Consider the following 72,089-nt stretch of genomic DNA (forward strand, 5'->3'; position numbering starts at 1 on the left):
ATAATAATGTAAGGGCACAATAATAACAATAGTGGGCTTCTATGGGGCACAATAGTAACAATATGGGCACTACATGGGTACATCAATATAATAAGTGGGTTGTACTAATAACAATAAGGGGTTACACTAGTAGTATAGGGGCCTAACATGCCCCTTTCCTTCAGAAAGCGTTGTCCTCAATGCTTGAGTAGTTCTTGATGCTTCTGTATAAAATTCTTGTCCTCCCATGTGGAATCTTCAGTGGGTAAGTTCTTCCACTTGATGAGATACTCTGAAATTGATCGATTTCGTAGCTGTTGGTTTCTTGTTTCTGTGACTGCTCCAGGTTCCAATATGATTTTTCCTTCCTCTTCAATTTTTGGCAATATTGTTTGAATTGGGATATTTTGCAACTTTTTAATAAGTGGCCATACTTCGTCGTCCTTCTTCCATTCATCCGTTGCTTCGTTTATCCAATCTGGTTGGATAATAGAAATAGCACAAAACAATGCTTCCACATCCTTATCCTTGAAGAGTCTTCCCATTCGGTAAGGTCGCCATTTTTTAAGTGCATGTAGTATTGCCAACATTTCCTTTTCATAAATAGCTTGCTTGAGATGTAGTAGTAAAAATACCCAATCACCTACATCAAAACATTTTTCACTACGATGTTGATCTACCTGTTGTTTCGTTTGATTTTGCACCGAAGTGGCGTTATCCTTTAAAAGTTGGAGAACTTGTTGTTGATGCTCGATGTGATCTTTCACTGCTTGAACCTTTTTCTTCTTGATATGTCCTTCTATCTCTAGAGTTTGAGGAGTGGTAATTTCTTCCAATCCTTTACAAGGTATGGTTGGATTCATTTCTTGATGCTCGATGTGATCTTTCACGTCTTGAACATTTTTCTTCTTGATATGTCCTTCTATCTTGATAGTTTGAGTGGTAATTTCGACCAATGAATTACAAGATATGGTTGGATTCATTTCTTCTTTCTTGATGTGATCTTTCACTTCCTGCACCTTTTTCTTCTTGATATGTCCTTCTATCTTGAGAGTTTGAGGAGTGGTAATTCTTTCCATTGCTTTATAAAATATGGTCTGATTCATTTCTTCTTTCTCTGGGATGGGGTCCTGGCATATATCTTCTTATTTTGATGTTTCTTGATCCTTTTCTTCCTCCTCTTCATATTCTATGTAAAATAATTTCTTCTCAGCACACTTATGACCTTTAGTGCATTTTCTATCACAATTGTAACAAAGCCCTTTTTCTCTTTTTTCTTCCAATTGTTGTGGTGTAACCCTTGTAGGTTGTGGAAGGCTAGGAGAAACAACACTTCCATATTTATAGTTGTGAGGGGTATGCTTCCTGGTTGCCATAATTTTGCTTTCCATTTTTCTTGCTAACCTGAATGCCTTCTCTAATGAATCAGGTTGCCAAAGGCGAACATCATGTTGGATATTATCCTTTAATTCAGGAGTCTACAAAAATACCAACTTCCTCAAATCATATCTCCGCAAATATAGCACGAAAAGCTCTAAAATTTGGATCCGAGGTTTAGTGCAATTTCTTCTCAAATCGGTTTATTTTTTAGCTTCTGAAACGACGCAAAAAAAAGTTATAGCGAAAATTCCACGATGACATGTTTGGAGCAGCGAAACCCTAGAATCTAAAGCTCAGATACCAAATGTTATGAAACCAGCTCACAAAAGATAGAAAAGATAGATCAACGCCTTAGAATTCAGCCTCTTCAAGGGGGAAACCTCCTTTACATTACATAAATGAACAATTCTTGGATGATACAAATGAAAAGACCTCCTTTCTATATATAGGAGTCTAAGGGGTCATAACATAATCTGAGCCGACATAACAATAATAATGTAAGGGCACAATAATAACAATAGTGGGCTTTTATGGGGCACAATAGTAACAATATGGGCACTACATGGGTACATCAATATAATAAGTGGGTTGTACTAATAACAATAAGGGGTTACACTAGTAGTATAGGGGCCTAATAGAAGACTTTTTTCAAAAGGTGTTCGATGCCTTGAAAGATGTATTGATTCATACATCCTTGTTATATCCCCTAGATTACCAACACGATTATTTCTTGTACCTCACTGTTAAAATTACTACCATTGCTATGGTATTGGTTCATGAGGATGATGTAGGGAATCCTATTTATTACTTGAGTCAGAATCTCAATGATACCAAAGTAAAGTACACCCATGTCGAAAAATTAGCTTTGGCAGTTGTCCAAGATTTCTAGAAATTTTGCCATTACATGTTACTCTACAAAACTATGGTTGCTTCAGATTGCAACCACATGACGTACATCTTATCATGAAATTTGCGGGGGGGGGGAATACTCTAAGTGGATTTTCATTCTACAAAAGTTTGATGGAATTCATCAATTCCAAGTCGAATAAATCCTTAGTTTTTGCTGAGCTAATTTGCGACCCTCCCACTTCTGAAACTGAAACAACATCTAGTGATTCTATTCCAGATGAGTCGTTATTTTTTATATCGTCATCTGACCTATGGTATGGAGACATTATCATATATCTCCCCACCTATAATTTATGAACTGATACCTCTCACTCTGACCAGTGACATATATAATATCAAGAGAAACATTATATTATAATCAATGACACTCTTTATCGTTGTGGTATAAATATGGTTTTTCAAAGGTGCCTCACCCATGAGGAGATTGAGAAAGTATTAAATGAAGGCCATTTTGGGGCATGTGGTGTTCATTTGTCTATATATGCCACTGCAGAGAAGATCCTGTGTGTTGGTTACTTTTGGCCCACCATATTCTACGAATTCATCCTCACCGTCCAAAAGTGTCACACATGCTAGATATACAATTGTAAGACCCGTGCTCCGCATGATCCTTTACATCTTGTTATCACCATTGGTCCTTTTATGAAATGGGGCATTGATTTCATGTCATGTAACCCTCACTCGACCAGGGGGCATTGCTATATCATTGTAGTAGTTGACTATTTTACCAAGTGGGCCAAGGTGATACCTACATACAATAATATCAGCGAAATAACTGATTTATTTTTCTTCAACCATGTTATTGCGCAGTTTGGTGTTCCATAAGATGTAGTCACAAACCATGGCAAACATTTTTTAAACCACATGATGTCTAAATTGACTACCAAACTGGGACTTTCCCATGAAATTTCCACTCCCTATCACCCTCACGCTAATGGGCAAGTTGAGGCAATCAATAAAGTTTTCAAAACAACAGTTCAACATATGATAAGGGTCCATAAATCGAACTAGAATATTATTCTTTATGTAACTTTTTGGGCATACCGAACCTCTTTTAGGACTACTACTGGGTTCGCACCATTCTAATTGGTTTATGGTATGGAAGTAATCCTTCCGATTTAATGTGAAATTCCATCCCTCAAACATCTTGTCGAATTCCTCCTTCCCACTTCTATGGAAGAGGAATATCTCTTACATCTGATGTGTTTAGATGAAACCCGACGTGATGCCACAATAACTAATGAAGCCCATAAGAAACATATCAAGGCACAATATGCCAAGAGTGTCAAGTCTCATGTCTTCTCGGAAGGAGACCTTGTTTTGTTATGTGATCAAGAGTCTAATAAATTAGGATTGGGAAAAGTTAGAGCCAATGTGGTTGGGTCCATGTCTTGTCAAATGTTTTCTTGATAAAGGGTCCTCTGAGCTAGTTGATTTCAATGGAGTTCTCTTGGTGCAACCTAAGAATGGGTTGTACCTTAAGAAATACTATACTTGAGTTTTTGCGTAGTGCACTGTGTACATACTGTATATAGGTGTGTTTAGTTGTGTTTGTAGTGTGTTCCCTTCAGAGTTTCCTAGGATTGTGTTAATCTTGTTTACATTTGGTTTACAGATTTCTACATCCCTCGACCATATGTTGGTTATGATGACGGTGCTAGTCGTAGTACTCGAAACCTCTCTTCTGCAACTTGGGCTATATATGCTTCAAATGGTGAGTTAGTGAGTTTACAAGGAATTTGTATTGATCGCTCTACAAATAACATCATTGAGTATAATGCAGTGATCAAATTGTTGTATGATGCTATTTCCCATGTTCACCGTATAGTTATCATACTCGACTCACAACTTGTAGTACCACAATTGACTAATGTCTACTCATTTAGAAGTCCAACTATGTTTCACATGTTTATGAGGGTTTCCCTTCTAGAAATATATTTTGATTTCATCCAGTATCAACATATTTCTAGAAATCTAAATACATTGACAGATGCATTGCTAATAATGTTTTATATAGACATTTGTGACACATGTAAATTAATTCAAAACACATCACATACATTGAAAGGAAAAATAGAACCATAAGAAACATTGAATATATATATATATAGATAAGTTTTGGTTTTACAAAATTTGTGCCTGAGACACATGTGGCCACACGACCTAAAATATACATGCAGTAAAAATATGGGTATAAGCCTCCTAGTAGACTAATCATAGTGCTCATGGTAGGATGCCATTGTGCGATCCATCTTGCACAATAGGCAACTGATACGACCAAGCATGCCAATAGTGTGTTGCTGGAGTCTCATAGGGAGCTCATCGACCCTAGTCTCAGTTATGCCATGGGTCAACCCCTCCATGTGACGCTCAACCTCTCTAAGGTTCTTGTCCACATTGAGATCCTATAGTACTTCTCATCCTACTGCAACAACCTATACTACCATTGGTGCCTGTTGTGGGTCTCTTGCACGATGAAGATAAGAAGAGTCCACAGGTCAAACAGTTCCAAGATACGCATGTGTACAAACAAATAGTTTAGTCTTGGATACATAAAAAATCACAATTTTTTTTTGCAAAACTCAAAAATTCAAAAGAAGTCAAAATGTTTTACCTATGGCACCACATCGCTCGCCATAAGGAAGAATGAGCTCCATAAATACATGTCCACGTACATATATTCTTCTATCACAATGAGTTGCATGTGTAACCTGTTAGCTACCTATACCAATAGGTTTCATATTTCATGATTGGCTATGAAAAAGTCCAAATATGCTCTGCTTTGATGATTCAAAGATCACATATTTCCAAGAGAATCCAATCTGTGCTTATAGCTTGGTATGGACTCAAATTTTGATGGATGGTCCAACAGTCTAATCTGGATCATGTCATGTTTTAAATTTTCAGTTGTAGAATAGAGAAAGGAGTCTGTCCAAACTGTTTAATCTTGGCAGACAAGTAGTTTAGATAGAGAAAAAAAGGCTCCCAACAGCTTAATTTGGGACCTTGGAAGAAATAAGGGTAGAAGTAGATAGAAAAACAAAAGAAAAAGCCAAAAGAAAAGAAAAGGCAAGTAAGGGTCTGCAAGTCCAAGTGCACCCTCCAAGAAGAAATAAAAAATGCTAGGCAAAAGATGGGTAGGCAGTTGGGGTTGCAGAAAGGTCATTTCTTATAAGTTGCATGTGTGCTAACTTTGTTTACCAAAGCAAAATCAATGAATTGAGAAGGTGTCATTCTTCATCAAGTTACAGCAAGCAAGAAGCATGTCTAACCTCCCTTCTTCCCCTTTCCATTTCATTACTAACACTCCCTAATCAGCTGAGATTCATGGAAGAGATTATGGTTTCATGGTGGTTCTTAATCTTTTTAGAAGCCACATTTCTTGTCTAAAACTCTTTTCATTTTGATCTACTCCCTAAACTAAGTAAGTCTCAAATAAACTTAGTGATTTTCCCCCTCATTCACATTTTCCCCCATATTAACTCTAACTCTACTATGTAAATCCCCTATATTACCTTTCCCCTAATATTATTAACACCATGGTGTATAAACCCCAAATTTTGTATAAATATCCCTCCCCTTGGCATTATAGCCAATAAATCCTCTGTCAGGGATCAAATTGGCATCTGGTCACTTTGATGAACCTAAACCTCACCCCTCTCCCTTCTTTGAAGTCATTCCACCCATTAAGCCTTTGATTGTAAAGAAAAAACCTTGTAAAAACCCCTCCTACCCATAACCCCTTTGAAATTATGAAAAAACCCAAAAACCCACCTTTTACCGCTTTTCCAAAGTTTCGGCGCATATATTTGATTTTCCAAAATACATTGAAAACCTTACAAAAACCCATATCCTAATGTTTTCCGCCGGGCGCAGCTTTCAAAACAAATAATAAATTAAACCCGCCCCCCCCTCCGTATTGTTCGATCACATCGCCCTCCCGTCCACCGTCGGATCGGACCCATGTGATCCGACGGCCCTCATTGATATCGGAGCGGCCCCCACGACCGACAGTTAGCGCCCAAGAAAATGACGAAGGGTTACGTCAGTCCTCAGCCACGCGTCACCCTCTCGAGTCTCTCGGAGCGGCCTCTGACAAAACCGGGGCCGTATCGTAAGCGGTCCGAGAAAAACCGTAACCACTATTGCAATTACCGCCCGGTTTGCTGGTCCCACGTCATGCCCACGTCAGAGCCACGTCGCCGCCACCCCGCCATCGCATCACCTCATTCGTCCGTCCCTACGCTGACATGTCTGCCACTTCAGCATATCCATGGACCAACCAGGGCCTGCCACATCACCCGGTGACGTCATGCTGACGTCATCCGACTCCGACCCCACCTGATGACGTCATGCTGACGTCATCCCAAAAGCGCGCCAATATTGCCAAAAATCTATTTTAAGCCAAAATTTCGTGTTTTTTCTACTTTTGCCGAAAGAGACTGTTGTCGTTGCTGCATGAATTTGACGACCATACCAGCGCCAACCTGCACCGTTCAACTCTGAAACCAGGGGCGCCTCCGCCGTACCTGCATTTGCAACTATCAGTGACAATCCGCAAGGTATTTTTCGAAATTATTCTCTGCACCTGGTTTTTATCGAAATTTCTTCGAACAAACTGTTAAGGGAGTGTTAAAACACTGAATTCACCGTCCAGTCTCCAGTCACCTGCACCTATTTCCCTCTGGCAAGACAACGAACAGTTTACGAAACCTGCATTTGACTGAAACAACCTGAATTCACAGGTAGCTCGCGCAACCGTGAGCTAGAAACCTCTGCTGGCTAAATTCACCATAGAAAAGTTCTGGTTAGCCCTGCTATTTATCTTTATCAATCTGTCAAACAGTATTTCAATTGTTGTGTGCTCAATTCACCCTCTGGTCCCTGAAATTCACACTTTCATTGTAAAGAATCACCTCTGTGTTGTTCTGCTTACTTCAACCAGTTCACCTGCAAGTCAGAAGCTTAATAGACCATGGAAACTCCAATTGCACTGAACATCAAGCCTCTCAATACCCCTCACAGGGAGTTAGAATGGAAAGCTCTGGGAGATATGGATTATCAAATGTTGGATTGGTTTCCATTAGGCTCTAAATACAATATTCAGTTGCTAAATGAGTTGAAAGCCCAGCACCTTAGTGGAGCTGATATCCTAGGGATTTGGGACTCAAACTTGCCCATCTACAACCTCCCCCAGGTAAATCCTATGCCAGAATTGATCCATAGATGCCAGGAGTGCTATGTTCCATGCCAAAGAGCTGTCCTCAGCCCCACAGGTTCAATTCTGTTCCATATCACCCCAGAGAGCATAAATGAGATGCTGCATTTCCACACCGCAAAACCATTGACCCCCCTCTACATACAGAACTTGATAAAGAAGGGGACTAAGTTGTCAAATGACCAGATCATCAAAAACAACCAGCTGTTTGTACAACCAGGCTCTGAAGCCATCAGAACTCCTCCTATTGGATATGCATACTTAAATGAATTGGGCAGAATGCTAGTGGATTTGATCAGCTATGTCCTAGGGTTCAAGGGAGTGGAGGATGTAGATGATAGTATAATGGAAATGCTGTCTATATTCTCTCCTGGAAAGCCTCCAGCTGTACATTATGACTATGCCACATATATTGCAGATAGGATCCATGACCAGCTGATGAATCTGCAAAGGGAAAGACTGTTCAGATACACTTCGTACATCTACCATCTATTCTTGTTTTATCAACCAGGCAACTTCCTCATTCCCCTGAAACAAGTTAATGCCCAGGGGAATCCAAGGTCAGTTGTGTTTTGGACCTCTGTTTGTCATTGCACCTCTGTATCACCATACACATACTGTGAGTTCATAGACTTGTTCATTCATCCAGCTATGACATTATTGTATGGTGTTTCTCCTCCAAGATTAACTGATGACATGAGGAGAATTCTACATCTAAACAAAACCTACAGCATTGGTAATTGGTACTTTTACCAAGACCACACAGTCATTAGAGTATATGGATGTGAGTTGAAGCCTTATAGGCTGCCAAGGTATGTCCCTATGAGACTTTTTGCCCTAGAATATTTCAGGCAATTTGGGAATGCCGACTACCTCCACTTCCAAAGTAAGAACAAGAAAGCACAGTTGAAGGTAAGGAGCCAGCTGGGCCCTTTCCTATATAACAAAAAAGAGGAGGGATGGAAAGAGGCAAATAGTATCCTAGAGGCTCTCAAACTGCAAACTAGTTTTGAGTGGATACCCTATGACCCCAATCATTTTGTTTCCCTCAGGAGGATAAGATACAAATTGGGTACCTATTCACATATGAGGCTGCCTGAGATTGAGCAGTATGCCAATGCATTGAGCTTGGAAGAGGGCACCCTAGAAGAGGAAATTACTAGTGAAGAGCTGCTAGAAAGAGAGGCTAGAAATATTCAAAAAGAAGCTGACTTAGAAACTTGTGGACAGGTCCCCCTCTCATATAAAAGAGAACTTGGAGCAGCTGCCTCATCCTCAACAACACATCAGCAAGCTGCCATTAATACTCCACAGACATCCAGCAAAGGCAAAGAAAAGAAGGTGGAACAGCCACCTCCTATGACAGAAGAGCAAATGGAAACCCTAGTGCAGCAACAAGAAGAGATGGAGCAGCAGGGAGAAGTGCAGCAGCAAGAAAAACAGCAACAACAGGAAGAACAAAGGCAGGAACAGCCTGTCCAGCAAGAGCAAACAGTGGAAGCCCCTAAATCCACTGAACAAACTGTGCCTCCAAGGCAAGAAACTTCAGTTGAGGCATCAATCCTCCAAACTCCACAAAAGGAGGATACAAGCAGGAAAAGGGACAGAGAGACTCCCCTTACAACATCAGCAACTCATGGGGAGAAAAGACAAAGAATCAATCCCTTCTCAGAGGAAGAAATGCCAATAGCACAGTCTTTTGGTATGGTCCCACCCAGCAGGGAAGCATCAGCAAGTTCCTTTCAACAAGAACAGGTTAGAGCAATGGGAGGTGAAGTGAGTTCCTCAAATCAGCAAAGAGAAGGTGGACCCAGCATTAAACAGCAGTTCATCGACATTAAGAGGAGAAATGAGCCCATCAAGATACAGCTGTATAACCATCTGTTAAACATGGCTCCCACCAATCAACAAAGACTCATGTCTGCATATGATGTGCAGGAAGGCAAAATTATCATGAGTCATTTTATGCCAACAGCAGTGCAGCCCCAATCTGCCTCTGACTACTTGAGGACTAACCTGGAAGTCCTTGCCAAGGATATCCACCCAATGGACAAGATAGAACTGCATAAGCAAACGGGTGAGATGGTCTATGCTTCCTTGGCAGACCAAACATTGGATAACTACAGGCTACAAAATAGCCTTAACAATACAGCCTCTTAGCTAGAGTTGGAGAGAGCATCATCCCAGGCAAAGGACAACAGAATAAGGTCCTTAGAGGACATCATCATAGAGATTGGGCATGATCCCAAAGACATCAAGGGCATACAAGAGATATTAAAATTGAGGGACGCAGACATGGCAGCGTTGAGGAGAAAGATCAAACTCCCAGCCTCAATTCACCCTCAAACAGATGATGTTGCCCAGCAAAGACATGATCAAGAGGCCACAACCTTGTTGATATCTCTGTACAAGCAGCTAATCCAAACTCAGGAAAAGCTGGGAGAATCGGAGGCTGCAAAAGCAGCACTACAGGCAGCCTTGAAACAAAGAGAAGAAGGGCAAACCTCCAAGCCTCCTCCTGAAGTGATCAACCTTGAGGAAGCTGCTCCAACTACTGCCCCTCCTCCTCAGCAAATAGAACCTACAGCACCAACTACATCGACAGCTGCACCAACAACAGAGCAGACTCATAGTCTGGATATGCAGAAGCTTCAAAATGAAATTCAAGTCCTGGAAGCTCAAATGTTAGAGCTTAATCAAGCCAAAGAATCTTTGGCTAAAGTAAATGAAAGATATGATAAGAGCAAACAGAATGTGGCTGAGAAGGAAAGAGATATAAAAGCTCTCTAAAAGAGAATAACTGAGCTTGAGAAAGAGCTCACACTAGATAAGGTGACAGCAGAGCTCAAAACAGTCCTGTGGGCCAATATTGGCCAGTCAATTACTGATCAGTGGCAATTTATTGAGACCATAGATGAGCAGTCAGTGCTCATTACAAAGGCAAATAGGGAAATACACAGAGCAAGAGCAAGCCTTGGCAACATGCCTGATGCTGCCAATAGAATGATCAACATATTAAATAACAGGACAAGCTCTCAACTGGCCACCATGGGAATTGCTCACAGGACTGAGACAATCTCAATGGTTAAAAGGGTCCTGACATTAAGAAACTTGGTTGGAACATTAGAAAGGAGAACCCAAGACATGCAGACCGAAATCAACAAATTCATGGACAGGTTTCGGGTATTGCAAAACAGAGGCCTCCCCAGCCTACTAAGCAGTGTGGGAAGACTGCTTACCCATGAAAACTATGCTAAAAGGGTCAATGCCTTTGCTGCAAGTCAAATTGCAGGACAGCCCAGCACTTCAGCAGAATCAGGGCCAGCATCAGGGCAGACTCTATATAATAGGGTGGAAAACTTGTTTTTTATCATGAACGAGATCAATCATCTGTTCGATGTGCCTCCAAATTTCTATAAATATACAGAAGCAGATGAAACCATAGAGGCAATTGTCAAGCACCAATTGCCCACACAGGAAGTCTGGAATAAATTGACACAAATAATATTATCAAGCCAGAACCTGTAATGTTATGTTTTGTCCAATTTATAAGTAATCATACACAGGGAAAATTTTGGTAGATAAGCATACAGAGGAAAATGAAAGGCTGAGCCAACTCAGCAGAGCAATTCGGTCACCACAGCAGCAAGCACAGTCACAGGTGGCAGGGCCGAGAAAATACAGCGCAGCAAACGTAAAGACACATTTTCTAGCATTAAAGCAAAGCGGTTCAACCGACTCACTGACCTCCAAAGGTCAAAATATCCTCTGACAGACTTAAAGAGCAGTTATGCTGCATTCAAAGCTGTAATAACTTCTTTTCTACTTTTCTGTACGAAGTAATGAAGATATTTCTCTCTCAGATGACTCAATGCCTAAGATATTTTGTATAAACATTTCTATAAAATCCCCTTCGCATGAGTTTGCAAGGGTTGTTGTTGATTTCATTTCTATACTTCTGTTGCTGTATAACTCCCAGAGAAATAATACAAAAGGTGGATGGAATTTCCAAAGCTCTGCGTTCCTTGATGCACTGTGGTGGCTGGCTGATTGTTACAGGATTCCTGCATGTTTCATAGCACAATAAGTCTTCTTTTAACCTCTGTGTTATATGTTTTCTAGTCTTTCATGTTCTTTCATGTTTCTGTGTTTTACACTTAATGGCAAAGTAAAAGAATAGTTCCAGGATTTAATCGCAGATTACCCTGGACTCAATCTAAGCTGTTATAAATGTTTTCTTCCAGATATAGTAAATAAGGTGTAATTCTTAATTGCTACACTTTCAAGCTATATCTCTCACTGTGATAAATATTTTCAGGAATTCAAGTTTGCTCCTGAGGCATCTATCTCTTCCACACACCCCAGCTTTAGTGGAAAATTCTTAAATGCTTTTCACTGGTTGTTTACATGTCACCATCATAATCTAACTTTGTTATATGAAATATTTAATTGGCCCTGTAATCTCAGCAAATCACCTCAAGGTTTTCTAAACACTTATAGCCACAGACTCCATTGCCCAATGAAATAAAATCATCTGCAGATTGCACACTTCAGGTACAGAAAGATATCCCTCAACCAAAGCATAAAACTAAACACCCTCATTTCATAGCTAGCCTAAAATCATTCCAAAACAGAGACAAATTATAAAGAGAGAGCCCTCTCTGATTACAGTGTGGCTAGGCACTGCAATCCAAAGATTGGTTAGTGGTTACCCCGGCCGTATTCCCTTGGGAGTCATAGGGAACAACCTGGGTGTTAACATAATTGGCGACTCCACTGGGGAACTTCTTAGGATTTTCCAATTTCTATACATCCCTCAAAGCCTGAAACAAGTCAGGAGGCCTTCAAAAGTGTTTCTGTCTAACATTGACAGTTTTAGGGAAGAGCTCTTTCAGTGAATCTTCATCTCAGCTTTGAAATATATATAGCCGTTCCAAAATCTTTATCCAGTCCTTACAGATATAAAACTTCCCATAAAATCCTAAAAAACAGTTAGAAGCTGGCTCCCAAGAAAAATCCACGGCATACTAGGGCAAACCCTGACCCTAATCCACCCATCATTGTTGATAATCCAAATACCATCCCTAGAAACATTAGGAGGCAGCAAAGGCAGGAGCAGCCTGCTGATCTAACTTTAGATTCAGATCATCCCAGCCTTATCTCTACCCCATGCAAGGTCCTTTTCCGGTCTACCCCTAATTCCCCTAGTTCACCATCCACATCTCAGAGTCCTCCTCTCACATCTTCATCCACTGCACATATCCCCTTGACCAACACTCTAGGTTCACCCCTACTTGTCACCCCTGTGGTACCCACTGTTCCTATTATCCCAGCTGCCCTTGTTAATCCTCTAAACCCTGTAAATATGGCTAACAGATATGCACCCTTGCAGATACCAGCTAATGCTGCAGCTCTACCCCAAGATTACCAAACCAAAATCTCATATTTTGACTCCAATGGCCCTCTGACAGCTGTCCAGCATGCTAAGAAGATGCAAGACCATTTTGAGACCTATGAAATAGATGATGACAGTGTCAGAATGAGGATGTTTGTTCAAAGCCTAACTGGGGATGCAGGAACTTGGTTTAGATCCCTGAATGCAAACTCCATCACAACTCTTGATGAACTGTATCAAGCCTTTACTAGTAGATGGGAGAAGAAGAAGGATCCTCTGCACATACTTGGGGAATATGACACTATCAAAAGAGGTCCCCAAGAGACTGTTTTGGAGTATTGTGCAAGATTTAACAATGTATATAACGCGATTCCACAAAATCTAAGACCTCCTCCTGATTTAGCCTTGTACAAATTCCCTGATGGTTTTGACCCTGACATGGCCTATCAGTTGAAGGAAAGAGATCCTCAATCCCTTGCAGAGGCCCAAAGGGTTGTTGTCACAGTGGAATCCAACCTAATTGCCAAAAGAAACAGGGCAAGGTTGGAAAAGAGGACTGTTTTCAAAGAGGAACCCTCTGCCTTTGATCAGAAGCTGGATGCAATACTCAATGGAATGAAAAGATTAGGGGACAGAGTGGAATCGGTTGAGAGAAAATCATCATGGGAAGCACCACAAAACAACCCTCCTAGGAATCCAAATTTTAGGAGAACTCAAAACCCAAATGTTGGCAAGACCAGTGCTGACCAAGACATAAGACCCCCTTTCCAAGAAAATTATGCAGAAACTTCCACATCAATAGAGCCCAATGAAGATCCGGAGATTAATTTAATGGGTCTAGATGGTGAAAGTCAAGTTTTCTTAACACAAGAAGATCATGAGGATGATGAAATCAAACTGTTCCAAACTAAATCAGGTGAATCCTTTAACTTCAAACAAGTCTATGATACTGCTGTCTATGAAGTCCATAAACAATACAAGCTGAGGAGCAGAACTGTGAATGTAAACCAGCCTGAAAAGATAAAGGATAATCAGCAGCTTGAAAGAGTCATAGTCACAGAGCCTAATGACAAAATAAATTCACCTGCAGAAGAAGTGGTTATTGAAGAGATCACTGAACCACTGTCTTTAAAACAGCACCCTGTGGCCACTTCACCTTCTCAGCCTAATTTGAATGATACTCCCCAAGAGATGAGTAAAAGAGGCAAGTCCCAAAGTCAAGATAAAAATCAAGAAGAAGATTTAATGAACAAGGAAAGGACTGTTATCCATAACCCCAAGACCCAATCTGAAAAACCCTTTGACCTAGAGACTGAAATTGGCAAACTAAAGATAGCTATCCCGCTTTCAGAACTAGCCAAGCATGACATCTATAAACTACAGATCAAGAAGTCCCTTCAACTCACTAGCAACAAAGATGATGTCAATGTGCTGGATGACACCCCAGAACTCCTGTTTGGCCCAGAAGTGGATGGAAAAATGGTAGTCACAGAGGTATTACCTTTCTATGTCAGCTTACATATTCATGATAAAATATTACATAATGCAATGTTTGACTCAGGTGCCTCTCACAATCTCATGCCAAAAGCAGTCATGGAAAGATTGAATTTAGACATAACAAGACCATACAAGGACCTGTTTTCCTTTGACTCCAGCCAAGTCAAGTGTCTAGGTCTCATAAAAGATTTATGTGTGTCCCTGGTTCAATACCCAAACAAGACAATCCTAATGGATGTGGTAGTTGCTAATATTCCACCTAAGTATGGGATGCTGTTATCAAGATCTTGGGGAGCTAAACTCCAAGGTTCCCTGCAATTAGACATGTCATATGCCACCATCTCTGTTTTTGGGCAACCAAAAAGACTGTACAGAGAAACACTCATGAAATACATGGTCAGCAGTGAAGAAAAGCCTCAAAACTTTCCCATATATGCTGTCCATTCAGACATAGACTCATACATTCTCTTCAATGACACCACAACTCCCTCAAAAGGTGAGGTTGAAACCAAGATACTCATACAGGAGGAAGACTCAAATAAAAGAATTACCCCCCATGAAACAACAGTCAATCAAACACTACATACTGCTGCTGTTCTAAATATCAAGCATACCCAATCAAATGTTGAAACTGTCCTAGAAGACAAGCTAGATGAAAAACCACAACTTTTACTCACATTGCCAGCCCATGAACAGATCATTAAATCTCCTTCCCAACAGGATATTCTATGGTTTCTTGAATTTGATGGCTCAGTCAACAAGTTAGGGGCAGGAGCTGGAGTTTGGGTACACAATAAAGAAAATAGTCATGCAGAGGGCAGAGCCTATAGATTGAACTTCAGATGTACTAATAACATGGCAGAATATGAAGCTCTTTTACTAGGCCTCAAGTTAATAAAGTTCTTACAATCTGCCAGGGTTTCAATCATGGGTGATTCAGATTTAGTTATCCAACAAGTGAAGGGAAATTTTGTCACCAATGACAAAAGACTAAGGACTTATAGGTCTGTTGTTGCTGAGGTACTAAATTCTTTCTCTGAATTCCAAATCACTAAAATTCCTAGAACCCAAAATCTACATGCTCATAGTTTAGCCACCTTTGCAAGTACCTGCAAGCTGCCTTTTGAGCCTCATCATTGCTTTACAGCTGAGGTAAAACACAGACCCTCCATTCCAAACAATGTTAATGATTGGCAATTATTTGAGGATGACAACCAAATAAACCATTTTTTAACCCTACAGCAAGAATTTGCAGGATTAAATATTGACACTGATACAGCAAGTCAATCACAAATACTTGATACAGCAAGTCAATCACAAATACTTGATGGAGCAAGTCAATCACAAATACTTGATGGAGCAAGTCCATCACAAATACAGTTTCAACAGATTACTCACCCAATATCACCTAGAACAGCAAAACAAATGCTAAATCCAACTATTTTCAACAAAGACAACATTCAGCAAATTCAATCAATCAATGGTGAGGAAGTGGCCAATGCTGAAACTGAAATCATAGAGCTGAAAGACAATTTTCTACCAACAGGCCTAACCCCACTAGAGGACATCTTTGATTCAAATGATATCCCCAGAAAACCAAAAATGCAGCCCTTAAATGCAGCCATTGAAGAATGCAACATAGGCACAATTGACAAACCCAAAATAATTAAATTATCTGCTTCTTTACCTCCTGACCAAAAGCCTAAATACATTGACCTCTTTAAAGAGTTCCAGGATGTCTTTGCATGGAGTTATGAGGACCTAAAATCCTATGACACCTCTGTTATCCAGCATACAATCCCTCTCAAACCTGATCAAAAGCCCTTTAAACAAAAATTGAGGAGAATCAATCCTATGCTTCTCCCAGCAATGGAACAAGAGGTACAGAAAATGTTCAAGGCTGGCATCATAGCACCAATCAGATTCTCTGAATGGATCTCCAACTTAGTCCCTACAAGAAAGAAGACTGGTGAAATTAGGCTGTGTGTGGACTTAAGGAATCTGAACCAAGTATCCCTCAAAGACAACTATCCATTACCCAAGATGGATCACATTCTTCAAAGGGTGGTAGGGGCCTCAAGGATCTCATTACTGGATGGATTTTCAGGCTTCAATCAAATCCTGGTGCACCCTAATGATCAAGATAAAACAGCATTCACTACCCCATGGGGAACTTTCAAATATGTAAAGATGCCTTTTGGATTGAAAAATGCAGGGGCAACTTTTCAAAGAGAAATGGATATTGCTTTTTCCAAAGAGATTCATGACTTTTTAGTCATTTACCTAGATGACCTTACACCTTTCTCAAAATCAGACCAAGAACATATAAAACATTTGAGACAGATCTTCCTAAAATGCAGAAAATATGGAATTTCCTTAAATCCCAAGAAATCCCTGTTTGGTTTAGAGGAAGGTAAGCTGTTGGGCCACATCATTTCTAAAGATGGCATTAGAATTGACCCAGATAGGATACAGGCTATCCTAAAAATGCCCCACCCAAGAAATGTCAAAGAGTTGCAAGGATTCTTGGGAAAAATCAATTTCTTAAGAAGGTTTATACCAAACTTAGCAGAACTAATCAGATTATTAAATAACATGCTAAAGAAAGATTCAAAAGTCAAATGGACTGTTGAAGCCAATCAGGCCTTTGAAGGTATAAAACTGGCCCTTACCCAAACCCCAGTCTTGACCAATCCTCAATTTGACAGAGAATTTATCATTTTCTCTTTTGCCTCCCAGCATACTATTGCTGCTGTTTATATTGCAAAAAGATGACCAAGGAAATGAGAAGCCAATTGCTTTCTTTAGCAAAGCCCTTAGAGATGCACCTTTAAAGTATCAAATCATGGAAAAGCAAGCTTATGCTTTGGTCAAAGTCATTAAAGACTTTAGGATTTATATCCTTTATTCCCATGTTATAGCATATGTGCCAAGTCCTATTGTCAAAGACATTCTCACCCAAGAAAATTTAGAGGGCAGAAGAGGAAAGTGGATTGCCAACATCTTGGAATTTGACATTGAGATAAAACCTACAAAACTAATAAAAGGGCAAGGCTTGGCCAAATTAATGACAGAAGCAAATTTCCAAGCCTTAGACATTAACCAGTTGGACAGTGAACCGGAGCTGGCGACTCCAAAGATCAATGTAGCCTTTGAACAATCCCCTTGGTACTCTGATATATGTTATGTATTGCAAAACCTGTGTGCTCCCCCAGGATTGTCCAGAACTAAATGTAGGTTTCTAAAAATGAAAGCTTCTAAATTTTGTGTTATGGATGGAAATTTATTGTGGAAAAACCATGAAGGAATATTGCTAAACTGCCTAATTGAGAATGAAACTGACAATATCATAAAGGAATTTCATGCAGGTGACTGTGGTGGACACTTGTACTGGAAGTCCACTGTGGATAAAATACTAAGGGCTGGGTACTACTGGCCCACCATGTTCTCTGATGTCAAGAAATTCACCACCTCATGTCATAAATGTCAAGTGTTTGAGGGAAAGAGACAGTTGCTGCCACTTCCCTTAAGGCCTATTGCAACAGAGAGACCTTTTCAACAATGGGGCTTGGATTTCATTGGGGAAATTCACCCCTCATCCTCAGGCCAACATAGATGGATCTTGACAGCCACAGACTACTTCACCAAGTGGATTGAAGCTGTTCCATGCAGACAAGCAAATGATTCCACTATCATTCAGTTCTTGGAGAACAACATATTGGCTAGATTTGGCTGTCCTGACAAAATAATAACAGACAATGCTGCTGCTTTCAGATCCAAGAAAATGGTGAACTTCTGCCATAAATTTCACATCACCTTGGGCCATTCTACTGCATACTATCCCCAAGGTAATGGCCTTGCTGAGTCATCAAATAAAAGTCTGGTAAACATCATAAAGAAAGTACTAGAAGAGAACAAAAAGAATTGGCATAAGAAGCTTGTGAATGCCCTATGGGCAGATAGACTAACAACCAAAAGATCAATTGGGACCAGCCCATATGAGTTGGTTTATGGAGTAGAGGCCAAATTTCCCTCATCACTAGGAGTGCCTGTTATGAAACTTCTTCAAGAAATCCAAGCTGAACCAAATGATATGCAAAGAAGAATCAATCAAATCATATGTTTACAGCAAACTAGAGACCAAGTTTTCAGCAGACTTCAAGTTCTACAAGAAAAATTAAAGAAGGCCTTTGATAGAAGAACTAAGGCAGAAGATTTCCACATTGGTGACAAAGTCCTCAAGTGGGATTCAAGAAGAGAGGATAAGGGAAAACATGGAAAATTTGACTCCCTTTGGAGAGGACCATTTGCTGTCCAAGCAGTACAAGGAAACAACACTTATTTCCTTAAGAGTCTCAATGAAACTGATTTGGATGAAGGTCCTGTGAATGGCAGGATGCTGAAGCACTATTTTGAATATCACCCATAAGTGCACCCTGATTTTTTCCTTGTACATATCCAGATGTATATATTATTTTCTGTCAACATGTAGAAATGCAATTTCTCAAAGTTTTCCTAAAACTGCCAGCGAAAGGTGAATACAATCAGAAGTCTACCAAGGAGAGAAGCACACAATTTTGGCATTTTTAAAGCATCAAACTTCAAGGTTGGCAAGAGCAGTCAAGGAGCAAGGCAATCTGACCTGCTGTTCTTGGTCTTTCAAATGAAACACCACCCCCATGTGGAGCCACTGTTAGCTACCTATACCAATAGGTTTCATATTTCATGATTGGCTATGAAAAAATCCAAATATGCTCTGCTTTGATGATTCAAAGATCACATATTTCCAAGAGAATCCAACCTGTGCTTATAGCTTGGTATGGACTCAAATTTTGATGGATGGTCCAACAGTCTAATCTGGATCATGTCATGTTTTAAATTTTCAGTTGTAGAATAGAGAAAGGAGTCTGTCCAAACTGTTTAATCTTGGCAGACAAGTAGTTTAGATAGAGAAAAAAAGGCTCCCAACAGCTTAATCTGGGACCTTGGAAGAAATAAGGGTAGAAGTAGATAGAAAAACAAAAGAAAAAGCCAAAAGAAAAGAAAAGGCAAGTAAGGGTCTGCAAGTCCAAGTGCACCCTCCAAGAAGAAATAAAAAATGCTAGGCAAAAGATGGGTAGGCAGTTGGGGTTGCAGAAAGGTCATTTCTTATAAGTTGCATGTGTGCTAACTTTGTTTACCAAAGCAAAATCAATGAATTGAGAAGGTGTCATTCTTCATCAAGTTACAGCAAGCAAGAAGCATGTCTAACCTCCCTTCTTCCCCTTTCCATTTCATTAATAACACTCCATAATCAGCTGAGATTCATGGAAGAGATTATGGTTTCATGGTGGTTCTTAATCTTTTTAGAAGCCACATTTCTTGTCTAAAACTCTTTTCATTTTGATCTACTCCCTAAACTAAGTAAGTCTCAAATAAACTTAGTGATTTCCCCCCTCATTCACATCTTCCCCCATATTAACTCTAACTCTACTATGTAAATCCCCTATATTACCTTTCCCCTAATATTATTAACACCATGGTGTATAAACCCCAAATTTTGTATAAATATCCCTCCCCTTGGCATTATAGCCAATAAATCCTCTGTCAGGGATCAAATTGGCATCTGGTCACTTTGATGAACCTAAACCTCACCCCTCTCCCTTCTTTGAAGTCATTCCACCCATTAAGCCTTTGATTGTAAAGAAAAAACCTTGTAAAAACCCCTCCTACCCATAACCCCTTTGAAATTATGAAAAAACCCAAAAACCCACCTTTTACCGCTTTTCCAAAGTTTTGGCGCATATATTTGATTTTCCAAAATACATTGAAAACCTTACAAAAACCCATATCCTAATGTTTTCCGTCGGGCAAAGCTTTCAAAACAAATAATAAATTAAACCCGCCCCCCCCTCCGTATTGTTCGATCACATCGCCCTCCCGTCCACCGTCGGATCGGACCCATGTGATCCGACGGCCCTCATTGATATCGGAGCGGCCCCCACGACCGACAGTTAGCGCCCGAGAAAATGACGAAGGGTTACGTCAGTCCTCGGCCACGCGTCACCCTCTCGAGTCTCTCGAAGCGGCCTCTAACAAAACCGGGGCCGTATCGTAAGCGGTCCGAGAAAAACCGTAACCACTATTGCAATTACCGCCTGGTTTGCTGGTCCCACGTCATGCCCACGTCAGAGCCACGTCGCCGCCACCCCGCCGTCGCATCACCTCATTCGTCCGTCCCTACGCTGACATGTCTGCCACTTCAGCATATCCATGGACCAACCAGGGCCTGCCACATCACCCGGTGACGTCATGCTGACGTCATCCGACTCCGACCCCACCTGATGATGTCATGCTGACGTCATCCCAAAAGCGCGCCAATATTGCCAAAAATCTATTTTAAGCCAAAATTTCGTGTTTTTTCTACTTTTGCCGAAAGAGATTGTTGTCGTTGCTGCATGAATTTGACGACCATACCAGCGCCAACCTGCACCGTTCAACTCTGAAACCAGGGGCGCCTCTGCCGTACCTGCATTTGCAACTATCAGTGACAATCCGCAAGGTATTTTTCGAAATTATTCTCTGCACCTGGTTTTTATCCAAATTTCTTCGAACAAACTGTTAAGGGAGTGTTAAAACACTGAATTCACCGTCCAGTCTCCAGTCACCTGCACCTATTTCCCTCTGGCAAGACAACGAATAGTTTACGAAACCTGCATTTGACTGAAACAACCTGAATTCACAGGTAGCTCGCGCAACCGTGAGCTAGAAACCTCTGCTGGCTAAATTCACCATAGAAAAGTTCTGGTCAGCCCTGCTATTTATCTTTATCAATCTGTCAAACAGTATTTCAATTGTTGTGTGCTCAATTCACCCTCTGGTCCCTGAAATTCACACTTTCATTGTAAGGAATCACCTCTGTGTTGTTCTGCTTACTTCAACCAGTTCACCTGCAAGTCAGAAGCTTAATAGACCATGGAAACTCCAATTGCACTGAACATCAAGCCTCTCAATACCCCTCACAGGGAGTTAGAATGGAAAGCTCTGGGAGATATGGATTATCAAATGTTGGATTGGTTTCCATTAGGCTCTAAATACAATATTCAGTTGCTAAATGAGTTGAAAGCCCAGCACCTTAGTGGAGCTGATATCCTAGGGATTTGGGACTCAAACTTGCCCATCTACAACCTCCGCCAGGTAAATCCTATGCCCGAATTGATCCACAGATGCCAGGAGTGCTATGATCCATGCCAAAGAGCTGTCCTCAGCCCCACAGGCTCAATCATGTTCCATATCACCCCAGAGAGCATAAATGAGATGCTGCATTTCCACCCCGCAAAACCATTGACCCCCCTCTACATACAGAACTTGATAAAGAAGGGGACTAAGTTGTCAAATGACCAGATCATCAAAATCAACCAGCTGTTTGTACAACCAGGCTCTGAAGCCATCAGAACTCCTCCTATTGGATATGCATACTTAAATGAATTGGGCAGAATGCTAGTGGATTTGATCAGCTATGTCCTAGGGTTCAAGGGAGTGGAGGATGTGGATGATAGTATAATGGCAATGCTGTCTATATTCTCTCCTGGAAAGCCTCCAGCTGTACATTATGACTATGCCACATATATTGCAGATAGGATCCATGACCAGCTGATGAATCTGCAAAGGGAAAGACTGTTCAGATACACTTCGTACATCTACCATCTATTCTTGTTTTATCAACCAGGCAGCTTCCTCATTCCCCTGAAACAAGTTAATGCCCAGGGGAATACAAGGTCAGTTGTGTTTTGGACCTCTATTTGTCATTGCACCTCTGTATCACCATACACATACTGTGAGTTCATAGACTTGTTCATTCATCCAGCTATGACATTATTGTATGGTGTTTCTCCTCCAAGATTAACTGATGACATGAGGAGAATTCTACATCTAAACAAAACCTACAGCATTGGTAATTGGTACTTTTACCAAGACCACACAGTCATTAGAGTATATGGATGTGAGTTGAAGCCTTATAGGCTGCCAAGGTATGTCCCTATGAGACTTTTTGCCCTAGAATATTTCAGGAAATTTGGGAATGCCGACTACCTCCACTTCCAAAGTAAGAACAAGAAAGCACAGTTGAAGGTAAGGAGCCAGCTGGGCCCTTTCCTATATAACAAAAAAGAGGAGGGATGGAAAGAGGAAAATATTATCCTAGAGGCTCTCAAACTGCAAACTAGTTTTGAGTGGATACCCTATGACCCCAATCATTTTGTTTCCCTCAGGAGGATAAGATACAAATTGGGTACCTATTCACATATGAGGCTGCCTGAGATTGAGCAGTATGCCAATGCATTGAGCTGGGAAGAGGGCACCCTAGAAGAGGAAATTACTAGTGAAGAGCTGCTAGAAAGAGAGGCTAGAAATATTCAAAAAGAAGCTGACTTAGAAACTTGTGGACAGGTCCCCCTCTCATATAAAAGAGAACTTGGAGCAGCTGCCTCATCCTCAACAACACATCAGCAAGCTGCCATTAATACTCCACAGACATCCAGCAAAGGCAAAGAAAAGCAGGTGGAACAGCCACCTCCTATGACAGAAGAGCAAATGGAAACCCTAGTGCAGCAACAAGAAGAGATGGAGCAGCAGGGAGAAGTGCAGCAGCAAGAAAAACAGCAACAACAGGAAGAACAAAGGCAGGAACAGCCTGTCCAGCAAGAGCAAACAGTGGAAGCCCCTAAATCCACTGAACAAACTGTGCCTCCAAGGCAAGAAACTTCAGCTGAGGCATCAATCCTCCAAACTCCACAAAAGGAGGATACAAGCAGGAAAAGGGACAGAGAGACTCCCCTTACAACATCAGCAACTCATGGGGAGAAAAGACAAAGAATCAATCCCTTCTCAGAGGAAGAAATGCCAATAGGACAGTCTTTTGGTATGGTCCCACCCAGCAGGGAAGCATCAGCAAGTTCCTTTCAACAGGAACAGGATAGAGCAATGGGAGGTGAAGTGAGTTCCTCAAATCAGCAAAGAGAAGGTGGACCCAGCATTAAACAGCAGTTCATCGACATTAAGAGGAGAAATGAGCCCATCAAGATACAGTTGTATAACCATCTGTTAAACATGGCTCCCACCAATCAACAAAGACTCATGTCTGCATATGATGTGCAGGAAGGCAAAAATGATCATGAGTCATTTTATGCCAACAGCAGTGCAGCCCCAATCTGCCTCTGACTACTTGAGGACTAACCTGGAAGTCCTTGCCAAGGATATCCACCCAATGGACAAGATAGAACTGCATAAGCAAACGGGTGAGATGGTCTATGCTTCCTTGGCAGACCAAACATTGGATAACTACAGGCTACAAAATAGCCTTAACAATACAGCCTCTCAGCTAGAGTTGGAGAGAGCATCATCCCAGGCAAAGGACAACAGAATAAGGTCCTTAGAGGACATCATCATAGAGATTGGGCATGATCCCAAAGACATCAAGGGCATACAAGAGATATTAAAATTGAGGGACGCAGACTTGGCAGCTTTGAGGAGAAAGATCAAACTCCCAGCCTCAATTCACCCTCAAACAGATGATGTTGCCCAGCAAAGACATGATCAAGAGGCCACAACCTTGTTGATATCTCTGTACAAGCAGCTAATCCAAACTCAGGAAAAGCTGGGAGAATCGGAGGCTGCAAAAGCAGCACTACAGGCAGCCTTGAAACAAAGAGAAGAAGGGCAAACCTCCAAGCCTCCTCCTGAAGTGATCAACCTTGAGGAAGCTGCTCCAACTACTGCCCCTCCTCCTCAGCAAACAGAACCTACAACACCAACTACATCGACAGCTGCACCAACAACAGAGCAGACTCATAGTCTGGATATGCAGAAGCTTCAAAATGAAATTCAAGTCCTGGAAGCTCAAATGTTAGAGCTTAATCAAGCCAAAGAATCTTTGGCTAAAGTAAATGAAAGATATGATAAGAGCAAACAGAATGTGGCTGAGAAGGAAAGAGATATAAAAGCTCTCAAAAAGAGAATAACTGAGCTTGAGAAAGAGCTCACACTAGATAAGGTGACAGCAGAGCTCAAAACAGTCCTGTGGGCCAATATTGGCCAGTCAATTACTGATCAGTGGCAATTTATTGAGACCATAGATGAGCAGTCAGTGCTCATTACAAAGGCAAATAGGGAAATACACAGAGCAAGAGCAAGCCTTGGCAACATGCCTGATGTTGCCAATAGAATGATCAACATATTGAATAACAGGACAAGCTCTCAACTGGCCACCATGGGAATTGCTCACAGGACTAAGACAATCTCAATGGTTAAAAGGGTCCTGACATTAAGAAACCTGGTTGGAACATTAGAAAGGAGAACCCAAGACATGCAGACCGAAATCAACAAATTCATGGACAGGTTTCGGGTATTGCAAAACAGAGGCCTCCCCAGCCTACTAAGCAGTGTGGGAAGACTGCTTACCCATGAAAACTATGCTAAAAGGGTCAATGCCTTTGCTGCAAGTCAAATTGCAGGACAGCCCAGCACTTCAGCAGAATCAGGGCCAGCATCAAGGCAGACTCTATATAATAGGGTGGAAAACTTGTTTTTTATCATGAACGAGATCAATCATCTGTTCGATGTGCCTCCAAATTTCTATAAATATACAGAAGCAGATGAAACCATAGAGGCAATTGTCAAGCACCAATTGCCCACATAGGAAGTCTGGAATAAATTGACACAGATAATATTATCAAGCCAGAACCTGTAATGTTATGTTTTGTCCAATTTATAAGTAATCATACACAGGGAAAATTTTGGTAGATAAGCATACAGAGGAAAATGAAAGGCTGAGCCAACTCAGCAGAGCAATTCGGTCACCACAGCAGCAAGCACAGTCACAGGTGGCAGGGCCGAGAAAATACAGCGCAGCAAACGTAAAGACACATTTTCTAGCATTAAAGCAAAGCGGTTCAACCGACTCACTGACCTCCAAAGGTCAAAATATCCTCTGACAGACTTAAAGAGCAGTTATGCTGCATTCAAAGCTGTAATAACTTCTTTTCTACTTTTCTGTACGAAGTAATGAAGATATTTCTCTCTCAGATGACTCAATGCCTGAGATATTTTGGATAAACATTTCTATAAAATCCCCTTCGCATGAGTTTGCAAGGGTTGTTGTTGATTTCATTTCTATACTTCTGTTGCTGTATAACTCCCAGAGAAATAATACAAAAGGTGGATGGAATTTCCAAAGCTCTGCGTTCCTTGATGCACTGTGGTGGCTGGCTGATTGTTACAGGATTCCTGCATGTTTCATAGCACAATAAGTCTTCTTTTAACCTCTGCGTTATATGTTTTCTAGTCTTTCATGTTCTTTCATGTTTCTGTGTTTTACACTTAATGGCAAAGTAAAAGAATAGTTCCAGGATTTAATCGCAGATTACCCTGGACTCAATCTAAGTTGTTATAAATGTTTTCTTCCAGATAGAGTAAATAAGGTGTAATTCTTAATTGCTACACTTTCAAGCTATATCTCTCACTGTGATAAATATTTTCAGGAATTCAAGTTTGCTCCTGAGGCATCTATCTCTTCCCCACACCCCAGCTTTAGTGGAAAATTCTTAAATGCTTTTCACTGGTTGTTTACATGTAACCATCATAATCTAACTTTGTTATATGAAATATTTAATTGGCCCTGTAATCTCAGCAAATCACCTCAAGGTTTTCTAAACACTTATAGCCACAGACTCCATTGCCCAATGAAATAAAATCATCTGCAGATTGCACACTTCAGGTACAGAAAGATATCCCTCAACCAAAGCATAAAACTAAACACCTCATTTCATAGCTAGCCTAAAATCATTCCAAAACAGAGACAAATTATAAAGAGAGAGCCCTCTCTGATTACAGTGTGGCTAGGCACTGCAATCCAAAGATTGGTTAGTGGTTACCCCGGCCGTATTCCCTTGGGAGTCATAGGGAACAACCTGGGTGTTAACATAACCATCTAATGAAGACATGTGTGAAGCTCATCGATGAAGGACCTTCATGTCTAGACATGAGATCCACCTATCTCCTCATCCGTGGGACTCTCAGATCTATGGGCTTGAGCAAGATATGTTGTGGCCTGAGCAATGGAATTCACTCTAAAGAAAAAGAAACCAAGATCAAACCATAACTAAAGTTATTTAACAGTCCATCTTTTGCCTTAGTCTGTTGCTCTTTCATGTTTGCCAGTACTCCCTCACTCCAATTGAATACTATCAACTCTAGACATTCTATAACCTACTGCATTTGTTACTTGCTCAGCACATGTAGAGTCACACTGCCATCTAATCTGGAAATAATAAACACGATCATTCTTAAACACAAACAAACTACACCCTTGATGTCGATTTTTCCATCCTTAGTCAGTTGGGATCTTGGTCAACAATGTGTACTGATGTAATATTTGATTGTCTCTCCACCACTCCTTGAACCAGATAAAGAGACATGGGAACCTTGCCTTGATACACCAATTAAGAAATATGTATCTTCTACCTATATTTCCAATATATGTGCACCTAGTCTGAATTCTTGTACTTGAACATCCCATGCACGAACAAGATACCTCAATAATTCCATCTACTACCTCATACTAGGAATCCAGAAGAATTTTAAGATTCCACAATCTCTTAAAGCCTGGATTGTGGCAGGATCATTAGCTACATTCAAATATTGTTCTTCATGTTCTCCTTCCTTCTATATAAGGGCCATTTTGTTCCAATAAACACCTAAAACATCACAAGAAGGATCATTAGGAAAAATTTCATGCAAAAAACTAGAGAAATTTTGAGGCAAAGAAGAAAAATAAAGTTGGGAATTGTGCCCAACGTACCCTCCTAAGGGAAGAAAGTGCATTGAAACGCTCTCTATTATGTATTTTTCTCTTGTTCAACGCACCTTTTTACCTTTTGGGGGTGTGTTGGACCTAGGGCGAGGAATTAAATCCCTCGGGTCCTCAAAAACTTGAAAAACGTGCATGAAATCACAAAATGGAACCATGAAAGGAAAGAGAAAGGTTCTAGATCCTACCTAGAAGTGACGATGCTTGAAATGATCCACTGGTATGGTCACAATTAGCTGCAGAATATTGGGGGCGAAAACACTCAAAACTCACTCTACAAGAGGTAAATGTGAAATGGTAAAAATGAGTTACTTTTTTCTCATTCTATGATCATTTTCATCATTAATCTTTAATTTATTAAATTTTCATGTGTTGACCTAAATATGACTCAGTTTTATCATGAAACAAGTATTTTTAATCTTTTGGTGGTGTTTTGAGCAGGATGACAATTGTTTTGATGGATTTGACGATGTCTAAATTGAAACGGGTCATTTTGACAAGGGAGAATACTTTTATCAATTTTTTGGGCTTTTTAAACCTACAAAAAAGGGACCCCCTGGAGTCCTCTTTCAACTCTTTTTAGACTCCCAAAATATGAAAAGATTGCCTAGCACTTGTTTTTTCGAACTCATTAAAGTAAACGAAAATACTTCTACTCAGTATAAGTTTAACCCTTTTCCAGACTGAGCTAGAATATCTATGAAAAGGGTATACCTAAGTTGAACATGGGAAGAGGTTCTCCTGAGTATTGTTTTATGCCTTTTAAGACTCAAGAGACTATCTATGAAAATGAACCTTTGGAGTTTTCCTTTTTCGCCTTTTTTTCAAACTATCTAAACATGAAAAATATGTCGAGTTAAACCTTCGTTGGACTTGAAAAAACGTCAAACAATGATGGACTCATCGAACATGATGAGACCAAACCACTCCTTCTCAGGGTTCGCCAAAGATACTCAGACGGATTCACCCAAAATATGAACTTATAGATCAAGAATATGTTATCCTCCTCAAGTTTGTTAAAAAATAAAGAGGTACTCATAAAAAATGCTTGGGGAAATTGGTAAAATGGGATACTCCACCTATTACTAGCGGCAAGTCACTCTTGAACACGATACTCTCCCACTTCATCTCCATGGATGTTGGGTTGGGAAATTTTCTTTTATTTTGGTTCATCACACCATTTCAAAGCCTCTAATTTTGGTTTTGGTTCAATGCTTCCAACTCCATTAAGTGTTGTTGGTGTGTTCATGAGAATTCATTCAGTTGATATCTGCTACGATATTCTTAAGCCTTCATTCCATGTCTGCAATTATTGAGCTAATTCTACATCAACATAATTCTGTCTCAAATCATGATTCCTATTTTGTGTCATTGATGAGGGATACATCAAGGCCCTCCTACGACAAGTCGTTTCCTATTGACATCAACTCATTATCCAGGAAGTTGACTTAGAAATTCTTCCTTCAATACCTTGGGACTTGCATACAACAATGGAAAGTTTCCTCCCTCTCCCTTCCCTAAAGCCCATGGCTAGACCTCCAGAGTGTCCTATGGAATCCATTTCCTGAAAATTCCACCTTGGGAGAAGGGTTGATATGAATTTTGAGACTTTTTCCCCCTACCCAAAGTTTCCTGCAAAAGAAGGATATACGGATTGTACCGATGGGTAATCTCTTTGAGAGCCAATTTTTTAGGTTCACAGGCTAAACCCCTACAATTCCAGGAGAGAAAAATCATTTATCAACCTCCACACAGGGCTTCGCTGCTCTAAGCACCCCAGAAATTGACATATGTTTCCCATCAGCTATATCTATATTGGCTCGCACCTGAGCTTTTGACAGATCTGTTTTCCTACCTCTCGCTTTCCTCTTATTACTCAAAGAAAGGTCCATTACCAAACCCCCCATAGCCCCCCAAGGAGGCAGTTTTCTCTCACGAGATCGAAGGTTATAAGGATTTAAACCAGGGAGAGGTCCTCCCCTCATTCCCTCCTCTTCACCCAGAGTCACCTCATGGTTCAAATCTAGCTTGGGCATAGATGTTATGATGCTATCCACATGTGTATAATCAGAAACAGGTATAGGAAAAGTAATATTTTGAGCACAAGAATTAAAACTAACATCTTTTACAGTTAAAGCCGGAGAATGAGAGGGAGTGCTTGAGTCCAGTCTCATACCCTTTGAGTCTTCTATGCTGGGAGATGCATGTGCTTTTGTGGTAGCCTGGTCTCGCTCCTCTTGTTCTTGAGACTGTCCAGGGAGGAAATCAGGTAAGGGATTCTCCTATAGGTTTGTGTCCTTGACATTATCCTCCTGAGACCTATCAATTTCCATGTGATCTATCCCCAGATCCTTCTCTGTTTGTTGAGTCCTTAACTTCTCCATCCCGGTCGCTTCATCCTCGGCCTTCCTCTGTTTCCGCCTTCGCCGATACCCCAAAGGATAGTCTTTTTCCAAGTGTCTGTAAACATGACACCTGTGGCATTGAAAGGAAAATGTTCGTAATCCAGAGGTTGAACATAGTTGAGCTCTTTATACTAAATCTTGATATCTTCCACTGATCCTTCCCTTGGGTTCAATCTTACAAGTATCTAAGCCATTGCCTTGTCCTTCGTCTGAATGAAAGACATGTCTATTTCCAAGTAAGTTCCAATATGGTTCCCAAGAGATTTGAAGACCGATTCCAGCCACAAGAATGGTGGTAACCCAGGCACACGTACCCGAACAGGAATATCCTCCACCTTCTCTCTTTGTGCATCGAACAGAGGAGTCCGTCATTTGAACAGTACTGGGTGGTTGCCAAAAGCCCAGTTCCTTTCCAAGACCCAGTCCACCGCCTCTTTCTTCTCGAACTTCACCATAAACCATCCTTTTGCCAAAGATGTTACTCGAAATCCATTATCGAGAGCCTATTTCCATTGTTGCATGCCCCAATTCTGTATAATTTGGGCTGAGTGTTTCTTTCCCCTTTCTCTTCCCACCAGGGTAAGCTCTGCCACTTTGATGGCTTCATCAATTTGGACGTCCATACCTAATACTAGGTTTGTGGCGCTCTCTTTCTTCTTTATTAATTTTTGCTTTTTCCTCTTTTCCCCCGTTTGCCTTTTGGTTGGCCCTTCCTCCCTGTTCTGTGTAGCTATTGCAACATTTTCTATACCCTCTAGCGGCGTACCTGTATTCTTCCCTGTGACGGTGATAGGGTTCCCTCCTTCCTCCCTTACTACTGTTGTCCTGCTTCCAAACCCTTCCACTAGGCCTTCTGAAACCCCCAATCCTCCTTCCTTCCCCCTAAGACCAGATCCTCTACCATAGTCTGTGATCTCCTTCCTTAAGGCCAAACCCCTTCCAATCCCTAATTCCTCCTTCCAAGATACTATCCTGGGGTTTTTCGGACCCTGAAAATTTTGTTCCTTTCTTGCAGCCGGTAGCTAATCCACCTCTGCATGCTCTAAATCTTCCTTTAGCCCAAAACCTAGGCTTCTTCCCTCTGATTTTCTTAACCCACAACTGTAAACTATATCCTCAATCCCCCTAGAGAAAGAATGATTAAGCGGTAAATGGATCTTTGTACTTACTTGGAGGTTTGGTGGATCTTCCACTTTCTTAACCACTGCCGACTGGAATCTTGTCTCCTGGAACGGAGAAACCGCTGAAACTCTCTAGCTGCTCAGTAAGGCCAGCCCTAAGCTCTCCTCCATATATATATATATATATATATATATATATATATATATATATATTACTTCTACTCGTAATACATGTTTCACATTAATAATATAATATTTTTGGCTCTCCCCTTAATAATAATAATACTAATAATTATATTAGAAAAACTTCTCCTAATAATATAAATAATATCCCTAATAACAGCGTTCCTAATAGTATTAACATTTCTAAGTGTAGGCTTCTGTGATTCATAATGTTTAGAGAGAGATTTTTTGGATCAATCACATAGAAAATTTTGTGGCCAACGCATCTAGAACCACCCAATGTGGTTCATCATCCAGACTTCGATGGAAAGTTTGATCTATGCCATCAATTAAATAGTGTATAGATGCAATTATAGAAAAATAATTACAATAAATCCTTGAGTCTCCTGTCTATGTGCAGGTACTTTTCAAGCGGACTAACTACGAGAAGGAGTGACATAATTGGTCAAGGGAGATAAGGAGTAAGTGAAAGCTTCAGGTAGGCTTCTTTACTGTCTTATTTAATCTATTGGTTATAGAAAAAGTAGAGAATGCTTTGCATTGTTGTTCTAGACTTAGCTACTAGTCTAGAGGATTATGCGTTTATCCAAAGACACTAAAACTTCCCAAAACAAAAACCTTTCTGCCTTGGGATTCCTTGATAATATTCATCGCCTTTTGTATTCTTGACATCATCTGCAAGTCTTCTTGGAGCGGTATTTCTTCCATTGTTGCCTTGACTCTTCTCCTTTCCTTTTTTGGAACTGGGAGCATTATTATTTCCATCAGGCTTCCTCATGTCCTTGTTGTTTGAAGTATGATCACCCTTGCTTGAGGATTCACCTTCATAGCCAAGACCTGATTTATCAAATGGATATCTTTGATGGCTAAGCATGTCATCCAAGGCTTGAGAGCTCTTCAAGATTTTTTCCATCCCTTCAACCTTTTTCCTGAGGGAGACAATCTCTTCTTCCAATCTTTCGTAATAATTATTCTTCTTAGCAAGTTGTTTCTCAATATTTTCCTTAATACGTATTGCTTCATTTGCTTCTAATTTAAGGGAGATGATATCTGACTTCATGTTTAAGATTTCTTCATTTTCCTTTGCTAGACTTCTCTCCTTTTATTCCTTGATCCTTGTAGCTTTACATGCTTCAGCCTTGAGAAGGTTGATGTCAGATTTTAATTTGAAGGTTTCTCCATCCTTTGCTTTTAGTTGACATATCATGGTGCTTCTCTCCTTTTCTGCTTCATCAATCTGTCCTTCTATGATTTCCAATGCTTCCATTGTCTTCTCAGCTCCTTGTGCTTGTTTCATTGCTTCTTCTAGTTGTGATCTAAAGGAGGAGACCTCTTCCTTGTATTGACCAATCTCTGCTTCAAGTTTGTTCAAACTTTGGTGCCTTTGTTCAAGGTGGCTTGACAAGTTATCTTCCGATTTCTTTGCTTTATCCAATTGATTTTCATTACTTGAAGCTTAACAAGGTCAACTTTCTTCCTTGTTTGGTCTTGGTCACCAGCTAGTGATTTCTTATTAAATTCCTCGTTTTCATTTTTCAAATTGATAATCTCTTCCATGGAAGCCATAAGTTTAGTGAGGAGATCTTCTTCAAAATATTTTTCATTCTCTTCATCTTCTAGGTCTTCTTTAGACTTGATGTCATCATTCTCATTTTCAGCTTCTATGATGGGTTCTGGATTTCCTTCTCGGTTTCCATCAGCTTCTTGACTAGTGTTCATGGTCAATGCTCCTTTTGAGTGAAGTTCTTGAAGTTTGTCCCATATACCCTTCGCTGACGAACATTTTCCTAAATTTTTCTTTATAGAATCTGGTAGCCCATTCAAGATTGCCTTCATTGCTTTTTCATTGTACTCCTTGGAATCTTCATCCATCATGCTATCAAGAATCATCAATTTATAGATTTTAATGCCTTGAGTCTTTAAGAAATTCCTCATTCTTGCTTCCCATATATCAAAGTTTCCATTGAACCATGGAGCCTTCACAAATTGATTGACTTATATTGCAGTTGGTAGAGGGAGACACCTTTACGAGGATTGGAGACTTTCTTCCTTGGCTTTGCCATTTGTGTTGTAATGATCAACGTTTAAGATGTTAGGTTTTGAGTGAAGGTATTGGCTCTAATACCAATTGTTGGAAATACTAAGAGGGGGAGGTGAACCAGTATTCCTTTTCAATTGTTATTTTTACCAGTGAAATCATTTATATTTAGAACACAACATGAACAATAGAAATAAATGATTTTATTAATATAATATTTACAATAAATTAGGTACAATATTTATAAGGCTCCAACCTATTGCCAAGCACCAACTTGGTCTTTTGTGAGGCTCCAACCTCCAGGGCACCAACCTTGTGTTTAGGAGCACCAACTCCAAGGACACCAATCCTTCCAATTCTGAGACACCAACCCCAAGGGCTCTAACCCTATCTTGTCAAGGCACCAACCTTGGATTTAGGAGCACCAACTCCAAGGACACCAATCCTTCCAATTTTGAGGCACCAACCCGAAGGGCTCGACCCTATCTTTTCAAGGCACCAACCTTGGATTTAGGAGCACTAACTCCAAGGACACTAATCCTTCCAATTTTGAGGCACCAAACCCAAGGGCTCTGACCCTATAGTTTTGCTTTTTCAAGAAATGTTTTGATTTTATTACACTGCTCTCAAAATATTCTTCACTGTGTTCTATCAATCTACAACTTCACTGCTACATCAATGACAACCTGTCTTCATATGAAGGAGTCTTCACAATTCTTCATATTGCCCAAACAGAGTCTGCAAAGTTACCTCATGATGATTTCAAATAGCCATCATGATCTACAAGAGTCTTCACACAACTTCAATGTGTCTACAGTGAACTACACTAAGCTCTGCACAAAAACAACTCTCTGTTTCAAGCCTCTGTTCTCACTGTCACGATAGATGCTTCAGGAGTAACTGCTTCAGGAGTGACTTCTTTAGAGGAGTGACTGGCGCAGTTTCATATTGTGCGTTTAAGTAAAAACAACCCTATTCATACTCAGATAATCTTCTTAGATCCGTAGAGCGTCCTTTTGAATTTTTATCTCAATCACTGTCAAACACAGGTCTGAGCTTTTCAATAAATAACCCAGTCAACAAAATGTTTGACCTTCGGCTTCCTTCTTCTTCCACTGGACCTTTCGGCTTCCTTCTTCGCCCACTTGACCTTTGGCTTTCTTTATACTATTCCTTCAGCTTCCTCTGTCTCTTCAATTTCACGAGTTGTGAACTTCTTTATGCTCTATTTTTATGCTTGAGATAGATACTCAGAACTGAAGCGTTTTAACTCATTTTTATACGAGTTTCACCAATGACCAAAGGACACGTCTATTGGAGGAGGCCCACTTGTATATTAAAAATATATATTGGAGAGTCTTTTATCCACAGACTTGATTATTCACGGAAACCATATAAGAACTGCTATACCCACATGGAGGTTCCACATGCCATGTCATCACCTTTAATCCTGCAATCGCAATTTCATGTGAATCAGAGCCATTCCTTTAATCCCACAATTGCAACTTCATAAAAATCGGAGGTTTTACAAGTGTGCACATGCTCTGTCTACCGATGGAGTGGATGCAATATTCAATGACATGTTTTTAATGAATCCATCGGGTCCACAATATTATCGCAATCAGAGGTTTTACACATCATCCCTTTGAAACTTGTGATTCAACGAATGCGATATTACATTCAGTTATGTTATAGTATTGTAGTCAGGTCCGCAATAATATATTGCAATCGAAGTTTTAATGTGATAAGCCTCCATAACTTGCGACACGAAGGTTCTGATACAGCGGATGCGATATTACAATAGGGCGTGTTATAATGGAGCAATCAGGTTCACAACTCAAATTGAAATCAGAGATTTCAACGTGACAAGGATTTAGAAACTTGTGCTATGAAGGATGCGATATTTATTTGGGGCATGTTGTAATAGGACCATCAGGTTTGTAACTTATATCACAATCGGGGATTTCAGTGTAACAAGGCTTCAATACTTGCGACGCAACAAATGTGATATTGCATTGAGGTGTGTTGTATTTGAGCGATCGAGTCTACAATGCATATCACAATCGGGGGTTTGTGGGACGTTGACTAGAACACAGATTAAAATGACCTTAACCCCCACAGTTGGTTGTGATCTAAGAGTTGAATATGAGATCGACGACTAGGATTGAGCGTGGGATTTCAGCCGCCACGATCAAGGAAATTTGTACTTTCCTACCCCCGCAATTTCTAATCACCATCGATCTAACAGATCTATCGGTTTGATGATCCAGATCTATTCCTCCGCCATTCTTCTTACGCCATTAATATCCATCGATCTAATGGATCTGTTAATTTTAAGATTCAGATCAATTTCCATGATTCACCTTCCACAAGCACTTGGGTTTGATCTCCGTCGTTCATTTCTTGAATCCATTATATTACAATCAGGGGTGTGAGCAGTGTTTACATAACTTAATATAATAGAACCACTGATAACGTGACAATATAATTTCTCTGATGAAGCGTCAATATCTTAACTCCTCACTATAAACTGCTTCCGATAAATTGCTTCTCTTCTCTTGCTGGCTTTCAATGACTTCTTCCTCTTACTCTTTGACTTTCCTCAGCTTCCAATAGCTTTCCTCCTTGGTTCCACTATTTATATTACGTCTGTATTCAATCCTTGGATCCTCCATGAGCAGTATTAAGATCAATGGGCATCAATAGGAAACATCATTTATTAAAGATTTTTCCATCACAAACACTGCTATATTGACATCAATGACAACCTAGACTAACAGATATATGAGGCCTACGAGCCACCGATGTTAGTCTGAACACACATATTATTTTTTGGGGTTTTGATGTATAAAAAATTATCACCATATATATATATGTTGTATTTTCTTGCTTACTATGGTACAAATGATTTGTTTTATCTTTTCACATGTTTTGTAAATGTCTATCCAACACATAATTAGCTAATGCATCTGTCAATTTATTCATGTGTCTAGGAACATGATTATATGTAATGTAATCAAAATGCCTTTCCAGTAGAAGAATACAGAGATACATTCTCAATATCTTATGGTTTCTGACAGAATATTGCCCGTTGATTTGAAGGACGACAAGTTGTGAATCCAGGTTGACAACCAACTCTCGAATGTCAAGAGCAATGGTTTCTGACAACAGTTCGATGACTGCACTCTATTCAGAAATGTTGTTAGTTGTGTGACCTAAACAAATACCTTGAAGGTTAATCAAGTCACCCCGAGGGTCATAAATAGCCCATGCCGTGAAGGATAGGTTCCGGGTACTATGGCAAGCATCATCAGTGAAACCAATGTCAGTCACAGGCATCTGCAAAGCGGGGATAAACATAGTAAACAAGAAATTTGTTTGAAAATTAACACTCCAAACCACATCGCACAAAAATGAATGGCACACTAATGTACACAAGTAACCATGCAAGATGCTCTAAGCATAATACTTCTTGAGGTAAAGCCCGTTATGAGGCATGTCCAAAGGATTGCCTTCATAATCGATACGCTCATAGGCCCCTTTTTGCAAAACACGTTTTACAATGTAGGGCCCATGCCACATGGGCTCAAACTTGCCTGCCCCCAGCTTTTCATTAGCTTGGTTGTATAATAAAACCAAATCACCTTCAGAGAACGCGCGGGGGGAGACCGACCGATCGAAATGGTACTTGACTCGCTTCTTTTGTGCTTCAATGACCAAAGAAGAGAAACGACGAGTCTCATCTAGTCGTTCTAAATATAAGAGGCACTCTTCTTGAGGCGATGTTTCGGGGAGAAGTTCGACAGCTAGCTTGAGTGAAAGAATCTCGCATTCAATCGGTAACGTTGCTTCCAAACCGTAGACAAGTTGGAATGGTGTGAAACCAGTTGCGTCTTTGGTCGAGGTTCAGTAGGCCCACAAAGTTGAGAAGAGCATGAGATGCCAATTTGACTTGTGCATCCCAATAGTAAGTTGAAGCATTGTAACCAAAACTTTGTTCACAACTTCAACTTGACCATTGGCCTGAGGGTAATACAGGGTTGAGCCATCGTGGTGCAAACCCAACATAGGGATCAACTCAGCCATCATATAATCTCAGAAATGGGAGCCATGGTTTGTGACAATGGCTTCAGGTACACCGAACCTAGAAATAATGTGATTGAAAAGGGATTGAGCCACCATTTTACTGTCTGCAGAGTATGTAGGCATTTCTTCAGTGCATTTGGTGAAATAATGCACAACAATGATAATATAACCATGCCCCTCAACTGAACGAGGGTTAAATGTCATATCGTCGATGCCCCATTTAGCAAAAGGACCAACGGTAATGATGGGATGTAGGTGAGCGGGTGCGGTGCGCATCTTGCGTTGGTAAATTTGGCATTCATGGCACTTGTGAATAGCAAGGATGCAATCCTTGAAAATGGATGGCCAAAAATAACCATCACGAAGGATTTTTTGAGCAGTAGCATAGCCAAACATATAACCACCACATGCCCTGGAATGTGTTATGGCCTAAATCTACCTCAGGCTGAGAAAGGCAGGATCTAGGGTAACATCAAACCACGCTTAACCTGGTAGCTAGCCCTACCAGGTCAAGAGAGGGCTCTCTCCTCGTCAATCTCAGAAGAATATGATCAATAGAGCTTGAGATGACTAATGTGAAGATTGATTTTAGGCTAGGTATGTGCTATGAGGATTTTGATTGAATTTAATTTTGGTTTGCTGGCTCAAATGTGAAAGGCAGATCTGGGTCCAAGGAATGGACACAGTCTTGCAGAGATCTCTATGGGGCGAGGTAGGAAAATGGTTTAGTACTTCAAATTGAGTGCTATGGAGAGATTTAAAACTGGTGAGGAGTTGGAGAGGACATGAAAGTCTCAGGGATCCTCTTCAAACAGTTGAAGAAACATAAATAACTAAACAAACCCTAGGTAGAGCACTGCAACTTCAATGAATTCTAACTTTATCCTTGTTTCATTTAGTTAAGATGAATAGAGAAAGATGATGGAATACATAAAACACATGTAAAATTGCAATTACAGAAAGAAACACAATACCAACTCAATTTTCCACGAGAATCCCATAAAGTGTTGCAAACCCTGGTCTATTCCTTTGCCAAATTGTTGAAAAGAGTGTACAATGATGCTCAAAGCATTCACAAGAGTCCAACCTTTACAAATGACTAAAAAACTACTAGATATAGGCAACAAACAACTCATTCAAGGCTTTAGGGGTAGAATTCATGAGTTTAGGAGCTGTTTCAACAAGATCTAAACTAAGAACTGAAAAGTAGGCAATGGAACAGCTTGCCTCTAAAACCTAGGAAACTGATTCATTCAGTTTCAAACTACCTTTTCATGATGTATCTACCTCCATGAGTGAAATTTTAGCATATTTACATAAAATTCCGTCAAGTTACATCAAATTACATCATTGGTTTGACCATGAGAGAGAGAAAAGTCAAACTGAGAAAAAACTAGGCAAAAAAACAGAGTTTTTTGGCAAAAAAGTCATTTTTCATCCTGTGTGCCACGCCTTTGTCCCTATGCGTAACACCTTTTTGCATCTGATTTTGGAGGCCTTCCCATGCACCAAATTTTCTCCACGTGGACTTGTTGGAAAGGTATATCTGTCTACTTTCTAGAGCAAGTCGAATTTCTGAATTTGGTTTCCATTTTCCCCTCCAAAAGTGAGTCCTCCCAACACTGCTTCCTATGTGGCCAAAAAGGGGCAAAATTGGCATTTTTGAGGTGTTTTTTACCCTTTTGGAAGCTCAAAACTTGACAAAATTTCTTGGCCATTTGTGGGAATTCATATTTTTACACGAGGAATCCAAAAATGCTGATTTTTCCTCCAAAGGAGGTCCCTAGCAAAAGCGCGCGCCAGGTGGCGCAGCACACCAAGCAGAAAAATCTGTGTTTTGCTCCAAAAACTCAAAATTGACAAAAAGTGTGCCAAATTTGGGCTGAGTGACCTGCATCAAGTACTATTTTGGGCCAAGGAAGCCTCAACCAAGATCTTGAGCTTATCTTGCTCTTTCTTCCTCCTCAAATTTTTCCTCAACTTGGCCTTTAAAGTCCTAATTCTTGCTTTACAACTTTTGTTTCTTTCCAAATAATGAAAAGCCATGTGCTGCAACATGTCCTTCTCCTTGTAAACCTTGTCTAGCAGCCTCTCCAAGTGCATGTTCATCTTCTTGAACCAAGACTCCTTGTCATTCTCTATCTCTTGTTCAATGGAAGTCAAAATGACATGGTCCTCTTCGTCATTTTGCTTCTTCAGTTTCAACATTTCTAGCTCCATTAGGCTTTGTTTATCCTCCAACTGTTTGTTTTCTTTCTTGTTTTTCATCTATATCATCCTCATGTATCTTCTCTTTGCCTTTGCTTTGCTACTTATCATAGTTATATTCATATCTCTTTCCATTGTTTTCCCTTGGTTTTGAAAAATGTGATTATATATGAATGGTTTGTGGATAATAGTGTAGAATAGGATGGAGGAATGTAATGGGCAAAGTGTATGGGGCAGGGAGTGTGGAAATGTATGTATTAATAGGGTTTAGGGATGTGAGTAGCATTTAGGGAGTGAGTAGGATAAGTGTGTAGGGTTTAGGGAGAGTGTGTAGGGTTTGGTGATGTGAGTAGGGCTTGTAGGGTTTGGGGATAGTAGGAATTAGGTATTAGGGTTTAGAGATGCCAATTAGGGTTTGGGAGTAGTGGGATTAGGTATTAGGGTTTTTAGTTTTGAGGATAGGGGAATAGATGAATGTGAATGAAAGAGGGAAGGGGGAAATGAGATGAGTGAAATGTAGTGAAGGGGAATGTAACTGATGCAAGGAGAGCAAACAACAACAATGACAACTTTGAAACCCTAGACAATTTTTTAAATGTGATTGTGCAATAAACTAGGGTTTTCCTTTTCACCTATTTACACACCATGAATGATGATCAAAACTTTTGCAATGGCACTATGGAATGCTTCACTTACTTGTTGAATGAAGATTGCACAAATTTGGAGCTTGGCAAAATGATTTGAGTGAAATTTGGTCTAAGCAGGTAGGTGCACCGTGCCACTACCCAGGTGCACTGTGCTCAATAGGTGTGCCGCACCCATTCAAATTGTAGTGTAAAACCTACACCAGGTGCGCCGCGCTCAACAGGTGCGCCGCGCCAGCTGACAGGTGCGTAGCGCTCTTTGCTGCACAATTTTGGAGGCCTTCCTGATGTCAAAATTAGGTGTGGGATAGCTTGTTCGAAAGCTTATTGAGTCTACTTTCCAAAACAACTTTAATTTTTCAATTTGGAGTTCATTTTCCCTAGAAAAAGTCAAATCTCCCAAGACTGTTCAAAATGTGAAAAATGAGGTTGCCTAAAGGCAGAGTGATGTTGCAATCAACTTTTGAAGGTCTTCCTCAACCCCAAATTGAGCTCATGATAGCTCATTGGAAAGATCGTTGTGTCTAGCTATCATTTGACTCATCAAGAAAGTCATTTTGCCAACCAAGCTAGGAGAAATCTTGATTTTCCCAAGGTCACTTCAAAGGTGCATCAATTCTCCTGAGGCAATTGTATTTTTGACATTTCTCTAAAACCATGACACCTGTGTAAAAAGTGAAGGAGGTTTTTTTTCCTTGGCCTATTGTGGGAAAAAAATCTCTCAATTTTCCCAAATTCATCTTTTCTTGCTCAGAAACATAATTGGAGTAAAACCTATCCCGATGTGTGGAACAAGGGATTTGTCGAAAGAAAGTGAAATGAAGGGGATAAGGGGCTTGTAAATTCTTGAGAAAATTTTGGGAAGTAGGGAGGGATGTTAGGAAGTAGGGGAAAGTGAAATTTCAAATATTGAGTGAGGGGAAGGGGTCCAAAAGGGCAAAACACAGGCCTAGCCTAGAAAATTGTCAAATTGTAGCAAGAAACTAGGGTTTGTGCGAAAATGAGGAATGTGTGGGATATCAGTTATGGGAAATGTTTAATAAGGTACATTAACGATAGGGGAAGGTGTATGAATATCAGGATACAAGTTTTTTTGATGATTTGACCATCCAATAGAAATTACCTTCAAAACGCTAGGAGAGCGAAATGAACCTTACCTAGGCACAACTAAAGCATGAACAAAGTGTAAAATGGCCCACTGGAACCTGACATGATGATGACAACCCTCTGAATGATGGTACACTCAACTGAATGGTGACATGGAAATTTGGACAACTTTGAAAGGAGTGAAAACCAACCCTAGACCTAATACCTAGTGACCAAATTTTGCTTGAAGACTCACTGAAATGACAAAAATTTACCTTGACACCTTAAAATCACTTTGTAAGAGCATGTTTGATCACTGGGGGAAGGTTTCAAAGACTGACACTAACATTGGCTCAAATGGGGATGGTAGCTCCTTGAAGGTGCCAAGAACCGCAGATCTTTGGGAGAGAAAACAAGTGCCTTCATCCATTGGGCAATGAAGTCAATAACTTTAAAACACCCAAAAACCAATTACTATGAAACTTTGACTCAAGACTCATAGTTGGACTGACTAATTCAAAACTGAAACAAGACTTTCAAAAGCTGAAACTGGATACTCAGCTGAAACTATCTTTAAACTGATTGAAACAAAAAATGACTCAAGACTAAAACACAACTGACAAATTGGAAAATATGTTCAAAATGGAGCTTATTCAATACAACCTACTCTATTTGTTCCATTCATCACCTGATCAAGTGAAATGAAACAACCAATGCAACCAAGTAAACATTCTGGTTGTTGTTTTCATTCTCCACAAGTGCTTGCTTATGAACAACAATAGAGAACTACTGAAAGGAAACTCCCATAAAAACTTGGAAACAGATCTGTTGAACGATATGGATTCTCTATCCGCCTCCAAAAACACTGCATAAGGATCTTGAAGTTCATGCACACTGGGACTTAGCTCATCCAATGGATTACTTCTCTTCTCCTCATACCATGAATTCAAATTTTGATCTGAGCTTTATGATGAGACTCCTGCTAAAAATGATAACGAAACCAGTTGTCGTATCAATTTTGTATCAATACCTTTGTCAAGCTCAAAGATAGGAGAAGGACTTTGACTGCAGACATCATCCAACACATCAGTTATTGGATCATGAGAAACTTGAAAAGATTGTTGCAACCCATTTTCTATTGGTTTCGATGAGATTGCATGATTTTCTATAGGCTACTCATCCTTTATTGAAGATGTACTATGCAAATTTCCCTTCAAAAACTGAAATTATTCAAAATATAAAGGTACAAAATCATCCGGTGTCATTGGATCATATGGTCCAACTTCCATATCTTCATTTGCAATTTGACAATCAAAGGCATTCGGGGGCTGCAACTCTAGATATGAAAAATCTTGAACAAGATTTTCATTGCCCTCAAGATGGTCCAGATCAAGACTTTTCGACAGTTGGTTTTTGATTGCATTAAAGTGGCCTCTGATGAATTGAAATGAAGCAAAAAAAAAGGCAAAGATCCTTCACTGCTTCAAAATTTGTTGCGCTTTCCTCGTCATTTCCATAGCTGATATGCAACAGTTGATCACTGTATTCGAGCTGCTGAAAGTGAACTTCTTCCTCCCACAAACTAGTTGCTAGTTTGTCTACAAGATAAGCTTTTGTTTGGAGAACATAATCATAATCATATTGATCAAACCGAGGAAAATCATCAGTATAAAACACATCATCAAGCATACATGTCATATCAACAGATCTCTCTTCTCCAAGATGATCTATAAAACAGTCATTATCAGATCTATGACAATTGGGATAAGAAAGAAGATGTTTTGGATCAGCAACTTGTTCTTCTTTAATCAGTGATCCATGGGCTTGAACATTATACTCATTCCTTGTGATGATCCTTTGCATCATCTCTCCCACTTCACTTACCAAAATGCAAGCTTTACCTCTAGAGATGTCGATTCCTCTGGATCTATGTTTTTCATCTCTTCTTCCTTCAACTTTGCCCTTCGAATCAGCAAATGATCCTCTACATCTGTTGCACTATTTTGCATCTCTTAAAGTGTTGCAAGAATCCTTTCTCTTAGCTGAAACTCCATTTCTGGATCAAAGGCACCCGGGTAGTGCAAGAGAGCAGATCCAAGAGGAGATCTTATGTTAACCAGCATCGAAAAATAAACTTGGTTAAATCTGGCAGAAAATTGTTGTACGATCTCCCGTGGAAATCTTTTCAGCTGATTATATTATTCTATAATCAAGAAATGGTTTTGTCTTACCACCCACCTTTCGAGGAAAACTTTGACGAACTGCTGGAAATCTGAGATGCTCGCATCAGGCAGGGTTTTGAACCAACTCTTGACTTTGCCTTGCAAAGAAAGAGAAAAAAGCCTAATATTTTCTTCATCAACTTCAAAAAAGTCAAGAAAGGACTCAAAATTAAATACATGTCTCTCAGCAGTGATGTTGTCGCGTTCACCATCAAATCTTGGTAGATATAGGTCATGATTTTTAGGGAAGGCATGGGATATAGGAGGTAAAATCAGAGTTTTGTATCGATCTGGAATTTTACAAGGTGTAGGAGTATATACAAATGCTGCAGAATAATTCTTGGTCTCTTGGGGTTCATCAGTTTGAAGACGGTCATCACAAGATTCAAAAGAAGGGTCTTGATCAAGCTCAAAGGCATGCAAATATTTGGTATTCACAATCTTCAAAGGGAAGGAATCAAATGCAGGCTGAGGATCTTTTCTCAAATACAATATACTTTGCAAAGCCTTCTTGACATTCTCGAGAAAAGAGAAGAAATAATTTAGAAGAAAGAACAAAATGTCTTGGATGAAATATAACTTGAATACCTGATCTTTCCATATTGTCCTTTCATATTTCTGTTAGTCAGGTTCATCCTCTAGTGGATTCCTTGGATCTGATATCGAAACTAATTTGGAATTTCCAGGTGAATGATTTCATCCTTTCGGTGTCTGATCGTTTTCCACCATCAATAGATCTGAACTTGATTATATTTTGCTAAGGAAACCAGATGTTCAATTCATAAACTAAATCGGAGATTGACTGAAGCACCATTCATCTATTATGCACTTGCAGAGCAAGAGTAGTTTGAAGGCTACCTGGCTAACTTCAGGCTCCGTCTATAGTTTATAAAGCAAATAACAATAACAAACAAACTTTTCTTCCCCAATGGAGTTGCCAATATGTTATGGTCTAAATCTACCTCAGGCTGAGAAAGGCAGGATCTAGGGTACCATCAAACCATGCTTAACCTGGTAGCTAGCCCTACTAGGTCGAGAGAGGGCTCTCTCCTTATCAATCTCAGAATAATATGATCAATAGAGCTTGAAATGACTAATGTGAATACTTATTTTAGGCTAGGTATGTGCTCTGATGAGTTTGATTGAATTTAATTTTGGTTTGCTGGCTCAAATGTGAAAGGCAAATTTGGGTCCGGGGAATGGACACAATCATGTAGAGATCTCTATGGGGCGAGGTAGGAAAATGGTTTAATACTTCAAATTGAGTGAGATGGAGAGCTTTAAGACTGGTGAGGAGTTGGAGAGGGCATGAAAGTCTCAGGGATCCTCTTCAAACAATTGAATAAACAGAAATAAGTAAACAAACCCTAGGTAGAGCACTGCAACTTCAATGAATTCTAACTTTATCCTTGTTTCATTTAGTTAAGATGAACAGAGAAAGATGATGGCATACATAAAAAAACATGTAAACTTGAAATTACAAAAAGAAACACAATACCAAATCAAGTTGCCACAAGAATCCCATAAAGTGCTGCAAACCCTGGTCTATTCCTTTGCCAAACTGTTGAAAAGAGTGTACAATGATGCTCAAAGCATTCACAAGAGTCCAACCTTTACAAATGACTAAAAAACTACTAGATATAGGCAACAAACAACTCATTCAAGGCTTTAGGGGTAGAATTCATGAGTTTAGGAGCTGTTTCAACAAGATCTAAACTAAGAACTGAAAAGTAGGCAGTGGAACAGCTTGCCTCTAAAACCTAGGAAGCTTATTCATTCAGTTTCAAACTACCTTTTCATGATGTATCTACCTCCATGAGTGAAATTTTAGCATATTTACATAAAATTACATCAAATTACATCATTGGTTTGACCATGAGAGAGAGAAAAGTCAAACTGAGAAAAAACTAGGCAAAAAAACAGAGTTTTTTGGCAAAAAAGTCAATTTTCCATCCCGTGTGCCACGCCTCTGTCCATGTGTGTAGCTCATTTTTGCAGTTGATTTTGGAGGCCTTCCCATGCACCAAATTTGCTCCAAGTGGACTTGTTGGAAATTTATATCTGTCTAATTTCCCGAACAGGTGGAATTTCTAAATTTGGTGTCCATTTTCACCTCCAAAAGTGAGTTCTCCCAACACTGCTTCCTGTGTGGCCAAAAAGGGGCAGAAAGGGAATTTTTGAGTGTTTTTTACCCTTTTGGAAGCTCAAAACTTGAAAAAATTTCTTGGCCATTTGTGGGAATTCATATTTTTGCATGAGGAATCCAAAAATGCTGAGTTTTCCTCCAAAGGAGGTCCCTAGCAAAAGCATGCGCCAGGTGGTGCGACGCACCAGGCAGAAAAATCTGTGTTTTGCTCACAAAATTCAAAATTGACAAAAAGTGTGCCAAATTTCTTGAAATTTGGGCTGAGTGACCTGCATCAAGTACTATGTTGGGAAAAGGAAGCCTCAGCCAAGATCTTGAGCTTATTTTTCTCTTTATTCCTCCTCAAAGCTTTCCTCAACTTGGCCTTTAAAGTCCTAATTCTTGCTTGCAACTTTTGTTTCTTGCCGAATAATGAAAAGCCATGTGCCTCAACATGTCCTTCTCCTTGTTAGCCTTTTCCAGTAGCCTCTCCAAGTGCATGTTCATCTTCTCCAACCAAGACCCCTTTTCATTCTCTATCTCTTGTTCAATGGAAGTCAAAGTGACATGGTCCTCTTCGTCATTTTGCTTCTTCAGTTTCAACATTTCTAGCTCCATTAGGCTTTTCTTATCCTCCAATTGTCTGTTTTCTTTCTTGTTTGTCATCTATATCATCCTCGTGCATCTTCTCTTTGCCTTTGCTTTGCTGCTTATCATAGTCATATTCACTGTCTCTTTCCATTGTTTTCCCTTGGTTTTGAAAAATGTGATTATATATGAATGGTTTGTGGATAATAGTATGGAATAGGATGGAGGAATGGAATGGGCAGAGTGTATGGGGAAGGGAGTGTGGAAATGTATGTATGAATAGGGTTTATGGATGTGAGTAGGGTTTAGGGAGTGATTAGGATAAGTTTGTAGGGTTTAGAGAGAGTGTGTAGGGTTTTAGGGAGAGTGTGTAGGGTTTGGTGATGTGAGTAGGGCTTGTAGGGTTTGGGGATAGTAGGAATTAGGTATTAGGGTTTAGAGATGCCAATTAGGGTTTGGGAGTAGTGGGATTAGGTATTAGGGTTTTTAGTTTTGGGGATAGGGGAATAGATGAATTTGAATGAAAGAGGGAAGGGGGAATGAGATGAGTGAAATGTAGTGAAGGGGAATGTAACTGATGCAAGGAGAGCAAACAGCAACATTGACAACTTTGAAACCCTAGACAGTTTTTTGAATGTGACTGTGTTATAGACATTTTTGTGCCCTACAACCCCAAGCATGAAATTTCCATAAACCAAGCGCTCCTAAGTCCCTAAAAGTGTTGTTCTAACCCCTAAAGGAACAAGGTCAACAGATTACAGCTTCTCGCAGAAGTTCTCCATGTGAAACTACTCAGAATTGGTCAAAACAGGATCATTGCAGCTGCTCCACTGGCTAGGTGCATTGCATCTCACCCAAATACACTGTGAGGGTGCATTGCATTTCAAAAGTTCCTTCTGTGGGGTGCGATGGGTGAGAAATTACAAATGGCAGTGTCATTCCGCGAGGTGGAGAGGCAATGGAAGCTTCCAGAATCTTCTCTTGTGACACTTGCCTCACTGAATTCGACCAAGGATGAGTAAGAGGCCCTCAGTATCCAAGTGGAAGCAAGAACTGTCAGAGAGAAGACACTAATCAAATCACAAGCTAACTCATCCCCCTTACAGATATCTATATATGGATCCCTCATCCCAGAGATCCAGGGGCTAGAATTTTGCATATTGTAAGGAATTGTTGTTGGTTTCTAGAGACAAACATCAGATTGTTGGGTGATCTAAGCTTTGTTTAAGGTGAAGAGGGGCTTCTTTGCTGGGAGGTTGATGTTGGGTCGGAACAACTGGTTGTAACTCCTCCTGGATCTTTTCTTGTTTATCAATAAAAGTTATTTGAGTTTTCCTCCATGCTTTTGTATCATTGATGCTTGTTACATTTGTATGGTCAATTTACATCTGATCCTAGATTTTTTATGATTATAGATCCATGTCTTTGTATAGTGCTATGCTTCTGTGATCTTACAGGTACTTTGTGAAGCTGGGCATGCGAAGGAGCAGGTAGCTGGGGACTATCAAAGAAGAGAGGGATCGAATCGAAGGATTAGCGCAAGACAGAGGTTGGTCTTTCTGTTCCTCTCTATCTATAATTCATAAAGGAAAAACATAAGTAGTTTTTCTCTGTTTGTTTCTAAGGTAGTTGTCACACCTTAGTGGGATAGAGCAGTTCTAAATAGACACTTTTCCCTGTAACAAAATGGCGACTCCGCTGGGGAGATAATTAGTTTGTTTGTTTATCATTCTTTGTTGTTTGTTTCATAAACTTATGAGTAGCATTCGAACTGCATTTTCCATAACAAATGCAAAGTAGATAACTGCTGCTTCAATCCATCCACTGGATCTGTTTATGATTTAAACAACTGATTCACAAACTATCTGATTGCCCTTGTGATAGCTCTTAGATCCTCCTTAGATCTACCCCTGATTGTTGCATTACTGATTGCTTTTTACTCGGCCAAAAACCAAGAACTGAACTGCAAACTGTGACCCGGAACCCGAACAGAGTCTCCTTTCTGGCCCAGCATAGGTACTGTTCAGAGATTCTGAATTTCAGCGCACTTCCCGAGTGGACAACCTGCGCTGCATTTCAGATTCTCTATGTTACAGGTGCGCTGATCAGACTAGCTTTGTGTAGTTGTGGCTTCTGTGATTCATTCTTTCCAGTTCTATTCCTAAATTTTGCTGCCTCTGATCAGTATATGTCTGTTTGAAACCCCTTTTCTTTGTTGTTATTCCACCTCCTTTTTACAAAAGAACTGTAGATGTTTTTGTGTGTTTGTTGAGTCGTTTACAGTTCTCCTTTGCAAAAGTAGCATAATCGTACTGTCGCTCTTTGATTTGAAACTGTCGCAAGTGTCGATTTCAATCGTAGGAAAGAGTTTGATTGCTGTTGATGGTCGATTATCCTGTTACTATTGCTTTTGGTCTGAATTTGTAATTTTCTAGTGTCAAAAACAAGTATTCATTTCAAAATTGTAAGGTTTCGTAATCGTCTCCATTTTTTATTTCGAAAAGAAGCTTGTTTATATTTGTCGCTTGAAAAGCAATTCAGATTTGTACATCAACTTTATTTTTAGCATCCATATACTAAGAAAGTCGAAAAACAAATACATGCATGTGCATTTGCATATAGACAGTCTGATTGGCTTGATTTAGGAAAGTGCATTTAGAGTGTGCTCTTTGCTCTTTGTGAAAAGATTCTGTCTTTCTTTTCCCTAGTAGCTAGGATTTTCATTGCATAAAGAAGATAAAAAGTTTGTTTATCATCTTAGATTGCATTTTAGGAATTACATCTACATCTCGTGGTGAACCCGAAAGGCAAACTTCATAAACAAGATCAACTTAAAATAAATTCAATGAATCTAACAACGCTTTGGAACTTAACGCACAACATTTAGAGGTCTAGGCTAGAGACATATTCCGGCGTCGTAAAGCATGGTAATTGTTGTTCTCACTGATGGTTGGGTGATTCCTCCACTTTGAGACAATAAGTGCTAGTACGGACTTGTGCTCCCACGTACCGTCGAGTATATTTTGGGAGACCCCAATAGGCTTAATCCTTTATCCATAGGAAGTTGTGTCTGCCGCCCTATCGATCGCAATGCACTGAACACAGCATTCGGGAAGATTGACTGCCGTACCGTAAAAAGTATTCTGCAGTTTTGCGATTGGTTTGGTACTCCCTCTACCTAGACTTCTAGAGCAGTCCCTTTCATTCCTTTTCAGACTCCTTAACGGAAAAGGTCCATCTGAGCACTTGTCACTTCAGTTTCATTAAAAATCGAAGGCGACTAGAGTCATCTTTTGTTTTTTCTCGACTCTTAAAAACTGAAAAAACAAGTTGTGTCAAAGCGTCTAAAATTCATTTAATTCGGAAACATACTTCCCCTTTATTTTAGTTGATCGAGTAATCTGCAATCGTGGAAGAAAGTCAATTGAAACCTCGTCGTTCGCGGAGGCTTACGAGTCAACCGTCTTTGTCTCCGGAATCGAAGCCAGTACGGACAAAGCGAACTCGTTTAACCGGTTCCGAATCTCCTATTAAAGTTAAAACAAGTGTTCCAACAACATCAGAGACTCTGGTTACTCCAAACATTTCTGGAATCCCTTCCTCTACAGAAGAAGTTCAGCAGCCACAGAAGGACAGTGATACTGATCCTAGTCTGAGAGTAAACACTTGTGTTACCGAACCAGTTCCATCTACAACCGGTTCGGAGAGTCTTGCTCTTCAAACATCTGTCGCTGCCGATTTCACACCTTCTTTGGCACCAGAAATATTCTACGGACCCGACGGTCTTCCCCTTCCACCTGGTCTGATTGCCATAGAAGAAATTGTAGAAGATCCTCAAACAAGTACTCCAACGCAATTTGGAGTCAGGATCACTCTATATCCTTCATCGTCAGAAGTTAGTCTACCACCAGCCGAAGCTCCTGTAGAATCGCTAGGTAATCTTTTGGATAGACTACAAATGTCTGAACAATCGTCAACATCTAGGACTGTGTCGTCTGACACAGTGACGGCAGAACTCCCTGCTATCACTCCGACAATGTTCGCCGGTATACCATCTATCCCGACTAGCTCTCAACCGCTAGAAGGAGTCCACTCAGGGGCTATCTCGACAGTATGGTCTGTTCCTGTTTGTTCATCCGGAATAATATCCGGAAACTCTTATGTTGAGTCTCAACAAATTGATCCATTTGGAGGTCAATTTGGGCAGTCTGGCCCCCAAGGGCAAACAATTCCCTTGAGTTCTGGATTACCACCGTATGGGGGGCAGTATACCCTTTCATTATCCCCTCCGGGAGGATATCCATACGGGAGTTCACAACAACATTCAGGTTATACTGGAATTACCTCAAGCGGTTGGGTACCTATACTACCTCAACAACCAAGAGTTGTATACTCGATGCAACAATGCTTACCTACGTCAAATATTCCAACTACACCAGCTATTGTGACGGTGTCGCAAGTTCAAGCGCTGCCTGTTGTATGCCAACCTCAGGTATCTCAGGTTGTAATGCAACAGCCCTTTGACCCTGCAACTCAACCACAACCGCCGACCGGTGGAACGACACAGGTTCAAACGAGTACAATTACCCCTCATCTTGGTCAAACTGTTAGTATCGGGCAATAGCACATGGCTTCACAACCATGGCTGGTGCAATACCAACAACCGTAATTCCAACAAGTATACCAAGGTTCTGAGCAACAAATCTTTGCTAACAGTGGACAGTCGTACATTCAAAACGGTCAAAATCAACCATTTTACAATGGTCATGTCCACCAACCTTACCAAACATACCAGCATCGAATGCATTATGTCGGTATGCAAAGACCAACTACTCAGGCAATCCCATCTTATCCTGGGTATGCTTCGCCTAACCTGAATCAGCAGTTACCCTTTGTGGCAACTTTGGAGTCACCTAATTTAAACCGGTTAACCAACGATCCAATTGCTTACGCCCCTTAGTGGCCAGTGATTCCGCATAAACTTCCATCAGGTATTCCTAAATTTAATGGAAAACTGGGTGAAGATCCATCGAATCACATGAGTAACTTTCATCTATGGTGTTCATCAAACACCCTAAATGATGATTCGATAAGACTTCGTCTCTTTTAGAGGACGTTAACGGGTCCAGTGGCAAAATGGTACATCGAATTGCCTAGAGCTTCGTTCGACAACTTCAGTACCTTAGCCACAACCTTTTTAACCCATTTTCAGTTACCAATAAGGTACAAATCGGGAACAGAAATTCTTACCAATTTCAAACAGATGACGCCACTCACATATCTGATCATATACATGAATGGCAACGTCGTCGTAGAATGGTAAATACGTATGTCCCCGATCAGCTCTTAGCTGAATGGTTTATCAAGTCATTACTACCTTCCATCACAGAAGATGTGGCAAAGGGGGGAGTCGTAACAGAAGAGCAAGTTATCGCTCATGCGCAATATCTGGATTTGATTTACACCCAGTCCGGCACGCTCTATGATAAGATACCTGATGCCCCTAGACCAGAACTCTCAATTCCTCCTCCTCCTAAATCGAACAATGACTCTCATGCCAGCGATGGCGTGATTGGCACAACAGACACGAAATCGAAAAAGGCTACATCCAAAAAGGCCCGTAAGATTTCAGGTCAAAATGCAAAAGATGAACTTCTTGCTTCGGAAGTAAATGTCGTATCGACAGATAAAGGCAAAGAAACCAAACAACTAGGGAGCAAGAAAAAAGGAAAAGGGAAGAAGAAGAAACAGGAGGAATCATCACCTCAAAAATCTTCTTCAAACCCTCCTGGAGATAGGAAACCAAAAAATCCATGCCTTATATGCGATGAGGATCATTGGACCGCAAATTGTCCACACAGAGCTGAAGTTAAGAAACTCTTCAAGAATTCGAAAACCTCCGCAGTGTTAACTGATCCGTTTCCAAATCCAGGAACAAATCTGGTTGAAAGTGAAAATGCTTCCCCGTCTCAAGTGCTAATGTTGTCGGTTTCAAAACAGAAAAATGATGCTTTGATATCGACAAGGAATAAAGATTATGGGAATCCACAGCTATCGAACAACAAGGATAAAGATCAACCTAGTAGTTCGATAACAACTTCGACAGAAGTTGCGCCACCCATCATCCCTGAATTAACGATAAAACTGCCAAAGGGAGTAGTACACAAGTCGACATTTAATCCTCGCGCTAGAGTGGCACATCATTATAATATAGTGGAAGATTTGACCCAATCGCCATCCGCTATGTCGACTCTTGAAGTACTACAGAATTGCCCATCCCAAAGGCAGGCTTTATTATCAGCCATTGGTGGGATAGACCCAAAGGATTCCAATCTTGTATCCTTCGATCATAAAGGATATGATCCTCAATTACCAGCTCAACTAGCTTTCCTTGTTCAAGTAAAAGCCCTCAACAAAACTGTTCATCGAACAATTATTGATGAGGGGGCATCTACATGCATTATGTCGATGAGTTGTTGGAAAACTTTAGGATCTCCAACCGTGTCGCGATCTTCGACGACATTAAAAGCGTTCAACGGAAGGACATATACCCCATATGGTATCCTAAGTAACTTGAAAGTTGAACTAGGAGGGAAAACAGTAGAAATAGATGTTGAAGTCATCGATGGGAATCTTGATTACAACATCCTACTAGGAAGACCATGGATATATGCTATGGCGGCTGTTGTGTCGACCTATTTTAGGAAGATTGCATTTCCCTTTCAAGGAGGGATTACAATCGTCGATCAACAAAACTTCCTCCCCAATGGTTCTCAAGTTACAGGAAGCATTCCCATGATCCATGGAAGCCCCCATTCGCTTCAAAATATCGGAGTAGGCCTACTAAAAGATCCTATACTAATGGGAACTTTCACCCTTCCACCTCCAATCAATCTGGCGGAAGTAGCGTCGATAGGAACCTGCAACATGATATCTTCTAAAAAGATCTCAGAAAACGATATCGACATGGATCATGCAATGGTTTTGCCCCCAAGCCCAACGGAAATATTGTAGCAATCAATGTTCCTAGCATGGGAGGCAAACCCAAATCAGCGCTCATCAAGCGTTTGGATAGATAGGTCTAGAGAATATGGTACCCCTTCAGATCCTTGGTCGCGAGTGCATGTCACCGACGAAGGAATTGTCCAATCAATGGTAATTGAAGGGGCACCATGGAATGATTCCCACCATCGTTCCCTTCTTCCGGATTGTGGAGAAGATACTCAAGATGACCTTTATCATCCTTCAGTTTTTGAATTCCTATCAAATACTGTAAACACAGTGGATTCCGAGCGAAACTTGTCCAACATTGAAGAGACAATCGCCATAAATATCTCGACCAAAACAGATGTTGTAGAGAATATTTATGTTGGCAAATGTTGTTCTCCTTCAGAACTGGAAATATATAACGCTCTTTTTCGCGAATTCAGAGATGTCTTTGCTTGGTCATACAGTGAAATGTCAGGCATTGACTCGAGTATCATTGAACATGAAATTAAGATGTATCCAGATGTCAAACCAGTACGACAACGGCTAAGGCAGGTGCACCCCAAGAAAGCCGCTACCATTAAGGTAGAAGTTGAAAAACTTCTCCATGCTGGTTTCATCTACCCGGTTCCTCTAACTGATTGGGTATCGAATATTGTCCCTGTTATGAAAAAACAAGGAACGATTAGAGTGTGCGTCGATTATAGGGATGTAAATCAAGCTTGTCCAAAAGACAACTACCCTACACCCTTCATTGACAAAATAATTGATGAATGCGCCGGATGCGAAATCTTTTCATTCATGGATGGATTCTCTGGGTATAATCAAATAAATATCCGCCCACAGGACCAGTCAAAGACTGCATTTATTTGTCCGTGGGGCACATTCGCATATTGAAAATTACCCTTTGTTTTGAAGAACGCAGGGGCGACGTTTCAGAGGGCAATGAATTATGCCTTCCACGACATCAAAAACATCGTTCAACCATACCTCGACGACCTTCCGTCTCATTCGCGAAAATGGACTGATCACCCGCAGCATTTAAGAGCGATATTTCTACGTTGCCGACACTACAAGATACGACTCAATCCACACAAATGTGTGTTTTGCATCAGTTCTGGTCGTTTGCTTGGCTTTGCAGTCTCAAAGGACGGAATTCGTCTCGACCCATGTAAGGTCAAGGCAATCATAAATTTTCCTCCACCTTCGAATTTGCTTCAGATTCAGAAACTCCAAGGGAAAGCAAACTTTCTGAGGAGGTTCATTCCAAATTACGCCGAAATTACTAAAGGTTATACACGTATTTTGAAAAAGGAAGTGCCCTTTGTCTGGGATCAGGTCGCGCAAGCTTCCTTTGATGCTTTAAAAGAATCCCTAATGAAAGCATCATTAATGTACGCTCCTGATTATCAAAAATATTTTAACCTGTATCTGACTGCAGCGCATACAACCATCGCAATGGTTTTAGTTCAAGAAGTCGATGGAATTGAACATCCTACATATTATTTAAGTAAAAACTTAAATGATACAGAAAGCAAATATTCTTATGTTGAAAAGCTAGCACTTGTAGTTGTTCAAGCGATACAGAGATTTCGACACTATGTCCTCTTTCGGAAAACTACCATTCTGTCAGATTGCAACCCCATGACTTATATATTGTCGGGACAGTTTCTGGGGGGGAATATTCAAAATGGATAGCAATCGTACAAGAGTTTGATCTGGAATTTGTAAAATGCAAGTCGAAGAAAGCTCTAGTATTCGCAAAATTATTATGCGATCTCCCATCGTCGTCCAACGATGACACATCCGAAGAAACAATCGTGGACGAAAATTTGTTTCTGATATCTGCAAGCAATGAGTGGTATGGAGATATAATCATTTATCTCCAAACCCAAAAATACAGGCCAAACACCTCACACTCCAAACAAAAACATATTCGATACCAAGCAAAAGACTACATGATCGTCGGTGACATGCTCTACCGTCGTGGTATTGATACAGTTCTGAGAAGGTGCCTCACCCATGAGGAGGCCGAAAAAGTCCTAAATGATTGTCATTCAGGCGCGTGTGGGGGGCATCAGTTTGGATATGCTACAGCGCAAAAAATCTTACGAGCAGGATACTTCTGGCCAACAATGTTCAAAGATTGCATAATTGCAGTCAGAAGTTGCCATGCTTGTCAAATTTTCGATAGCAAAACCAAAAGACCACCCGCACCTCTGCAGCCAATAGTTGTCGTTGGGCCATTCACCAAATGGGGCATCGATTTCATGACATGTAACCCCACCTCGACCGGGGGGCATGGGTATATCATAGTCGCAGTTGACTATTTTACCAAATGGGCCAAGGCGATGCCTACATTAGATAATACTGGTGAAACAGTTGCCCTCTTTTTTTCAATCATGTAGTCGCCAGATTCGGCGTACCATAGGCTATAGTCACAGATCATGGATCACATTTTCGCAATCACATGATGGTCGAATTAGCTGCCAAACTAGGGTTGTCTCACGACAGCTCCACTCCATATTATCCGCAAGCCAATGGACAAGTTGAAGCAATCAACAAGGTCCTAAAGCGCATGCTGCAAAGGATGATTGGATTTCACAAGAGAAAATGGCACCTAATCCTGTACTCAACTTTGTGGGCTTACCGAACATCGGTAAGGAATGCAACCGGGTTTACACCTTTCCAATTGGTATATGGCCTGGAAGCAGTCTTACCAATCCAGTGTGAAATCTCGTCTCTCAAACTCGCAATTGATCTCCTCCCCGGAACTTCAGAAGAAGAAGCTCGTTTCTTGGAATTAATCCAATTGGATGAAACCCATCGTGATGCTGCTTTGGTTAACGAAGCCCATAAGAAACGAGTCAAGGCACAGTTCGACAAAAATGTCAAACCTCGTGTCTTCTCAGAAGGTGACTTGGTCTTGCTTTACGACCAAGAATCCGATAAATTGGGAGCATGTAAATTTAAGTCTTTATGGATGGGCCCCTATATTGTTAAATGAGTGTTAGCAAAAGGAGCCTACGAGTTAATGGATTATGACGGAATCCCACTGGCACAACCTCGTAATGGGTTGTACCTCAAGCATTACTATGCGTAATGGTAACCTGTATGCTTTTGTTATGTTTTTGTTTTCGCTAAAGTGTTTATTTTGGTCAAGTAATCCACTTTTTACATTTATTGCAGATGTCAAACCTATTGGAGTCATGTGTTGGATATGCCGACGGAGCGAGTCATAGTTCGCGGAACCTATCCTCCGCAGCCTGGGCTATTTTTGATCCAAGCGTCGAGTTAGTAAGCTTCAGAGGGGTATGTATTGGTCGATCAACAAATAACATCGTTGAATATAGCGCGTTGATAGAACTTCTCTCTGATGCCATCACACATGGTATACGCAGACTAATTGTCAGGCTAGACTCACAGCTCGTAATACTACAACTCAATGGTATATATTCCGTCCGAAACCCAGTTATTTATCACATGTTCCTAAGGGTTAAGATTTTGGAAAGACAATTTGATTTTATTCAACAGCAACATATTTCCAGAAACTTAAACACATTAACTGACTCATTAGCAAATTATGTGTTAGATAGACATTTGCAACATTTATAAAAAGAAACACACCATCAATGTTTGCATGTGGATCATGTAACTTAACCAAAGTAAAACTCTGAAAATCAAAAATATATATAATTGTTTATGGTTTACACATAATGTTCTGTAACCAAGACAAAATCGATCAAATGACCCAAAAACTCAAAATGCTAGGGGGCACCCTAGTCTAATGATGCTCGTGATAGCAAGTCACAGCCTGTGCGATCATGCGTAAGAGACGAGTCCATCGTCTTGGCACACCAGTAGTATGCCGCTGTAACCGCAAAGGTAGCTCGTCAGTCCTCACATCTGGAATACCAAGAGTGAGGCCCTCAACCTGCTCCTGTAATGCTGTGAGAGTCTCGGCCACATCGAGGTCACGAAGAATAGCCCTTCCGACGGCCTCTCCTGCTGGAGCAGCAGCTGGTACTCTCAGGCAAACTACTGGACGAACAGGACCAACATCTGCATGTACACATGAGTTTGATTAAAGTCTTGATAGAATAAAGCACAAGGACATTATAAACAAAAAAACGATAAACAGGGATATGGTCAAAGATTTTACCAATGGCGCCCCACTGTTCGCCATCTGGCAGTACTAAATTTGCATCATCCCGGAAGTCCATGCCAGCGTATGGATACTTGGAATAAACCATCTCCTGACGATCAAACCACCTGAAGAAGGTATCAGAAAATGAAATCTGAGACTGGCCAGCGTGCCTAGACATATGGTCAACCCATCTCTGCATACGCGGTTCAGTAGGAGAAGGTAAATTGAGTGCAATATACTGTGGCTGCATCAGTGGTATCTTCTCCAAGGAAAAGGCGGTCAAAATAGAACCATACCCAAAGTTCTTCAACCTCCCGCTCTTTATCTTGGTCAACTATTCTTTCATCACAAGAAGTATTGCGTCGCACCAGTTGAACACCTTCGGTTGGAGGCATTCCAAGGCATGCTGCATGTAAGATCAGTTGGTTACATGAAGAGCCGCACCACCGGCCATCCTACCAAAAGTAAACAGAATAGTCCTGAGGGACCTATCAGTGACATCACGAATAATGATCTTGCCGTCTTTACTTTGCTGAGATCCTTCTCTGCAGTACCGGTGAACATAATCTCTCACAGAGTCGCCTCCTCGGGCCGAACCTGACAAAGAGATGGGGGCACCCCGCCTCGACAAGCCAGTCAAGAAATAGATGTTTACTACAGTCAAGGGGATAGATTTGCCCCTTATCTGGAAAACCTGATTGGTAGGATCCCAAGCATTGAGCAAATACTGCAGTAAGTTGATCTGATGTCTCATGCTAGAAATGCAGAAGAACTTCAGCAAGCCACAGTTCCGCAGTGCGTTCACTGTAACTGGATCATGTAGGGAAAGCATGTCCTCTTCTTCATGCTCACGTTCTCGCCATGTATTGGTCATATTACTCCAAATATCTCTGAAAAGCAAACAAGAGAAGAGTTAGATCCTAATTTTGGTAAGAAACAGGCAAAACTTTCCATAAAAAATTGTGCATTAAATTCCCTTTTTGTGCCCAACGCACCTGCAGCAGTGTTCTAGGTGCGTTGAATGTCAGATAGCCTTTAGACAAGCCAACATTCAACGCAGCTTTCGATACACAGAGGGTGCGCTGAAGGCAGAACGAGTTCTTCAAACCCTAGGGGCTCAGAAAATCTAGGAATCAAGCTCAAAATGCAAAATGGAAACCATGAAATGAAAGAGCTCAGGTTTAGCTCCTACCTGGTCCAGACGGCGCCGAGAATCGTCCACAAAATCTCCCGAAATCAGTTGATGAAAATCAAGGGGGAAAAGCACCTCCAAAGCTCCAACAAACCAAAGTTCAAATGAAATGGTAAAATGAGAGGTAAAAACACTTTTTCATTAGTTTTACGTAGTTCAAAGTGAAATATTAGTGTTCTAACTTGTTTTCAAGCATATATTGTTCATTTCTGACTAGTTCGATGAAGCAGTTGAAAATACAGTACGATATTTGAAAGAACAAAGCTATTTATGGTAAAACCAAAATAGGACCATCTAATTGAGCAGTTTTAGCACATAGTTCAAGCTCGTTAAAAATTAAACATAAGACATGAGCAAATGTTTCCCCCCGCGTTTAATCTTGTTAAAAAATGAACTATTCCCCGGTAAATAACCATTGTGAATGTAATACTTCAGCCGTTAAAGCCTTGGTCGTGTTTGCACCATCACCTCCACTTTTGCATTGGTCGATCATTCACCTCCATTTGATTGTTTACCCATTTTGAGGAACAGCTGCAAAGAGTGATTTCACTAGCCATCCTTGTGACACTGCCATGATTGGAAAATTCCAAACCTTACCTAGAATCAGCTGCTACCCGTTTTATCACTCGTTCCTCAAAAGACGAGTCTCCTTTAAGCTCTTTTCAACTGACTCGTAAAATATGAAAATATTGCCGAGCCATTGGCCTCTCCAGCTCGTTAAAGGGACAGGAAGTGATATCCCTCATCTAGATTTTAATCTTTTTGGACCTGAGGGATTATTGCACAAAAAGATCGAGCGCTTGTTTTGTTCAGCTCGTTAAAAGTATCAAAAATCCATCCCTTTTGTATTGTTTTATACTTTTTAAGACTTAAGGGATTAGATGACGAAAAAGGAATTTTGGAGTTACTTTTACGTTCCTTTTTAGACTCTCTAAAATTGAAAGGGACCGAGTTATCTTTGTCGTTAAACTCGTTAAAAAGATTAATAGCGACAAACTTGTCTATGGACGAGAACGAGTTTCACTATCGGTAGGCTCGTTAAAACATAGCGATGGGTTTGCCCGAAGGGCAAATTATAGAACAAGCATATGTTATCCTCCTCAAGCTTGACAAAAATAAAGAGGTACTGGTCAGCAATGACTGGGGAAAAATTGGGAAGAAAACTCAAAGAAACTTTGTTGGTAGCAAGTCGCTCTTGAACATGACACTTCCGCTCCGTGTCCGAGTCGGGTTGGGTTGTTTCATTCACCGGTCACATCACCATGGTCACGCCATACCATCCACATTTGGGGTTAATGCTACCAATCCATCACATCAGTGTCGCCGATATGTTCAAGAGAAGCCATTCAGAGAATTCACCTGTGTCTCACCCACTACCATACATTATACTCTATTCGTTCATGACCGCCACCCTGAACCTTATATCACCAGATCGTTTTCACCTCCATTAAAATCATTTGCTCCGTTCCGTGTCATTGATGTGGGATTCATTAAGGCCCTCCTGTGACGGATCACTTCTTGTCGACATCAGCTCATTATCCAAGAAGTTGATCTAGGAACACCCCATTCAGTACTTTGAAGCTTGCATGCCTCAATGGCAAGTTTCTCAATTCCGGCGACAGGTTTACATCAATGGCCTTCGACCGAAAGATTTTGCGTGGTGTTCCACGCCAAGTCCTTTATTCACACCACGTGAATTGTACTGCAGTACCTTGAGGGTCATTATCATTATCGGTGATTCCTCTCGCGCTTGTTAACAGTTTACATCATTGACTGGTAATCAAGCGATGTCTTTCCATGTTCGACTTCAGAACATTTCTCACATGGATCGACTTGTACTTCGAGTGAAGATCGGATGAGATTGAAGACCCCGGATCTAGTTTCATCCATCCGAGCTGCGATATATATTCAGGGAAATAAAGACATTAAATGTACATCATTACCGCACAGATAATCATCCACTCAAAAGGATGATGGCTCTATCAGAATCATCAGTCTACACTCAGACGGTTGTCTGTCCTATGTACATGAAAATGAATTTATAAAGCTGAGCACGGGAATGCCCACCTCAACTAGATCATGAAAATATTATGAAGATAATGTATTTTATTTTATCTTATTACAGGTCTCCTCCCAACATTGAAAGAACTTCGGATCCTCATAATAAAGCATTTCACCCGACACCAAAAGGTTAACGGCCTCATACTTTAGGGGGCAACTGTTATAGACATTTTTGTGCCCTACAACCCCAAGCATGAAAAGTCCATAAACCAAGGGCTCATAAGTCCCTAAAAGTGTTGTTCTAACTCCTAAAGGAACAAGGTCAACAGATTACAGCTTCTCGCAGAAGTTCTCCATGAGAAACTACTCAGAATTGGTCAAAACAGGATCATTGCAGCTGCTCCACTGGCTACGTGTGTTGCATCTCACCCAAATACACTGTGAGGGTGCGTTTCATTTCAAAAGTCCCTTCTGTGGGGTGCGATGGGTGAGAAATGACAAATGGCAGTGTCATTCCGCGAGGTGGAGAGGCAATGGAAGCTTCCAGAATCTTCTCCTGTGACACTTGCCTCACTGAATTCGACCAAGGATGAGTAAGAGGCCCTCAGTATCCAAGTGGAAGCAAGAACTGTCAGAGAGAAGACACTAATCAAATCACAAGCTGACTCATCCCCCTTACAGATATCTATATATGGATCCCTCATCCCAGAGATCCAGGGGCTGGAATTTTGCATATTGTAAGGAATTGTTGTTGGTTTCTAGAGACAAACATCAGATTGTTGGGTCATCTAAGCTTTGTTTGAGGTGAAGAGGGGCTTCTTTGCTGGGAGGTTGATGCTGGGTCGGAATAACTGGTTGTAACTCCTCCTGGATCTTTTCTTGTTTATCAATAAAAGTTATTTGAGTTTTCCTCCATGCTTTTGTATCATTGATGCTTGTTACATTTGTATGGTCAATTTACATCTGATCCTAGATTGTTTATGATTATAGATCCATGTCTTTGTATAGTGCTATGATTATGTGATCTTACAGGTACTTTGTGAAGCTAGGCGTGCGAAGGAGCAGGTAGCTGGGGACTATCAAAGAAGAGAGGGATCGAATCGAAGGATTAGCGCAAGACAGAGGTTGGTATTTCTGTTCCTCTCTATCTATAATTCATAAAGGAAAAACATAAGTAGTTTTTCTCTGTTTGTTTCTAAGGTAGTTTTCACACCTTAGTGGGATAGAGCAGTTCTAAATAGACACTTTTCCCTGTAACAACTGTGCAATAAACTAGGGTTTTCCTTTTCACCTATTTACACACCATAAATGATGATCAAAACTTTTGCAATGGCACTATGGAATGCTTCACTTGTTGAATGAAGATTGCACAAATTTGGAGCTTGGAAAAATGGTTCAAGTGAAATTTGGGCTAAACAGGTAGGTGCACCATGCCACTATCCAAGTGCGCAATGCTCAATAGGTGTGCCGCGCCCGTTTAAATTGTAGTGTAAAACCTACACCAGGTGCGCCACGCCAGCTGACAGGTGCGTAGCACTTTTTGTAGGACACTTTTGGAGGCCTTTCCGGTGTCCAAATTGGGTGCGGGATAGCTCATTGAAAATATTATTGAGTCTACTTTCCAGAAAAACTTTAATTTTTCAATCTGGAGTTCATTTTCCTTGTCAAAATTCAAATATCCCAAGACTGGTCAAAATGTGCAAAATGAGGCTGCTTAAAGGCAGAGTGCTATTACAGTCAACTTTTGAAGGTCTTCCTCAACCCCAAATTGAGCTCATGATAGCTCATTGGAAATATATTTGTGTCTAATTATCATTTGACTCATCAAGCAAGTCATTTGGCCAACAATGCTAGGAGAAATCTTGATTTTCCCAAGGTCACTTCAGAGGTGCATCAATTCTCCTGAGGCAATTGTATTTTTGACTTTTCTCTAAAACCATGACACCTGTGTAAAAAGTGAAGGAGGTTTTTTTTTCATTGGCCTATTGTGGAAAAAAACATTTGTTAGTTTTACCAAATACATCTTTTATTGCTTAGAAACATCATTGGAGTAAAACCTATCCCGATGTGTGGAATAGGGGATTTGTCGAAATAAAGTGAAATGAAGGGTATAAAGGGCTTCTAAATTCTTGAGAAAATTTTGGGAAGTAGGGAGGGATGTTAGGAAGTAGGGGAAAGTGGAATTTCAAATATTGAGTGAGGGGAAGGGGTTCAAAAGGGAAAAACACAGGCCTAGCCTAGAAAATTGTCAAATTGTAGCAAGAAACTAGGGTTTGTGCGAAAATGAGGAATTTGCGGGATATCAGTGATGGGAAGTGTTTAATAAGGTAAATTAAGGATAGGGGAAGGTGTATGAACATCAGGATACAAGTTTTTTTGATGATTTGACCATCCAAGAGAAATTACTTTCAAAACCCTAGGAGAGGGAAATGAACCTTACCTAGGCACAACTGAAGCATGAACAAGGCATAAAATGACCCATTGGAACTCGACATGATGATGGCAACCCTCTGAATGATGGTACACTCAGCTGAATGGTGACATGGACCGACATTTGGATAACTTTGAAAGGAGTGAAAACCAACCCTATACCTAATACCTAGTGACCAAATTTTGCTTGAAGACTCACTGAAATGACAAAATTTTACCTTGACACCTTAAAATCACTTTGTAAGAGCATGTTTAATCACTGGAGGAAGGTTTCAAAGACTAACACTAACAGAATGGAAGTCATTGAGAACTCTCTCAGCCTCCTTGAGAGTTAGGCATTGACGAAGAACTGAATCAACATCAACACGGTATAAAGTATTGCCAATAATACGATAGGTTTGGGGGTGATGTTGAATCCGTCGGCAATCATCCTTGGTCAACGCAGACTAAAATGTGGACGTCTGGAGATACACGATGATATCCTCATACCACGGGTCAAGGATGTTGATCAGGAAAAGAGTCTCGTCCAGAAGTTGTTCATCTGCACCAGTAGGGAGAGACGTAGAAGGAAGGGAACAAATCAACTCAGTGAAAACTAGTGACTTCTTAAATCTGGCAATAGTAAATACCAAATTGAATTCTTGCAAGATGACAATCCATTTAGAATACTTTCCCCCCAGCAACTAACAAGTCAGGATGTAGGTCATGGGGTTTCATTCTGAAATCACAGTAGTAGTGCGTAAGAGGATGTAGTGCCGAAAGCGTTGAACAGCCTGGACGACAGCCAAAGCCAAATTCTTGACACGAGCATAACACATTTCAGTGTCAAAGAGATTACGGCTAAGGTAGTAGATAACATGTTCATTTCCTTCGTCATCATCTTTAACCAAGACCATAGCAATGGTGCTAGGGGCTGCAGCTAGGTAAAGGAAGTAATCTTGATCATAATCCGAGAGATGCAACAAAGGAGCATTTACGAGGACAGCCTTGAGGTCATTGAAAGACTTTTGGGCAACCTCATCCCAGGCAAAGGGCATTCCTTGTTTAAGAAACAGGTTAAATCCTGTAGCTAGCCCAACATAGTTGGGTATTAAACGATGGAGGAAATTTTCCTTTCCTTGCAGGCTTTGGAGTTGGTGCAATGAAGATGGAGGGGATAAATTTACAATAGCCTTGACTTTAAGCGAGTCAAGGCAGATACCGTCCTTGGAAACGATAAAGCCAAGGAGTCATCCAGTTCTACATAGAAAACACACTTATGCAAGTTTAACCGAATGTTGTAGTGTCTATAGTGAAGAAAAAATGGCCAAAGATGGTCAGGGTGATCTTGCGCTTATGAGAATGAGCGAGAATGTCATCCAAGTAAGGCTGCACGATGTTGAAAATATTGTGAAACGCATAGGACATTGCCCATTGAAATGTAGCCCAAACATTTTTTAGGCTGAAAAGGAGATTTTTGTATGCAAATGTACCCCATGGACAGATAAAATTTGTCTTTTCTTGATCTATCAGTGCAATGTTAATTTGGCTGTAACCAGAAAAATTGTCCATAAAGTAAAAAAAAATTCTCCCAACACATTCATCAATGATCTGATCAATGAAGGGAGTAGGGTAGTTATCCTTAGGATAGGCATAGTTGAGATCATGGTAATCCATGCAAACGCAGATCGTGCCTTGTTTCTTTGTCACTAGGACAATATTTGACACCCAATCTATAAGACGGATCAGATAGATGAATCCAACTTTGAGAAGTTTTTCAACTTCACCCTTGATAGCGACAACTTTCCTAGGGTGCACTAGGCAGAGTCGTTGGTGAACGGGCTTCGCGTGAGGATAAGTTGGTATTTCATGCACAACAATGCTAGGATCAATGCTAGGCATTTCTTTATATGACCATGCAAACACATCACAAAATTCTTGAAACAAATGAGTATAGGTCTTGATCTCATCCGGAGAACAAGTTAGCCTGATATGGACACATTCAACGATACAAGGCTTTATAGAAATATCAATTGGCATCGTTTTGATAATATTACCCAAATTTCCTTCTGACCATACTTCGTGAGTCAGGATCAGTGCCGAAAGTGGGGGGGAGAAGGAAACTGAGAAGAGAACTCTTCGAGACCGGTAGACATGACTGTCGGGCAAGGTAGGAACAAGGAATGATGATGAATATCATTCCAAGGCGGTTCCTTGAGAGACATTACTTCCATGATACTTTCGTCAGCAAGAAAAGTCTCAGCTAAGGGATCAGGAGATTCCAAAGCACCAATCCATGGGATTGAGAGTATGTATTGAGAGAAGTCCTTGAAATAAGAGAATCAGACGATACAAAACTCGAGGCCGAAACAAGCTTCACGTAATTGATTTTGGCAGGATAAGTGGCATAACCTCGCCCCAAGTATCAACAAGATCTGGTGAAGGTATGATCCAAGGATTAGATTTGACTGAGATCATGTTGACAGAGGCAACAAGAGGAGGAGGGAGCAAAAAAATTCCCATCAATGCATAATTTTTAAAAAGACCTGCCCCCACACTCTCACAGGGAGCACCAGTGTGCTTGACATACGGAACATTGTCATCCGAGGAGGAAGAGGCAAAGAAGGATAGTTGATCGAAAGTGACAATATTTCCTTTATGGTGAAAACGAATCACACGGAATAGGGAGGAGGCTACAACATGCATGGCATGGGTCCAGCTCCGACTGAGTATAATATTATAATTGAGATTAGCATCAACAATATCTACCTCGACTTGTACTGTCTTTCCCTCCAAAGTAATGGCAAGGTTAAGTAAGACACTGATGGGTCACGAATCGCACCCATCGAAAGCTTCCAAAGTGTTCGGGGATTGGTTCAAAGTAGGAGAACCCATGGCCTTCCAACACGCGATTGACATGATGCAAGTGGAAGCATCTTCATCGATGACAATCCTGTGGATTTTCTTCTCATTGATGATTACCTAAATGAGAAAGGAAATATAATGAGGCAGGCACGGAACATGGTTCTCTAGATCAAAACATATCAAATTGGAATCGATAGCATCAATACCCCCAATAATTGACAGCAAAGATTTCCACTAAGACAGACAACTTTGGAGCACCTCGAGAGCCAACATAGTAGACAATGCCTGAGCCAAATCTTCAACAATATTATAGTGTTGAGCGGCTCGAGCGTTGAGATTGTACGAGGATTTCCTTAACACACCTCGAGAGGGTGGTCGTATAGCGGAATCAAGGTTAGGGTGCTCGATATGAAGAGGTCCAGAACTCGGGGCAGAAGAAGAACGGGTGGCCTCTTTCCCAGCTGTCAGAGCAGGAGTTTGGTAATATTTTGATCTAGTAGCCACATTAATAGGCGTACTCATTATGAACACTTGAGATCCTAAGGAAGCAGATGATTGAGGTTGGTCTACCATTTGAGTCTGATGAGATGGAAATGGCTCTTTTAAGACAACTGGGTTCCCTTTGAGCAAACGACTAACTTTGGATCATTGAGGACAATCCTTGGTATAGTGATCCTCCTCGCAAATGAGGCATAGATACTTAGGATTCTATTGTGAAGAATCACCAACAGAAGACTTCGGAGGACCCTATTTTGGGGAATCGTCTTTACCCTTGCCTTTGCCTTTCTTCTTACCTTTCGAGGATTTGTCTGTTGTGGTATACTGGATAGCATGGACCTTGGAGTTTTTACCAGGGCTAGGTGGATTCTGGGAGGAACTATTGGAAGCAGTGTTTGAGACCCACTTCTATTTGGAAGAATATTTAGCAAGGGTCTGGGACACTGAACCAATTACTCCATCAACGGGAGGTATAGCCTGCGACTTTGATGCTGAGGGATCGAATGATGGTTGAGGAGCATCGATTAATAACTCATAGAAAGTGCCAGACTGAGAATAAACAAGTTCTAAGCACTGGGCACGGGCAATGGCTTGTTCTTCGGTAATGCATCCACCCATAGCTATATCGCGAGCAATTGGAGCTACGAATGACTTAGTGAACCATTCAGTGAGCAACTGGTCAACAATCTCGAATTTGATCAGACGACGTCGATTTCTCCATTCATGGATGTGATCAGAGATGTGTGTCACAGTGTCTTGCTTAAGCAATGTGAGAAAATAGGTTCCAGTTTCATAGCAAACTGACAAGTGGAAATGCGTGAGGAAATCCATGGCTAAAGAGCTAAATTCATGGTAAGTACTTCGAGGAAGCTCGATGTACCACTTGGTTGTAGTACCTGTGAGGGTTCATTGGAAAAGACGAAGATGAATAGAATTGTCAACGTAAGAATTCGAAGAGCACCAGAGGTGATATGTCATCACATGGGCTTGAGGATCTTCTTTTGCTTTCCCATCGAACTTAGGACAATCGCTCGGGATCTTGGACGAAACCAGAGGCCAGTATGGCGAATGAAGAATTGGATCATTCATAAGGCGAGACACATCTAGCAACTCTAATGTGGCCAAGAACGACAATTGAGTATTAAAATGCATTGGAGGTTGGTAAGCGGGTCCAACCGAACGAGCCCATCCTTTCTGGTAAGGATTTTGGCCCCATAGTGGGGGATTTTGGCAATATGGCATTTGATTTTGCCCCTATTATGGGTTACCTTGGCCATAAGGAGGATTTTGACCTTGAACACCTTGGAATTGTCCGGTCATAGGTTGTTGATAAGCAACATATGGGTTAACAGGCTGTTGAGCCTGTTGACCTTGGACATATGGATATTGTACCTGTTGTCCCTGAGAATACGGGTTAAGAACCTATTGCCCCTGAACAAGGGGATTCTAGAACTACTATCCTTAAACATAAGGATTGTACACTTGTTTCCCTTGGACATGGGATTCTATACCTGTTTCCCTTGAGAAAAAGGATTATGTACCTGCTGACCTAGGACATTAGGATTTTGGGCCTGCTGCTGCAGAACTTGACCTTGGCCTTCTCCTTGAAAGGGTTGACCTTGTTGATATGTATATAAGGGTTGTTGCTACCCAGGTTAGCTCTGCTACTGCAAGGGTTAACCTTTCGGCTGAAAAAGCATTCCCTGGGACTGCAGAGGTTGGCCCTGCAAATACATAGGTTGGGAGGTTTGTGGAGCATACTGCATCTGTTGTTGCATGGTTAGCTACAACTGTTGCGAGGGTTTCCCCTACAGTTGTTGCAGTTGACCTTGATGCGGTGTCATCTGCCCTTGCTATTGCGTGGATGGCCCTTTCTACAACAAAGTTTGCCCTTGTTGCTGCAGAGGCTTTCCTTGTTGTTGCAAGGGTACTTGAACAGTGCCCGGAAAATTTATGAACTGAATCTGGCCATAGCCACCCTAAAAAGTGGATGAGACAGGCTAAACTTACTGCCTAGACTGAAGGACGTAAGGTGAATTGACCATCCCTTGAGAACCATATGGAATGTAAGGAGTTTGGTACTAAACTTGAGCCTCATAAGTTTGTTGATACTGTAAATTTCTTGACCCAAAAAAACCAACAGGATTCTGAACCTATTGATACTGGACATTGCTCGTTCCAGCAAGACCAATAGGTTTTTGAATAACGCCAAAAGAAGGTTGGTTCATACCAACCATGTGAGCCTATGAGCTACTCACATTGGTGGTGTCTGACACCATAGAAACACTCATATTCTGCCCCCCAAGCGGTGGCACAACTTGGACACTTATTGGAAGGATCGAATAATTGACAGTAACATTCTTTGAGACCGTCGGTTGTACCGGACGGCTGACTGGGACGGATGATACAAGAGGGTTCGGAACAGTGGGTTGCACCGGGACTGAGGTAACGGCTAGTTGGGAGGTCTGTTATAGACATTTTTGTGCCTTACAGCATGAAGCATGAAATGTCCATAATCTAAGGGATCCAAAGTCCCTAAACATGTTGTTCCTACCCCTAGAGGAACAAGGTCAGCAAACCACAGCACTGAAAATCAGTTCTCCACCTGAAAACACTCAAAAACAAGCAATTTCTGGATCATTTCAACTGCTCCACTGAGCATCTGTGCTGAATGTCAACTGCCCCTCTCTGTACCTGCGTTGAATGTCAAATCCAACAAAGGCTACCTGCGCTGAGCGAGATTGGACAAGTGGCACAGTCATTCTTCAAGGTGTCAATGCCCAGGAAGCTTCCAAAATGACACTTGGATCAGGGAATTCGCCTAGTGATGAGTAAGAGGTTCTTAAACTCCAAGTGGAAGCAAGGATCTCCAAGTGGACTCAAGAACTGAAGTATAACTGAAGTGGGAGAGGACACTAGTCAGCTCTCAAGCTGACTCATCCTTTCTCCAAAACTCCTATATATAGAGCTCTCTCATGAGGTCTAAGGAGGCTGGAATTTTGTGAATGTAAGGAAGTGTTGTTGGTTTGAGTTTAGAGCTATTGGGTGATTGCTTTGAAGGAGGTGAAGAGGAGATTTCTTTCTGCTGGGAGGTGTTGCTGGATTGGGCCTATTATGGTTGTAACACTCCTTGAACTTTACTTCTTCCATTAATAAAGCATTTGAGGTTCTTCTATATGCATGTGTCTCAATGGTGTATTGTTATACTTGTGTATTTGATTTATTCTAATCCTTGAATCAATTATGAATGTATGCTTCTTGTAGTTTCCCTCTCCTGCCTTTTTGCAGGATCTTTGTGTAGCTGGGCCAGCGAAAGAGCAAGGAGCTGGGAGCAAGCAGCAAGGAGAGAAGATTGGATCAATCATTAGCGAAAGACATCGGTTAGTGGATCCCTTTCTCCCCCATTTTACTTTCATAAAGAAGAAATCTTAGATAGCTTTGCTTCGGTTGTTGCTGAGGTACTATCACCCTTAGAGTGGGATAGGGTCATTCCGTATTGGATACTTTTCCCTACAACAAATTGGCGAATCCACTGGGGAGCGTATCTTGTTGGTTGTTTGTGTTTTTGCTATTCATTTCATAAACACAGGGAGTACCGAATCGAACTGCATTTGGATCTTTCAAATGCAAAGTAGAGGGCAGCTACTCTTGCTCAGTTTCTGGGCATGTTTGTGATTTGAAGGGCTTATCCACAAGGACTCTGAACAGCTCTTATTGATAGCTTTTCATCCTCCTAATTACCCTTTAGTGTGTACTTGACTGATAGCTTCTGATTTGGCTAAAAACTGTGAATTTTTGAGCAATCTGTGACCCGGAAACCAAGAGAAACGAAAGTTTCGTTCTTCAGTGCAGGCTATGTGAAGGCTGTCTACATTTCAGCGCAGTTCCCAAAGGGGCTACCTGCGCTGAATGTCAAACTGACAGTGTACTACCTGCGCTGAACCAGTCTTGCCTTGTGCTACTGGGGTTTCCTGCTGTTTCTTGCCCTGTTTTCATCCTTGTTTTTGCTGCCTGTTACCAGTCAATGTACCTATCTGAAACCAACTTTCCTTACCACTATTCCGCCTCGGTTGTATAAAGAAATTGTGTTTGTTCTTTGTGTATTTCTTACATCACTTACAGTTTCCCATAACGAAAAGCGAACTAGTCTTGCTGTGACCTCTTAGATCCAAAACTGTGATAAGTGTCGTAGTGATCTTAAGAGTTAGTTTGTTTGCTGTTCATAGCTGATTGAGCTTTTTCTTTCGTCATATGGTTTGAATTTATATATTTCTAGTGTCGAAACAAGTAAATCCTAAGGTGTCTTTTGATTTTGGACAAGCTTGTTTGCTTTCACTTGAAATTGAATTTGAAATTATACAACAGCTTTCTTTTTGTAATACATCAACATTAAGAAAGAGAAAAGAAATACCTGCATTTTGCATTTGCATTTTGGATAAGTTTGCATGTTGATCTAGGAGAAAGTGCATTAGTGTGTGCTTTATGATCTGTGTGAAAATATGATGTCTTTCTTTTCCCTCAGTAGTTAGGATTTTCAAAGTTAAAAGATTATAAAGCTTGCTTATCATCTTAAACTGCATTTAGGAATTTGTACCAATACATCTCGTGGTGATCCTGAAAGACAAACTTTAAAAAGATCAACTTAAAATATATTGAATGAACCTAACAATGATTTGCAACATAACGCTCACAGTAGAGGTCTAGGTAGAGACGTGTTCCGGCGTCGTTAAACGTAGTGACTGTCGATCTCTACGAAGGTGGGTGATTCCTCCTGAGGGACGATAGCACTAATACGGACTTGTGCTCCCACGTACCGTCACGTATATATTGGGAGACCCCTATAGGGAATTATCCTTTATCCTTAGGAAGCCGTGTCGGCCGCCCTACTAATCGCGATGCAGTGAACACAGCATTCACGAATATCGACCACCCGTACCATAAAACGTATTCTGTGGTTTCGCGAAAGGTTTGGCACACCCTCTGCCTAGATCTCCAGAGCAGTTTCTTTTGGCCTTTTTCAAACTCTATAACTGAAAAAGTCCAACCGAGCATTTGTCACTTCGGGCTCGTTAAAACATCGAAGGAGACTAGAGTCATCTTTAGCTTTTTCTCGACTCTTTAAAACTGAAAAAGCAAGTTGTGTCTAAAAGCGTCTAATAAAATTCATTCAATTCGGAAATATTATTCCCCTTTTTGTATTTTAGTTGATCAAGTAATCTGCAACCGTGGAAGAAAGTCAATTGAAACCCCGTCGTTCGCGGAGGCTTGCGAGTCAACCGTCTTTGTCTCCGGAATCGAAAGTAGTACGGACGAAGCGAACTCGCTTAACCGGGTCAAAATCTCCTATCAAAGTTAGAACAACTGTTCCAACAACATCTGAGATCCCGGTTACTCCAAGTATTTCTGGAATCCCTGCCTCTATTGAAGAAGTTCAACAGCCACAGAGGGACAATAACACTGATCCTGGTCTGAGAACAAGTACTTGCATTACTAAACCAGTTCCATCTGTAACCGGTCCAGAGAGTCTTTTTGCTCAAACAACTATCGCTGTCGAAACAACCCCTTCTTCGGCACCAGAAATCTTTTACAGACCTGACGGTCTTCCTCTTCCACCTGGTTTGATTGCAATAGAGGAAATCGTAGAGGACCTGCAAGCAAATACTCCAACTCATTTTGGAGTAGGCGTCACTCTTTTTCCTTCTGCATCAGAAGTTTGTCCATCACCAGTGGAAGTGCCTGTAGAATCGCTAGGCAGTTTATTGGATAGACTTAAAATGTCTGAGCAACCGTCGACATCTAGGACTGTGTCAAATGACACAGCGACGGCAGAAGCCCCTGCTGTCACTCCAACGATGTTTGCCGGCGTACCAGCTCTCCCAACTAGCTCTCAACAGCTAGAAGGAGTCCACCCAGGGACTATTTCGACAGTGTGGTCTGTTCCAGTTTGTTCTTCCGGTATAATACCCGGTAATTCTTATGTTGAAACTAGACAAATTGATCCCTATGGAGGTCAATTTGGGCCATCCAGTCCTCAAAGGCAATCCATACCCTTGAGCTCCGGA

This window comes from Pinus tabuliformis, chromosome 8 (genome assembly GCF_031772625.1).
Source record: "Pinus tabuliformis cultivar Carrire ecotype Pingquan chromosome 8, CPIR1, whole genome shotgun sequence".
Classification (NCBI taxonomy): domain Eukaryota; kingdom Viridiplantae; phylum Streptophyta; class Pinopsida; order Pinales; family Pinaceae; genus Pinus; species Pinus tabuliformis.